Here is a 72,089-nt window from a genome sequence, read left to right on the forward strand (position 1 = left end):
CTTCTACAGTGCAAGGACTTTGCGTCTTTAATTGGCTCAGCCTCTGATTCAGTATTTGCTTATGTTAGCCCTGTGGAAGCAAGGTATCGCAATACTTCACTTTCATCAGTAGAATTTATTTTTTTTCTGTAATAGTGTTGGTCCTTTCGAGGTTCTTCAAGTTTCATCATCTTTTTTTTTTTTTTTTTTTTTTTTTTTTTTTTAACAGTGCATAGGACTGAAATATCTATGGAAGATCTAATAATGAGATAAGTTTGCTATTATACTTATTTTTCACCTTGAGAGATACTTTGCCTGAAAGTATGTTTCTAACTAGGCACCCAGTGTGAATAAATACATAGTCTGTTACTCCCCATTAAAAGGGCGCTGACAGCTGTGATTTCTGTATGCACATACATCTACATATAAAGCACTTCTATCTATTTTTAGGTTCTCTAGATTACTAGATTTACTCATCCCTAATCCAGCCTAAATTTATTGTATTCAGAGTATTATAAACCTGCACAGAAACCTGGTTTTGGCAACAAGGATTTCGTCCACAATAACAAGTAATTTGGCACAGATCAAAGCACCTGAGACTCTTAAAAAAATCTTCATTGTATGAGGCTTGCAGAATTGACCTTAAAGTAGTTTGCTCGTGAACAGATTCCACCTTCCCACCAGCTGGGCCAAACATCTGCCTTACACTTATACTCCAAGGCTTGCTGAGGCTGTCCCATGAACCCTTCCTGCCCCGCCTGAAGACATCTCTGCAGAGATCTTCAGGAAGCACCACAGTGCTTTTCTTTAGCTCAGGTAAATGATCTTAACACAACACTGTTCCCCTAATACCACCATTGCTTGTGTAAGCCAAAGCATGTGTTTTCCTCAGTAGCTAATTCAGTAGCTGCGACTTTTTAAAGGACACAGTGGTACTTACTGCAGGTTCGCCTTCACAACATCCCTTTGAACATTACTGGCCACCATGGACTGCAGGGGAGAAGTCACAGACATGAGCCTGCTGCAGCTATAGCAGAAGGACAGCTGAAATAGACTTATGTCTATGATCTTGTACTTCTCCTTTAAGACAAAAAAAGGACCAAATTCCTCTGGGCGTCCTTGCCACTTCGACTGCTTTAACCAAGGTTGAGCAGAAGTCGCGATCTTGGGGCAGGACTACATCACCTTCAGCACATGGCAATGACAACCCACCAATGCAAACCTTTTGTGATGAAGAGGTACGTGAAAATCCTTTGTGCTGTGCCTTAATTAGTCTTTCACAAAATGTCACGAGGTGGCTGCTGGAGGGAGCCACAGCCTGCATCTGACCTGCCCTGAGGCGTGTATTCCACAGCAATGATGGGGGTCTCCAGGAGCTGGGAGTTCAGACATGCAGACGGCTTGCTGCTGCACTGATGCCTGAAGAGCACTTCAAAGTCTCCCCAGTAGCTGCATATCTTCCAAGCTTCATCCAGAATCTTCAAGAATTTTGCACTATTTTTCTAGAATGCAAAGCAGCGTTTCTAGCCTTCTCATGCCCAGCAGCATCAGGTAGTCTGCACTCTCCAGGTGTGCCGCTGGCTTACCCTGTTGCCTGAGCAATGCAGGGCCCTCCAGCTGCACAGAATTTGGAAAGATTGGGAAGACTCCCCAGGTGCACTGGTTGTTCCTCTCTGAATCTTCTGAGAGGTGAAGAAGAGCTGCAATCAACACAATTGATAAAGAGTTTATTATTAAGATTACTTTCCCTATAATTCACTTTCTTCTATAACAAAATTTGTTATTAGACTAGATATTAGTATAACAAAACAGTACATTACACATCTTCATTTAGGAAAGCCTGTATGGCATATGCTTTGTTTTTCCTGTTTGCCAGTTTTTTTCATGGACAGAAAAAAAAAAGGATTTAAACTTGATTTTAGTGTTAAATAAACACATGCATAGCAAGATGTAAACTGTATTTCAGCAGCTTTGGCTATGTGACAAAATGTCATCAAAACATGACTGATGAATAGCTAATAGATGCATTGAAGTAAAATTATAATTTCTATTCAGAAATTCAGTTTATAAACAGTCCCAAAAGAAAAATTTGCTGTTTGAAACATCTAAGTAGCAAATCTAATGAATAGTCTCTTAACTTTTATAATATTCCCTGAAAATTAGATTAAGGTATAGTCGACAACCTTGCAGGATTCAATGAAAGTATAATTAATAGTGAAAATATTACAAAGTCCAATCAAATACCCTTCTAGAAATACTCCCTTTGCATCATTAACTTTGTCAGTCATTCCTTTAAATAAATCCCTGTTTAAAAATAATAAAAAGAAGGAAATGTACAAGTGTATATTCCTGGAGTGACTTCATAAATTGATTACCTTTTGAAATATTTTATTCTGATTAATGAGAACAAGACAGCTAAAATATGTGAACTGAAGATATAAATATACTCTACCTATTTAGAATGTAATTTTCCAAGCTGTTTTTTCTGAGGATTATTTAAAATTAAATACCATATCCCTTGCATGGAATCTGGCAAATCAAGGATATATTATTTTTTTTTTAATTCATAATGACAAGAACTTTTATTATTGCTTTTTTGAAAATAAAGGAATTGGTGAATCTACAGCTCTAATTTATGCCACATCACACGTATAGGAATACACATGTGAAATTATAAAATTATTTCAGCACTGCCTCACTAACACTGGTGTAGATCCTGAACCTACAATGACCCACCAAAGGTGAATACCTCCATTTGTACTCTAATGGAGCTGAGCTCTGTTCAAGGCCTCCTCTGGGGCACCAAAGGAACATGAAGTTCCTTCACCTCCAACTCATTATAGTGCAACAGTATCAGTTACACATTTCTACACTGCTGTCAGTGTGCGAGAGAACAGATTCCAAGAACCACATCAAAAGATTGAACAAGAAGCTAGTATATGCAGTTAAAAAGGTAGAGGTGACTCAATTTCCAGGGGTTTACTTTAAATATTTAAAGACTGTTCTGACTATGGAAAATATTTAATATTTAAAAATAAAGTAAAAAAAATCCTGACTCTTGAGATCTTTTTTTCTGTAAGTAACAAATATCACTGTCTTTTTCTCTTATATGAAAGTAAACAGGCAATTATTTCAAGCATAGTTTTACCTTCAAAGTTTCATTTGCAAACCTGCAGTGGTATGATTAGGAATCACTGAGAACTGGAGGTACTTCTTTGCCATGAAAGCTGGTACAGGGTTTGTAGTAAAACTCAACAGAGTTTGTCATATTACTTTTTTTTTTTTTTTTTTTTTTTTTTCTGAAGGTGGTATATCAGGACTAAATCTACAATTCATATTCCATAAAACCCACAAATAAAATTATTCTCATTGGTGACACAGATAGCAAAAATAAGTCTATATTAAAATCGATGGGAGTTTTGTATACATGAAAGCTATAAGATATAGGTGCTTATAATTATCATCTTCAAACCTATTTTAATTTTCTGTGTCTTTGTAAGTAATTCAAAGTCCTTTGGAAGGTATTTGGTATTTAAATTCCAAGGGCTGCTTAGATCCAATAGCTGAAGCTGAAAATTGAGATAAAAAAAGAAATAAAAGATTTTTCTGAGAGAGAAAAGTAGTTTGTGCTTCAGCCTTAAATGATCCTGGTATCTGATACAATGGAAAAGCTGAAGAAGAGATTAGCCATTTGAAAAATGACCATTTCAGAGCTGTTCATTGATTTCTTAAAGGTCTATTCACTAAAAATACATTCAAAGTATAAAGGGCAAAGATCCTACTGGTAGGTCATTACTTGGATACAAACTCCTTGTAGTCTGCTGCCTCAAAACAGTAAAAAATATTGCTACCCTAATACTGAGTTAGCATTTACTCTGATTGTGTGTGCCAGTTTGTGATGGCACATTGTCCTGGTTTCTGTTGGAATAAGGTTAATTTTCTTCCTAGTAGCTGGTACAGTGCTGTGCTTTGGATTTAGGATGAGAATGATGTTGGTAACACACTGATACTTTAGTTGGTGCTAAGCAGTGTTTATACTAAATCAAGGCCTTTTCAGCTTCTGATACTGTTCTGCCAGTGGAGGCTGGTGGTGCACAAGAAGCTGGGAGGGGACACAGCCAGGACAGATAACCCAAAAAATCCAAAGGGATGTTCCATATCATATGACATCATGCCCAGTAAATAAACTGGGAGGAGTTAGCTGGGAGACACTGTGGCTCAGCGATTGGCTGGGCATCGCTCAGCAGGTGGTACATCACTTGTTTTGTATATTCTATTATTATTATTGTTGCTGTTATCTTTATTATTATTATTATTCTTCCTTTCTTTGCTGTTCTGTAAGGATGCATCTAAAGGTCCAGCAGTTAGGTCCACGTGCTCACAGCTGCAGTGCCAGTGCTGGATTCAGTGGCATGGGAAAGCCATTATAGTAAAGGGAAAGGAGAAAACAATTTATTTATAGCAAGTTACTGACCTTGTATATTTGGATTGCTACATTATTATATCAGGATGAAATTATTATTTTTGTGTTCATCTGCTATTCAGAATACTTGGTAAGTTGAAGACAGATGAGGTCCTAAAACACAAGAAATAGAAAGTATAGTGACATTCCCTTAGAAAGAAAAAAAAAAAAAAAAAAAAAGGGCCAGGGAATTAAGAACAAACAGCTTAACTTCATTCTTTGGAAAAATTCTTGGATAAATAACCAAAGTACAAAACACCTGGAAGATTACAAGAAAAGAAGTAACAGCTCTCAAGAGCAAATAATGTCAAATGTTTCTAAAATATTTTTTAAAACAAGTTAAAAAGTCTAGGGGTGAAGAGGAAAATAACACCAAACAGCAGGGATGGGATTCAGTTGCTTAATAATAATATTCATTACCATGAAGGCGTCCAAGACAACCATACAAGGCTGGAAAGATACAACTTACAACCCAAGGGAGATATGCTGTCTTCTATCTCACAGCTGGAGGCCAGGCAGGATATTTTATGTTGCCTAAAATGTTACTGGACATCTATGAATAGGGAACTGAATTAATCAGAAATGTTGTATGTCTTGACTTTCAATATAGAATTCTAGAAAATAGGTTCTAGGTGAAAACCTGATAGTGAAGGCAAAAATGGCCTTATGGCTATACTTGGAGAACAGTTATCTATGCTCATTGCCTAACCAGAATCATTGAATCAAAAGGGGTCCCAAATGGCTTTGTTGTTGACCTGACTCTAAGATTATCCAAGTCACTGATAAACCAAACCAAATTTATCAAAGCTTTGTGTTATTTGCAAACACGCCAGGTGATACTTCTCCTCTATTCAGTACACCTGGACTGCCGTGTCCAGTGCTGGGTGCACCAGTACGAGAGAGAGGTGGAGCTACTGGAGAGAGTCTAGGGAAGGGCCACAAAGAAAGTTAAGGGACTGGAGCATCTCTCCTATGGGGAAAGGCTGTGAGAGATAAGACTCTCAGCCTAGAGAGTGCTCAGGCGGAATCTCATTTGTGGCACTACTGGTATTGACCAAGTTCCATTTTGCAAGGACTTCTTTGTTTGAAGTGATGAATGTAGCGCATTATCCCCAAAATTACCATGCAGTCTATAAAGACAATTAATTTTTCTAAGAAATTACAAGGTAGTTAATTAATCTGAGTTCAAGTTAATTAAAATTTTACTCCTTTAAGAAAAGTGTTGGTGCATTTAGCGTATGTCAGTCTTTTTCCACTAATGACCTGAAAAAGAAAATACTATATGTTCTTGAAGCTTATTTTTAAAAGCTGTTGAATTCCTGTATTAATCCTCAGTTGAAGAAAATTAAAAGCTAAGTTTATTATCTGTTATTATTAGTTAATTTTACTTAACCACAGTAAGACTAAATACTGGTACATTATTGTGACATCAGGGCTAATTAGTCACCCAAATTTGTATGCAAAAATTCTGGTGTTTTTAATATATCAAGAGTCTGAGGGAGACTGGTTAAAGGCATTAGAAACATAATGTAAGGAATACTCAGCTCCATTCCTATGAAATTTAAAAATCACATAGCCACTTATCACCTGGGCAACAGTTCCTGAAAGACTCCCTTTCACACCATTCCTCTGCTGGGGGAAGCAGCATTATCAAGAAAAATGTAATCATATATGCCCATAAAGCTTGTAGAAATTGTGACTCAGAGGTTGAGCTCTCCCTTTACCCCTTATATAAGAAGTTGATGTCACTAATATTTCAAATTAAGGATCTTATGCATCATCAACATGCTTTCGCTGTTTAGCAGTGCTGGGGAGAGTCAAAACAACCATAAAATCCAGCTCTACTTGCTTTAGTGTGTTGGTGAACCCACTGAAATAAAATATGATTTAAGATACTAGGAAAAATCAGAACTGATACAGAAATACTACATTATTCCTGTTCATTATTAGTATATAAATTCTGAAATAATTTAAACAGAGTAAAACTAGCAGGCAAACATATTCCTCAGACTATTTAGGATATAAATTAGTTCTTCAAGCACAAAAATATCAAGAGGATGCAGTAATCCTCCTGAAATAATTAATATAAAACAAAAATACCTCTAAACTTCACAAAAAGCAATATTAACTCTCATATATAGTCCTACCATGATAAAAAATATTTAGAGGAAACTGGAAGGTGGTAACTAACCAATTTAATTCTAGATTTAAAAAAAAAAAAGCAGGATTTGGTCACCTGAGAGATGCCAATTATCTTGAATCATAACATATGCTAAGACGTCAGGAATACAAAACTATTTTTTGTAAATATTTATGTGCATAACACATAGATTTATAAATACTATTTCTGAAAAATCTATGAATAAACATATTCTGGATTTTCCAATAAAGCCTTCAACATCCTTTCTTATTTTATCTTAAGTCACCTTTATCCTTTCTTATTCCGTCAGTTTACTTACAAGTATTTGAGTACACTGAAGGAAAAACTGTGCTTTAAATTACACAATAAGCGGAAAGACAGTTTTGTATTGTGCTTTGAGTTTAGATCTTCAGGCTTTTTTTTTAGTTTACAGGACAAGTCTTAGTTTACAGGAAACCAGAGAGAACCTTGTCTGAAATATGTGTGTATGTGTATGTATATGTTTTGGTTGTCAGTGGGTATTTTTATCCAGAGTAGATTGGATTCATTGAAAATAGACAAGCCAAACATTAGCAATTTTGAATTTGAGTAATTCAGGGAAGAAAGTTAGAACAATGACTACCAAAATTTAGGCCTGTAATTTCTTCAGGTACTTTTTAATAAGACCTGTGTTAAGTCTAGACATCAAAACATAAAACTTATCCACAGTCTTTGTTATACAAAAAAAGTGTTAATGTAAAAAATGAATATAATTTAAAATTATTTTAGAAGCACAATCATAGATAATGATTATCCTTCATAAGTATGCAAAAACCAACATGGCATTTGACATTTTGGCTAAAATAGTCTTTTGTTGAAGAAATTGATAGCTGCAGCCACTTAAGGTCAGTGACTGCAGACAAACATAACAGAAATTGGTTGAAGTGTGCTCCTAATTTCTCCAGTTCCTGGCACTGTCAGGAACTTCCCCTTTCATCTCCAGGGCACCTTGCAGACCCCTGCCTGCCCTGGCAATGGGACCAGACTGTCCCACCAATCCCAGACCAGGCATTTTGAACAAGGATTCAAAGGGCTGATTGTGTACTAAATGAAGAATTCTCTGTGATCCAATTTCAAAGACTTCTAAAGCAATATGAATTTTTAGGCAAAACTTTATACAGAAGATAATTACTATTACTGATAACCATATCACACACTCAAGGATATGCAGTCAAGTGTTGGTAATCCAAACCAAATTCCAAGGCTATAGGAATAAGTATAAACTAGTTAGGAAGGTTGAATGTAAACATCAGTTCAAGGTCTAAAGTGTTTGACTTGAAACAAGCTTAGTTAATTGCTAATCAGTGGGCTACATTCTGAGAGACAGTTTTTTTAACAGGATATGAATAATAGTAAACCTGATATGCAATCTTAGAGGGAAAAAAGAAAAGTTAAAATATATAATCTGAAATGATAAACCAGATCTAAGCAGCACAGTAATTTACAGAAAAAGATACTTCTCTTCAACTGGAGCAGATATTTTCCTGCATGCATCATCACAGAATGAAGCTTTACTGTTCCCTGTTACTAGAGCAGAAAAAAATAAAAATAATTGTTTGTGATCTGTATTTAGGAAATGTAAACTTAACCTCTAAAGTAATGTGAGTTACTTTCTGCTTGCTGTACTTAGTAATATGTTTACAAATACATAACAATGACTTAATGAAACTTAAGTTTATTGAATGAGATGTTTGGAAGCAGCTCAGAGAATGCATATTAAGTTAAAAGAGTATAACTTATACTGCTTTATATAGCAAAATTTGGTACTTTTGGTCTTTTGATGGTTGCAGTAGATATAGTTAAAAGCAAGAATTAGAAATTATACAGATAAGGTGAATTTGCATATCAACTTGAGACTACAGATGGAAATGAAGGTATATTTAATCAGGCACTTTATATTAGCATTATTGATTACCTAAAGGGTTTTTGGCTGTCACAGGCAAATGTCAGATGCTCTAATTAGATTACTGTACAACTTGTATATGAATTAATTGCACAGCAGATTGCATATAAAAAAAAAGTCTGTTTTTCGTACTTCTTTCCTTTCCTCAACAAATCTTTCACATCTGCTGGACAATGACAGCATGAAATACAGTTTCTGAATGTAGATTTGTTTTGGGATGTTCAATAATTTTATATATGCAGACAGTGTGATTCCTATCTCTGGTTTACCAATGAGTCTATAAAGCCTCACAGAAAGATTAATTACAGCTCACATCAATTTTGGCCTCTAGATGTCATGTAAAGAACATAACACTAAAGAGGAAGCAGAAGAATTTTGATTATGTCCATCAGACAAAAAAAGAGAGAATAAAAGGTAGATAGTGGAATTTTAAAAGGGTTGGGTTTACTGTTTGCATCTTTTTAAATAACTGAAGTTCTCAAAATTAAGTGGGCAGTAGGAAGAAATAAGTTCAGTGGAAGAAGTGTTACTGATTGAAGAACTACTTCTATAAATCAGTAAGATTTGATAAAATAATAAACAACATTCAAGAACTCACAGATGTCATATAACTGATACTCAGGGTTAAAACTGGTACAGAAAATATAATAACTGTCAAAGATGTAATAGAAATATAGTTATATACCTGACCTTTGGCATCAAAATTCTGCCTGCAGTTCCAACCATTTCTCAAAAATAATTTTGATAACACTCATAAAACCAGTTTTCCAAATATTTTATTTGCAGTTTTAAAATGCACAGTGCAAACACCATAAAAGCACTTTGCTCCGTGACAGCATTTATCCACAGATCTTAAAATACATTAGTTATGCAAGTATCATATAAAATAAAGAAATAGAACTATATTCACTCTTGCAGGTCAGTGAATAGAAAGAAAAAGTTATTGAAATGCAGGTCCAAACCCTAGTTCCAAATTGATAGCAAGGCCAGAAGAGGAACCTCAAAATATTTTTCCCACTGAATTAAACATTCATTATCAGATATAAATAAAAAAAAAAAAGACAGGAAATAATTTTAGATTCTATAAGAGATCTTGCATGTAGGGCTTCTAAGAGATCCTGTTTTTCTATGTAATAAAACAATTTCGAGAACTGCAAGTGACTGCAGACATAGATGCCACCAGTGGATATCTTCTTATCTTTATGCAGTCACTGTGCATCCTAACATCACAGAATACTCATGTTAAGCAGAGACCCAAAGAAAATGTGCATCCTAAAGTTGAGTCCTGTACAGTACGTGTAAGACAATCCAGTAAAGCTGAACTTATCCTTAAGGCCACAAATTTGGTATTTATAAGCTAAGCAATCCTAGGGTTCTCCATTGAGTCTCCACTTTACCTCTGTCAGCCATAAATCTCTTAGCTGTCCAGCAGTTCGTGCCTTTTTCTGTCTTACATGCTTGTCCTAAGGTTATCACCAGGACTATGAACCTGCCAAAACGAAAATTTTATCTCACAACTTCTGTTCCCGCTAACAATCATTTCCAAGCACAGAAGCACAGAATCAAGAGAAACTAGGATCCTGTTTGTGCCAGTTGTTAACCTCTTGGTAATGCTATTTTCAAAATAACACCACAAGTTACTATAAAATGCTACTTAGAGTATGATCATACTTTCATACTGCTCTAAGTGTCCATTTTTAATTGTCTCTCTCCTCCTACTAAAACTCCTTTTTTTGAAAGAATAAATGCATTAATTAAAAATAGCTGCAACAGACTGACCATGTTGATCTCACTAAATAGATTTAATACTTTAAGTATGCCTTTTACAGGACTTAACGAATGATGAGATCAGACTCCACTTACAACCAATACATTCTGCTTGAAATTTCTAAGTGACTCACAGGCATAAATACACTCAGCCTTGATACACAACATCAAGAGTATTTTCAATCAATCTTTGGTATGCTTACACACTTGTAGCTTTACTTCACTTCTATTAATAGCAAAAAGTGGAAGGTAACTCTTACCTAACATTGTAACTCACAAAATTGGACCCTCTTCCTCACCTGTCCTTTCTGCTATGTTATTCTCTAAGGAACATTAAACGTTAAGTAGAACCACCTTTAAGAAAATTATCTCTAGCCTCAGCTTCTTGCATTTGTGCCCCATCCCGGTCAGCCACTTTCTGTCAGTCAGTCCAAACTCCTAGCAGGTGTCAAGAGTACAGTTTCAAGCTTTTTTTTAACCACACAAACAAAAAATTGTGAATTATTTTGTTCTCATGCAGACCATTTCTGCATTATAACAAAGATCTTATTTCTCAATTTCTTTGTACATTGTGGTGTATAGTAAAAAGCTGTCACAGTCCATTAAACAAACATGATATAAACTAGCATATAAGATAACGTAAATGAAATTTTATATGACAAAATGGTAACAATAATGCAAATGCATGGGTTAAGCAGTAACAGCTTGAGGTCTTTTGTGGTCAAAACTGTCTGCTCAGGTTGGCAGGTTGTATTCTGGGGAGTCCAAGATTTCTGCTAAACTGGCTTTTGGCACTTTGAGTTCAGAAACTTTGGAATAATAGTTTATGATTGCAAAGGATTCTCCGCAAGCATAAAAAATATGGGGGAAAAAAAATGAAAGAATTAAGCAGGAAATTATTTTAAAAGTGTGTTTTTTCTCTTGTCAAATATTCTAACCTTGAGAAGCAAGTAGTTTCTAGAAAATTAAAGTGAAATACAAATGAATTTTTAAAACACCAGTTAATATTTTGTGCCTTGAAATTAATTAAATTAAAATATATTTCAGGCATACAAAGTGCCTTTTACTTAATTTAATCACTGGTTAATTTGATCCTTCATTTAATTTGATCAAAACCCCAGGAATCAAATCAGCTGTATTAAAAATAGCAAAACTTTCACTCCTTATTTTGATTAATTTTGATCGCCTTAGGCAAGTAATATCATATAATTCAATCACTGGTTATAGAACATTGCCATTTTAATTAATTATGAAAATGAAAAAAATTGAGTGAGAACAGAGATAAGAGCCTAAGGAAGAAAATGTATTTATAACAAAAGGACTATTACAACTCAATGTTGTGTTATTAAGACATTGCTACTAAAATTTTAGTTCTACCATTTGTCATTGTAACCCATTTGCCTACTGTTCAAGCTCAACACACAACTTCACCTATGATTATACTAAACATAGGAAGATCAAAATTAAATAAAAAGAAATTGAGATTTTCTTCACATTTGCTTGCAAGGAGAAGCCACTCCCACAATAATATGCAGCACTTTAGCCTTCTAGGGAATTTCAGTCCTGCCTTGAGGCAAATCTCCCTGGACAGGCTGTTGTCACTGCTTTCCCACATCTTTAGGGAAAAATTGCTGTTAGAACTGGCTCAGGAAGCAAATGAAAATATTTAAACAAAGCTGAGGAGAGAAGATAGGGAAGAAAGTATCCAGGAGGTCTTCCATTATTTTCTATCCCTATTCTGTTTGACTTTTCTTCTCACTACTCACATTGTCTGATTGGAGAAGAAAAAGAAGTAATTCTGGTGACTAAGGAGAGAAAGGCAGATTCCCTGAAGGCTGGTAGCACTCAGAATAATGTAAAAGACTGGTGCTATCATGAATTGCTGGTCAAGCAGACTAATATTATGTAGGTAAGGGATTCTGTACCTTCCCTTCATAAATACAACAGGAATGCCAAAATAAGTGATGCACATAAATAATTCCAGATCCAGTGAACCAAGATGATGATGATGATGATAACAACAACCACCACCACCACCACCAGAAAAAAAAACAAACCAAAACAAACTGTTAAAAAAGAACTATTCGGATCTTGTTTCTTGTTTGTTCTCTTAGTTTTATTTTTCTTTGTTTGTTTTTTATGACTAATAATGTTGGTGTACCAGTCCATGAATATGAAAATATTTGTTCAAAACTAGTGGAAATCAGAGATAGAATTTATCACCTCTCTGTTAGGCACCAGACAAATCTGTAGAGTTTAACATTTTGTAAATTAAGATCTGTTGAGATCTGGCCTTGAGTGGAAGTATGCATGACTCCCATCTGCTTCCATGATTTCACTAATACATCTGACACTAAGAATAGTGAAAGGATCCTGAGTACATTAAGGCTCTGATCAATACCAACATGCAAAGTGTTTTGAAATGACTTATCAATTTCCTCCCATCATACACCATTTTTTGCCTCATAACAGTGACCCCATTTTCTTGAGTTACACCTTCCATGCTGCATAGGTGTAACAGTAGTCAAAAATTTTTAGAGTGGCTTTATGTATAACAAGACCCAGACCAACAGAGAATAAAGAAGTTCACATTAGCCATCTTCCCTGTGTAAAGTAAATATTCTGGAAACATCTTTCATCTCAGGAAACCAATGTACCTCCATGAGATTTGACAGCTAATTCTTTTATTCTTTTTTTTTTTTTTTTTTTTTTTAATTGCATTGCTCAATCCAAATTGCAATGTAACAAAATTCTAAGTTACTGGATGGTCCTTCAGAATTTCTGAACCATTTAAAGCCTTGGACAGGTAGCAGTGGTCAAACATATGTAGTCTTGTAGCAGATTCTGTGCTGCTGCACAATGTACATTTTGGCACTGGCTGAAAAAAAAAAAAATTCACATTAAATATCACTATTTAACTTTTACTTAATTTTATGCAAGTTACCATAGTCATGACATGGCATATTTTCTTGTTTAGCCATGCCAGCTACTCCCTATCCATCCCCAGAAAGCTCCTACTTGTTGAGATTGTTCTCTTTCCACATTCCCATCCCAACAAAGACTATTTTTTCCAGCACAAAACCATCACTCAGAGGATTGACTGTGCTAGGTTTTCTTTTGCTGATCTTTCTCATAACCTAAACAGCTTGTAAATGTTACTCTGTTGTTGAACTAAAATGCTGAAAGGTTCCTACAAAGGAAACTATCCTTTGTAGTGACCTTATAAATTAATTCTGTGTATTCAAGCATTTTAAGTGAAAAGAGTAAAAGTTAAAAGGGGGAAATTCTCTCAAGAAGTCAGTCCATACATCCAATTCCATCTACTCTGAAATTTTCAGCTTTACCTGTATTTGTTCTTTACTTCCCTCAGGCTCAGATCTATTTTCCAGCACAGTATATGCTGCATTTCAGCTAGTAAAATTAGTAATTGTTCCAATATGCAGGAGATTATTTTTACAGTCTATATTGAAAGGCAATTTCAGACTCTAAATTTAATTTAAAAAAAAAGTAAAAGTTGCTTACAGTAATGCTTAAACAACATTACCAAGTTTTTGTGGTACTTTCTTCTGTTTTTTTTTTTTTTGTTTGTTTGTTTTTTATTTTATTTTTTGTTCTTTTTTTTTTTTAATAAAAACCATAATATCCATAAAGATAACTAAGACAACAATGATTTAGTCTTTTTTTTTTTTTTTTTTTTTTTTTTTTCCAGTAAATAACCTTTCAAAAGTAGGAGAACATAGACTGTGATTAAGAATGTGTTTGTGAGTATAAAAGACAGTCTAAGAGACAGAAGCAACACTGGGACACAACTTTGCAAGGTTTTGAATGACAAAGGAAAATAATGCATTTATGACAAGATTTCTTCCTGATTTCTACATGTTTTCTCCCACCAGTAGATACTGTTATAGAGAAAATGGAATAAACTTATCTCCTTTCTTCTTTCCTAGAATGTGTCTAGTTCCCTGTCTTAAGGACCTGTGATATTTTTAGTTTCCGATGTTTAAAAACAAACTGTTGAAATTGATTGTTTGAGTAAAACATGGCATAATTTTAATTTTAAGCATTTTTTAAAGTTGTGAAAAATACAACAAAATATGTATTTAAATAATTTTAAAATATATTTTTATTACTTTTCAAATTTAATTATTATAAGAACAGTATCACTATATTAAAACCTAATTACCTTATACTCCTTCTGGCTTCATGACAATGCTCATAAAATGCTTAATATTCATGTAACATGCTACCTCACCCTGTAATATCACCATATTTATGGAAAGAAATTGTAATCCTCTTTACTGGCTCAGGTTAATTCCAATAAAATATTAAATCCATTTTCTAATCTAAATGAGTTCATTAGGAGAGGCATGGTACTGAGAATACCAAACTCTCTACAGAGTTCAGCTTCATTACATTTCAGCACTGTGCATTTCCAGAGCTGTTGTACTACATTTATGAGGATTTATCTGTACTGTTCCAAAAACATTCATCCTAATTCTACTCCTTCTGTGCATGCTAATCATGAATATGTTAAATGGAAATACTAAACTAGCAGCCAATCTCATCCCCAGATGGGTTCAAGTTATGATTACAGAAGCAAATTTGCCATAAGCACTCATGAAACAGTGCCAGAGAAGAGGAAATGAAGATTTGGAGATTCTTTTTTTTTTTTTTTTTTTTTTTTTTTTTCACTTTTTTCCTTCTCCTCCCCCCTTTTTTTTTTTCTTTAGTATAGAGGGGAAAAAAGGATCTTTGATGAGGAGAAATGTCATAAAATGCTTAGAGGATTGGTATTTTCAGCCTGATGTAAACTATTTACATTGTGTTAAGCCTTTACATGTTATGCGTGGAACAATTCTAAACAATATAAACCAAACTCCTATGGGCTGAATCCCAGCATCTTCCTCAAGTTTAAGGACATCTCTCCACAAAAATAATCCCACTGATCCTGAGGGAATTGCTGGTGAAGTACAGTTGCTCGAACTCCAGAGTGTAAGTGAAACTGTTATTTTAAATGAAAAAGCAGTGATGAGATTATATTTACCCCAGCTTCTACAGCATCACCACCAGAAGTAACTCTCTCTCACAGATATAGTCTTTATTTTTAAGGAAGAAATCATAAAATAAAATGCAGACAATACAAGCTATTCTCACACTACTGATATTCAAGTTCCATGTATTATATGTATTAACTGCCAATCAGTAGAAAAGGGTGACCTTTCTCTTCAAACCTTTTCCTTTTCCAGAGAACTAAATTATGATTGGTTTGCACAGCAAATTTGATTTTATCTGTGTCATATACTGCCAGCAAGGCACTGAATCCTTTAATGGCCATACATATGTAGCCACACTACTGAAATATGGACAACAACATGGGTCAGTAGGTACCTTTTTGATCTAAATGCAGCAACTCTTTACTGAATTGCTAGAGCACATTTATTCTTGAGAAGAGAAGTATTCTTTGCTTTTAAACTCATGGCCAGAGTTAAAACAAGTAAAAGGAATTAAATTAGCTGTGCCCTTTACCTTTGAAGAATGGATGTGGGTGGCTGGTAATCCGAAGGACATCCACAGTGAATAGCTGACAACTTTAGGAGACTGGCCGCTGGTTGTCACTGTTGCTCCACAAAACAGGAGCTGCAGATGTGAACTTTCGAAAGTAGACCTCGCAGCCCAAAGTTGCAGGCTTTTGGCTGATCCCTCTACGTGGCCTGAGGTAAAGGCATCCTCTGAATTTTAATAGCTTTCAAAGCTGGATTGGTATGTTAAAAAAGGGCAGCTTGTCAAAGGCAAAGAGATCAGATAATTGGAAGCTGTATAGTGCTATGACAAAAAACATAGCAAGGCTAAATATACACAGAAGGAAATTAAACGCAAGTGCTAAAAAATATCACATTTTAATCACAATTTGATAATTCCCTTCTAAAATCCAATATGCAATTTAAAGATGTTACTTTATACTGATTTAAAGCCCAATCATTCAAAACCTCCTAAATACAATGCTATTCACCCCAAATAGTTCTCCTTACTTCCCAGTTGATAGTTTTTTTTATAATCCCTGCATATTATGGAGCTGAACTCCAACTATACTACCCTCAGTGATTCTCTAAGTACTATCAGTGGGAAATTTGCTTAAATTACAGCATCCACAGACTCCAGTTACAAACACAAACCACCCAGTGGTGCTATTCAGAGTGGCAAGCAGTGAGTCAATACAGTTTGCAAGAACAACTCATTAGTATGCAATTGCCACAGAATCAGACCAAATTAATTGTGAAGCTGGTCTTTCACTTGTTCCCTAAATTCTTCTGAATAACTTTTCTTCTGCAGACAGAGAGGTGACCAATGATTTTATTTATATGGGTAATATTCTTTTTAAAATCAGTAGGAAAAGCTTGCAGGGATTCTTAGCAATACATCCCACTTTATTCTGTTGAGAATTTTATTCTGTCTCCAATACAGGGATGTTACACCGCAGAAATGGCTGACTTTCACAACAATTTGCTTTGAATTTTCACTTTAATAGAAAAAAAAAAAAAAAAAAACAGAGAAAATATTCAGGTAGAAGCCAAGACACAAATTCTAGGTTGGCTCTTGTGGGCTCCTGGTGAGTCAGAAAGGAAAAGAACACTAGTTTGAATTCCCTTCACATAAATGAAAATCAAGTTTTTAAATCAAGGAGCATTGATTAGACTGCCTTTTCACAGAATATTCTTGAAAATATGAACACAACATTTTACCAAAAGTAAAGAGCATTCATTAACACTCATCCCTTTAAACAGCAGTGCCTGCTTAATTAGAAGGAATATACATTTCTCTGTGGTATGTTTATATTTAATTTCAGCAACCAATTAACAGACAACTAATAGTGACATATCAAATATGGATATTTCCAGTGTTGTACAGTAACACATATCTTCAGCTAGTTCCTCCATGCAGTTCATTTTGCTCAAAATTTGTATGATTTTCTCTTCATTTCACTAATTAGCTATATATTCATATATATTATTAAACAAAAATTAATTTATCACATTTATATTTTTAAGATAATCTGTACTAATTTCCTTCACACACAGTATACTTCTATTAGCCCAGACAACTACTTCAGTGAGTGTTATTTCTACTTGTACTGATGAGCACCAATTAACTGTACAAAACCACGCAAGTCCTCAATGTTAAAACATTTTTTCTTTGAGTTCAAAAGGTCAAAAAGCACAAAATCAATTAAAAAAGCAGAAGGCTGAAAACAAAGGTGGCAAGTGATGCAATTCCCACAACGACTGAAAAAAGAAAGACTAAGAAAGACTGTGACTAAGATTTCTGTCCCATCACACACCGATTTCTGCCCTAAGACAAAATGTCAGCTGCAGTTTGTCACAGGAGCAGGGCTCACCAAGCAATCCAGCACTGGTGCATGAGTTACTGGCTTGTTAAAAATAAACCTTTGATTGTATAGTGCTGTTGAGTAACTTTTGTGTTAAGAGGAGCTCATAATCTGCCCCACGTACAGGATATGGCTTCCGTTTCTGCTTTTCTGTTCTGTGCCCTGCCTCTATGATTTTTAATACTTCATTCCTGTTACTTATGAAGCACAAAAGAGTCAGCAGAGCTGCAGAGTATCAAATTTTGCAGTGGCTTTCAAATGTGTCTGAGTACCCAACAGAGAGTATATTAAGGAGATTATTCAATTATTGCATACATTGGAGTCTTCTTTTGCAGCCTACTGTGATTGCAGAATCTCCATTCCTTAAATTAAAAAAAATCCTAAAAAGGTATTTTATTTGTAAGTATAATAATAGGGAAAAATTACTTCAACCCCAGAAAGCTATTTTAAAACCCTTTGTAAAGTATCTGAATTACAGGTTATTCACAACCTGATTACATTTCACTACTTTCAACAGTAGTTAGCTTTCTCCTGACACTATGGGGTTTCTAAAAATTTTCAGACAGGGAGACAAAATTTATATAATCAATCTTTTTACCATGATACTTTTAGGAAGAAAGAAGCTACTGCATATAGACAAATCAACTGTTATATGTTTATTTGGAGGAACTCTCAGTAGGGGTTTATAAACACCTTGCCCAGCAGCTCCCTGGGGAGAAGGTATATCAAACCCAAGCTGTGACATCAAATTGAGAGACAAATCCACACCGAAGAGGAATTCAGAGCTGCAGAACTCCCACCCACCAGGGAAGTGGTGAGGGGCTGCAGAGCCCCACCAGGCTCCAAGCCTTGAAGCTGGGCTGCATGTTTGGGGGGGGGACACAAAGGAATTTTGCTGCCCAGACACCAGAAGGAGATGCCCTTGAGACAAAAAACCTGCTGTAGTCATATTATTGTGTGTGTACAGATGCTTCTCATTCTCAGTGTTTAAGGATTGCAGTGACATGAATGAGTGTTTGGGGCTTTGACTTGGCTTGTTTATCTTTTTCAAAAATATAGAGAGAAGGAAAAAAGAAATCCCCTGAAACACTAAGTGCCACTTTAGTTTAGGCTAGACCTTCTCTGACATTTTTGTCCAGGGATACAGAGACCTTGATTTTATTAAATGTGGCTACTGACTTCCAGAGGCCAATTATTGACTACTTCTTTTGTGAGATCTTCTTTTAAAGCAAATATGTATCAAATTTTAAACCCTACTTCAGTGAAGCCATTAAGCAAATGCTTAACTATTTCACTGTATCAGGAGCAGAGCTGGACAACTGATATTATGGAAGTTAAAACCCAGATGGCAATTCAAGTATAGGGCCAAAATGAACATAAAAGCTTTTCCTAGGATTTTTTAAAAATAACTTATCTTTTAAAAGAACAGTCAAAAAGTTATAGCTAGCAGGCAGTCAGTTCTGTTCAGAAAAAAATCTGCAGTCAAAAATAACCATTAAATACAGTTAAGATTAAGCACAATCTTTTTATCAATTCAGTTTTGAAACTGGTTTCCCAAACTACTCATCTCCCCCCTCCTCCCAAACATTTGGCAGCACACTGCATACTGCTATACACGGTGACAAAGCAAGACTCCCATGACCCTAAATATATACTCATCCTGCACTGAATTCTTCAGGTGCATGCCACTGCTTCTCCTGCCAGCAGGCTGTTCTGCATCATCAGACGTGATCCTGTTTGCATGTTTCTGCTCTCAGAGCTCCCACAAAATGACAGGACAAGGAGGGTATTTAAACATTCTCCTGACTTCTGACAGAGTGACTTACAGATCCTACCAAAAGAAAAAAATCCTCCTGTGGTTACTCTTTCTGTTTCTCTTCTCTCCTCTCTAAAACCTACAAGTAATTTCAAAAATTCAGGTCACTACTGAGGGTGTTTAGATACTTTTTTGCATTTCTACTACAGTAATTCCTCTGTATAGCATGGAATTGTAAGAGAAGTGACCTTTCACCTTTATCTCTAGATGTTAGAGAAGAAGAAAGGAGAAAAGAATTAAAAAAAGATGGTGCTTCTGTTATTTTGCTTATCCAGAGCCTGCCACCCAGACAGACCCAGAGTATCAAAGCCTTTACTGTTTTTTGTTTTGTTTTGTTTTGTTTTGTTTTGTTTTGTTTTGTTTTGTTTTGTTTCAGCTGGAAACTACCAGCTTCCTAGAAACATTTGACCTGAGGAGAAGATACATTTCAGTCAGCTCACTTCATTGAGTGGTATCTACACAGTCCAGCCAGTATAAGTTGAACAATGAAAATGTGAGTGAAGAAACCAACGCAGCAGAGGAGTGAAAGAGCACAGTAGGTAGTGATGGAGTCAGAGATTGCCTAGTACAAAGAGAGGCATATAATTCAAGCTGGCAGGAATGATTTCCTAAATAGGACTAATCAGTTAAGCTAACAATTAAAGATGAGGCTTGACTGCAGTCACTAATGAGAAAAAACAAGGTATCTTTATGAGTTGCCAGTATGTTACTATTTATTTTCCATGCAAAATTTTTTGACATAGTCAAAAACAGTACAAAAGAGAATAAAGGAGAAACAGATTGTATGTAGATATAGGATTGTACAAAAGGGATGTAAAAGAGGTAGGAAAAGGTACTGTTGGCTGGCAGCCACTTGCACATTTCATTATGCATTTATTGTTATTTCTAGAAGATGCTTTATTTTTCACTTTGAGAATTTTTCCCATTATTCAGGAACAGAAGCACCACTGCAAAGTTCTTGTAGAAAAAAAATCCCCACAACCCAGCAATAAACAATGCATGATTTTCCTCATCAAATCAATCTGGTTTGGAAGGTTGGAGTCAGGTTAACTACCACTCCTACTTGATCTTCTCAGAGCTAAATTATGCATGAGCAGTTAAGGCACAGGAGAAACCATCATTAAGATGGTCATAGAACTACTCTTTCCAATGCATTCGATGATGTGAGAGGAAACACATAAACAAAGAGGAGAGGAAAATGGCACAGACAGTGTCATTCAGGTTTAACTCTAAGCAACGGAAGACTTTAAGTGTTTTAATTTTCTAGATTTAGTCCCTTAATATTTTGTTGTAATTCAAAGTGACTTCTGAGACATAATGGTTAGATTTACACCAGACACTCTATCACACTTTTCATCAAATCTACTAGAAATAGTTATCTAAGACAAGGACAGACAGTCAAAACAGGTAGTCACATACTTACTTTTGCTATTTACCAAAAACTGTTGTTTTTCAAGATTCTTCCTACTCTTTCTATTAGACATACACAAGCAAGTGTAACAGTAACAGTTTTAGAGAGTATTTTATGCTTTTACTTCAGTGACACTCATTGGAACTTGTGGGTTCTTGGTTATCCTAAGCATTATTGAAATTACCTTGTTTAGATATTTATGAAAATTTACCTGTAATTACTACTAATTTGGGGCTTGGTTATTTTTTTTTTTTTCTTGTTTCCCATAATATACTAAATACATTCAGCTATGATTTTGGACATTCACATGAGATTACGTGTCTCTTATTAATATATATTTCCTTAATTTTTCAGGTAAACGTATATTTTATAGACATAATTGACATTAAAAGCTTTAAAAAGGACCAAAGAAGCTCAAGATCTTATCATGAGGTGATTGTTTTTCACCAGGACCTTACCAGATTCCACTGAAAGGTAATATTACTTTTTAATATTGTCTACAAAGTTAGTATTTACCAGCTAGACCATTAAAAAGAACCCGAAGACAATGTACTATCTCTATGCCTGCTTACACACCGGCTGAGAATTGTACTCGTATATTAAATTGTCATGAATAATTCCCATCCATATGGGATTAACTCAGAAAGAAATTCCAGGGGGAGCCAGCCCAGAGGGCCGTAAATAAAAGGGAACTCTTAGGCAGGCAGAGCAGAAATTCAGACTGCAGTGGCATTATCAGAGTCCTTCCTCAGTGAATGTACCTTAAACATCTACCACTCTGATGCTGGCACTGGGACGGTCACAAGGTATAAAGGCATCTAGCAAGGTGGTATTATATAAAAGATGCATCGCTCTCATCAAATTGCGTGCTTTAAAATGCATGATCTAAAACAACATATAAAAATCATATTATAATGTACAATAAAATACTTAAATAAGGTATAAAAGATTTTAAAATCTTTTTAGGTGATGATGATAGGACATATAAGCTAAACCTCTCATATATGGGAAATAAAGTAACATAAAAATGTAAAGTCTTTTCAACACACAAAAGGTACAAAAAAGGGAGAGGAAAGTGAGTGAAATTCCATACAGTAATTGTAAATTGTATAACTGTGACAGGAAATCTGAATCTAATATTTTAATTATTCTTTATGATGCTATCTAGACTTAGGAGCAATATTTTTTTCTTGAAATACTTTGCATGGCCTTATTTAAAGGCAACATTGCCCCGGGAATACAAAACTTAGTCTGGAAGTTGGTCACGATAATGCTTCAGCCTTTCCCTGCTGCATGGCCTTGGCAAGTCACTGCACCTCAGAGCACTTCTGGCTCCGGACCCCTTTTTCTCTGCCATGTACAAAACAAGCTCTTCAGACACACAGTGCTTAAGAGCCACTATGAACACAAGACCAGACACCAATCTCAGGTTCTTTTTCTAGGTGCTGCAATAATGTTAAAGCCAAAAGCAACTGAAAATAGAAATAGCCTTTTTGCCCATTGTTCAGCAGTACTTTGAGGCTCTGCAGTTAAGATTTGAGACTCAAAAAAGCAAACTAGTCTAGCAAGCCTTCTAGTTATTGACCATTGGCAATTCTAGCTACACACAGTGTACTATAGAAATTTATTATATAAACTAATCAGCTCATGTTTATTTTCATTATTAATTTTAAAAAGTGATTAGCACTGAAATAATAGAATTATTTTAAAACATTAACCTTCCTAAAGTACTAGTCTCCTATAGGAAAAAAAAAAAAAAAAACAAAACAAAACAAACAACAACAATCTGTATATGATGTATTACACAAGTATCACAGTGATGTATCTTACTATGCAAAAAGATACATACCAGAAAAAGCTAGACAAAAATGTAACCTATTTTCTCAGACAGAACTCATAAGTTTTTTGCTAAAATTCAGAAGCCAGACTTAGTGGCAAGCTTTTGAAAACTTGCGCAGTTCTGATACGAGAGGACATCTCTCATAAATATTCATTAAAAATTACCTTTTCTGGATCATGAATTTTTCAAACAGACACTGGTTTGACCTCTGCAAGGAACAAAAACCAGCCCATAGCAGAATGTCTCCATTTTCTGACAAAAAAAAAAAAAACAAAACCTGGCTTTTCTGGGTAGGCATCTACTTTGTACACTACATGAGGCTCTGGGTCAATTACCTTTGCAATCCAAGCATCCAAGCACTAATGTTAAATTCAAATTACAGTCTTTAAATTCTGAAGTGTTACCTTCTTATTTTTTTGAAAAATTGATTGTGAGGCAAGACAATGATTTGCATTTTAAACAATTTTCTAAACTATTATCACTATTCCTCACACATCTTTCAGTTCAAATAAGACAGTTGTAATTGGTAATCTTAAAGCAATTCATTAACATCTCCTCAGCTAGGAAGACTGGAATATGTTTGTAGGTCTTCTCAAGCTGCTTTGTCCTGTCAGCTGTGTGGAAACTGGGGATTCCCTTTGTTACCACACCAGATAAAATATGTAGTTTATTCAGTGCCATCATCAGCTGACAAGAGAACTATAAATGGGTGCTGCGGTAGCTGGAACCCACATAGGCTGTACTGAAGAAACCCTTGCTGGGTATACTCTCTCCCTAAGGACTGTTTCAAAGAGTCATTTCAATCTAAATTTTGCTAATTGCTGGTAAAGGCTTGTGATACCCATTTTAAACAACCTTATGTTTTAAACCATCATTGTAATGTTGGCAGCTTCAGCTTTTTGCTCATCACCCTAACATCTACTCGATGCACAGACAAAAACACCATCAGCCAATGCAAGCAGAAACAGTCGGCTTTATACCTCAACTTCATACATTAAGAATCTCAGAAACAGAGAACTATCCCATACAACTGTATTTCAACTTTGTTGGTCCAGAAGAAACATCATGCTTTGTGTGGCTTGCTGTCATCATAATAATTTCTCCTTAGAATCTCATGTTTTTAAAGTTACTTGAGCACTAAGGATGGAAATAACTGTTTTCCCTGTATTATTTCTCTTAGTCATAAGAAACTGTGTAGGAGTGTCGTGGTTTAGGCCTGATTGACAGCCAACCACAATGCAGCACCTCTCTCTCCCTTCCCCTCCGGCAATGAGAAGGGACAGAGAGCCAGGCTTGGGGTTCAAGATAGGACTGGGATGGGGGAAAATCCCCCTTTTATGATCACGAGCAAAAGGCAGACTCGTTAGGGGAAGAAAAAAAGAACATACATTTATTACAGACACTAACAACACATAACAGAGTAGGACAGTGAGAAGCATTGCCACATCTTGAGAACACCTTCCCCCCACCCCTCCCTTCTTCCCGGGCTCAGTTCTGCTCCCAATATCTCTACCTCCTCCCCCCAGTGGCGCAGGGGCAGGGAATGGGGGGTGCAGTCAGTGCTGCCACTTCCTTCATCTTCGGTGAGGGGAGTGTCCAAATCTTGTTACCCCCTGCTCCATCGTGGTCCCCCTCTCACAGGAGACAGTCCTCCACAAACTTTCTCTGACTTGAATTCCTCCCACGGGCCGTAGCGTTCCCCACACTGCTCCATCATGGGTCACCAACTTCCTCCGACTGGATTCCCTCCCACGGCTGCAACCCTTCCCGAGCTGCTCCGGCGTGGGACTCCCCCACATGCTGCAATCCTCCCAGCGCTGAATTACAGCAGCGGGGCTACCTTTTCCCATGAGACCCCGGCCTTCTTCGGGCACAGAACCTTGATCATCCGAGCAGGAACAACAGGCTGTAAATCAATGTCTGCTCCACTGTAGATCTTCATGGGTGGCAGGGGGGGGGCCGCCCTGCTGTCTCACCACAGGATACAGGGGGGTCTCTGCTCCGGCACACCTCCCCCCTCATTTCTTCCTCCGTTCCTCCACCGACCTTGATGTTCACGCAGCTGCAGCAACTCCTCCTCACAAGTCCGACTGCCCGTCACCACGTCCCTTCTTAAATACGTTATCGCAGAGGCGCAGCCGATTGGCTCAATTTCCCAAACAGAAGTGGAGCTGACGTGGAGCTGGGGGAGCTTCGAGAAGCTTCTCACAGGGGGGCGCCCCGATAGCCCCCTCCCCTGCCACCAAAAAACTCCACCACTCACTCAACCCAGGACAAGGAGATATGTTAAGCAAAAGATACAGATAATTTTTTCAGATGCTCTACCCAATTCCTCCTCCCCCCAAGCTTCTATGCAGACAAACCTTATAAATAGACATCTAAATGTAATAGAACTGTAGATAACATGGAAAAAATTGGGAGGCTGGAAACTTGAGATTTTGGCATGCTTTTATAAAATTCAGCTTAGCACACCATTCTCAAACAAGATAATTCATTTAAGCACAATTTCATGACTTATTGCTTATGATGAACACAAAATCCTTCCAGTGCAGAAACTTAACGGGACATGCTAGCAGGGTTTAAGTTGTGTATTCATAGAACTTTAGCAACAAAAACATTATATGGGAAGGAAATTAATTGTATCTCCACCAACACGGTAGGGACAGACATCTGGCTGCATCAGCATACTAAAACCTAAGCACAGTAATAACTACATTCTAGCAAATGCTTGAAAAATGTTTAGCATGAAAGGGGACTTTTAAAAACTTTAATCTTTCTTACTTAACTCTTTGTTTTTACACACATTTCTTTAATTTGTCCATGACAGAAAAAATATGTACACGTTGAATGCCAAAGCAGACTGGTTTGTTTGATATAGAAGACAGAAATCTGTCAGGGACTTTTATTACATTTTACATTTCAGTGCTTATGTGCAGAGAGAGAGAGAGGAAATGAAGCAAACTGGTTGCCAAAGATTCAAGATGTGGCAAATAATATATGTTCCCCCTTTCAAAGGCAAGGTGCATACACACGTATAGGCTATTCATTATGAACAACAGAATTGCTATTTGCCTATTTCAAATGAAATCCAAATGTGTCAAGCACAGCAAGAATACTGAGAGCAAAGAGTGCTTAATATTCTAGCCCAGCTCACTGAAAAAAGCACTGAATTGACAGAGCAGTGTTCTGTAGAGCAACATGATGTGTCTGCTTTAAATGGAGAATAATGGATTTAAGTTTAGTGCAGAACTAAAGGGCTCAATTACTATTCATGAATTCTGAAATGTTCTACTACAGAAACTCCTTTTGCATGAAATGTTCATCAGAATCAATGTGTGGAACTACAAAAAGTAAACCTTGCCCCCTCGCACAATACAGTACTTACCTAGATTTGTACATTTACAAAGAGCATTGCTGTGGCATTTATCTAAAACCACCTAGACTACAGAACAAACTATTTAAAATAAATATGCTTCAGAGGGTTGTTGTATGGAAAGCTGCTCTACTAGTGTCATTTTCTGTTGCTTTTAGACAACTGCTTTACCATTTGCTGAGCCTAAGATGGGCCCAATGTTTCAGGAAAACTGTTCTCATGAGGTCTGAAGGTAGCCTTTTGGCCAGCAAAGCAAGAAGGCCCATCTGCAAGCACTTTGAAGTGTTTCTGTAATATAGCTGCATTTTTGTCAGGAATTGTATTAACACTGAAATTGTAGAAGTTGTAGAAATTGTTTTCTGTTATTTCTGCAATTATTCAAAACCACAGTCCTCGTTCAACACAAAGTCAGAACCAGCACTTACATCTTGTACAATTTGGCATTTCACTTACAATATAGACTTTATCTTACAATTCAAAAGCCTCATCAGCTTCTGTAGTTTTAGTCTGTCACATTTTTATACAATATGGGTTTTGATCAGTGGCTAAAATGCAGAGAATTGTTTTCTATCTTGTGTCATATATACAGGCATGTATGATGTCTTATGGAATTATTTTTGAAATGTAAGCACATGAATGTTCAGATATGGTTGCCCTTTGCAGTTTGCAGTACTCCTTTTAATTATGACTAATGACAAGGAAAATTTTTTACTTAGAATGAGAAAAAGGTAGTGCAACATGTCTTAATATAACAAATTATTTGTATATCTCTTCTGATTACGCTCAAGTAATATTTTCCCTTAAGAATTCATATATCTTGTATTTCTTTGTAATTTAGGGCCAAATTAATCATCTATCTGCTTGGAAAACACCTGCCATTCAATATTTATTAGCATATAAAGTAAGATAATTCTTCAAACATTTGTGTTTCTGCATTATAATCAAGATTAGCACAGGGGTTTTTTTTGTTCTGTATTTTTTCTCTTTCCCCAAAACACCATCTTTTAAAAAGTTAAAAGTTTTGTTTGTTTTCCAAGTGTACAGATGATTGTCAGTCCAGAAGGCAGTTTTCAGGGGCTTTGTGTTAACAAGCTACTTCTGTTTGCATATTCCATCCCTCAAAGTAGCACATGCATAATTTTGTCATCATTGTGTGCCATCTGGAGTATATTGATTGAACTGCAGTTTTAAAATGAGGCCTAAGGAGTATTTTGGTTACTTGTATCCGGGATTAATATATATTTCAAAGCCTCTCTCATACAATGTGTGTGAAGTTTGGTTAGGACTTTGCTGTTATTTACATTAGAGTATTAACTTCATTTTGGAAATCAGGCTTTTTTACTCTGTCTGCTGTCCTTTTCCTCCACAGTGAGACAGAATCCAGTAGAGATGAAAAACAAATTTTATGCCTATCACAGAGATGATGTCCCTAAATTTTCATGATTCCTCAATCAAGTGGCACAAGCTACGAACAAAGGAGGTTGTGCTTGCTGCTTTACACTTCCAGAATTAAATGGAAAGCGAAGTAAGAAACCACCTACAAAGAAAATCTAACAAAATGATGACACTCATCCAAGGTCATTTGACAAAGAAACTTGAAAGCTATGTAAGTTCCCTTTTACGTTCGAAGCCATGTTTTGAAGAAGAAGGCCAAAAGCAGGTCTGTAAAGAGAAATAACTATAGGAGCAGAGATGTCATTATTAATTGCAAATTCATCTAAAGAAGGAAACTTCACAGGAAAAAAGGCTTCCACTGCCAGGGAAAAGCCACAGGGAACGAATCCCTGACTCTATAAGAAGCCACAGCTCTTAAGGTCAATGAACAAAAAGAGTAGACATGCATGATACATTCCTTAACTGAGACCTGCATATCCTTGCACTAAAAAGGAGGGGTTTTTTGTTTTTTTTGTTTGTTTGTTTGTTTGTTTGCTTGGGTTTTTTTTTGAGCTTTTTTCGTTTACACATAAAAATCTCTGTGCATCTTTATTTGGTTCAAAACCATATATTCCTAAAAAGTGAGATTGTAATGCATCTGCATTGCTGGCACACTGGACAAGGTGGAGTTGAAGCTTTTCATGGATCTGGGTATCTATGGGAGTCAGATACAAGATCCTCTTTTTCAAAGGGGCTCACTGACCGAGGGAGGTGGGAGCCAAGATTAGAAATCTTGTGAGGGTATCCTACTAGATGATCTTCTGCAAGGCTGTGTGGCAAAGTAGTTCAACTAAAATTTTAATTTTTAGAGAGGCTAAATTTCAAAATGCATCTACTGCAGGAGACCGGACAAAAGGCAGAAAGATTTGTTAGGCTTGGTTACTTCAGTAGCTAAGAAAACATGATTTAGAGAAGGCTGGTTTTGTGTATCAGAATGTAGTACTGAATAGGGACTGCTGCGTTACTCAAATTCTTTAATGCACCTTGGTTAAACAGCAACAAAAACTAGACTCAGACAATTTATTTCATGCAATCTAATGTCACTGGGACTACAGCTGAGATTACTTTAGGTAGAAAAATTTATAAGGGTTCACCCAATTGAAACAGTATAGATTAACTCCGTTGCCATAGAAACACATGATTTTGGCATAGCAAACACGAGAACAGTACCTCTAGCCTAGTATTTCACTTCTAAGGACTATCATCTGACTCTTCAAGGGATGATTAGAATAAAACATATATCATATGCACCTCTCCATAAATTTCAGACTATTAAATCACAGCATTCTTGGAGTTATCTAAAACTGGAAATTTACTTCATACAATTCTACCCACACAGAAAAACACACAAATTATAATCATTACATATATGTAAGTAAATTAACTTCCTGTAAGATAAGACTTCTGATCTCTCTCTTTTTTTTTTTTTTTTTTTTTTTTCCCTGACAGCTAATTGTCCATATATATTTGGACAACTTTCATACATCTCATACAATCATAGGAAAGAGTGGAAGTGCCATTTTGATGGATTCTGTCCATATAACTCTCTGTTGATCTTGGCTAATCTTTAGATGCTATCCTTCTTTTGAGGTCACAAACTTAACAGTGATATCTACATTGCGTATATGGTGGTAAAGTATTAGAATCCATGTAACATCACTTTTTTTTAAAACCTTATTGCACCTTGCCATGAGAAGAGCCAATTACCATACTGAACAGATTATTTTGGACATGTTTATGTTGTTGTTTCAATTCATTCTGGAACGTAAATATAGTGGATGTATGTACACAACAATTACTATAAATGAAAATGCTGACATTTTTTTCAAAGCTTCTGGCAGGAAACATTCTGTGTGATAATTCTCCCTATTATTTCATTTTACAAGAAACATCCGGAGAAGTTATTTTTGATCTATGTGAAATCATCAACCTAGTGCTGTGAAGATGAAAAAAAATCTACAGTTATTTCCAAAGAAACCACCTTTGTCACTGATGTGCTTCACAGCACGACTGACAAAACTCAGGAAAAGGAGACGTAATGGCAGATATTCTCAGTCCATTTAAAAACAAACACATACACATCCAACCTTGTATGAAAGCACTTTTACCCTCGCAACACCCAATTTCATACAGTAATACCTGTATGTTTACTTAGTAATTTTAACACTTGTGGAATATTTAAGTCTCCTAAATTTGACCTTCCCATGTCCTTCCCCCATGCAACATTTACTTTCAGTCTTTGCTATGCAGCTCTGACTTATCTATTGAGGTGGACAAAAAAGAATTCACAAAAATATATGTGGCTTATAATGCTGGTCCTGCAGTAGCCCCAATATAAAATGCATTAGTCCTCCATGACAAGCTCCATCTCTGTTATTTTAGACAACACCCCAACATCTTCACCAGGAACTAGAGGGGAGAGAAGCACCGTAGGGAAGTTATTTTTCAGAATGAGAATACACTCAAGCTGAGAGTCCAGTTTTTTTTGGACCTCTTCCCACAATGACATCTTCTCACTGGAAGAATAAAAATATTTTTGTTTTTAGACTAAAATGAGGAGGATTCATAGGAATTATTCTAACAAGGTGATTGTGGCTTTCTATTCTCTTGGTTTCCTACAGCAGTATCCCAAGTGAACTATTATTGAATGACAAAAAAGTAATTAAAGTCCAGGAGACTTGTGTGCTTTATCTGAAATCTTGATGGAAGTATAAATTTAAGGACATTTTGCAAGTTCTCTCTTTTATCTCACACATTATTTCTCTCAAAGGGTGCTGTATTACAGTAGTCTTTCCCATTCTGGCCCCAGGTCCCCCAGGAATTCATCAGTGGTCCTTTAGAGATCAATAGATGACTTTTACTTAACTGTGCAACTGAGTCACCATTTACAAACAGGGGTCCTTGCAGGATAGAGGAGGTTGTTTCCAGGGAGTTTTAAAGTGGAAAGAGGGAAATCAATATGTAGTTTTAAAAATAATTCCGTTCAGAGAAAAGAGGAAACAGTCATACAATGGGACATTTTATAACTATTTACTGTGTGTTACAGTAGCAGGCAGAAAGCATATGTTTTCTTATGCCATGCATTAAGCAGAAGGCATTTTCCCCAATGGAAAATAATGCCACTAATTTTTAAAATAATTTTTAGCATGTTTCAGAAACAGTAATAATTTTAAAGAAATAAACAGTTAAGAAAAATTAGAAAGAAATGCTAAAATACATGTTCCAGCTCCAGTTTCAAAATTGCTCCTTCTAACAAGTTATCTCATTTTAACATTTTTTCAGAGGACAGCCTCAAAAGTTCACATTAAATGGTTTGTATTTACCTTAACTGGTTTGTAGAGTCACATTGTAACCAGCCATTCAACCTGGAGTCAGGTATCTCCTACAGTGGGGGGACAGCAGCAGTTAGCATCAGGTTTCCACAGATCCATCAGCTCTCACCTGGTTATGTGAATTTCGAAAAGCGTTTCATGCTTTACAGATCTCATTTTGGAAAATCAAGTAATCTGTTTTCAATTCCCTATCCTCCAGAAATTTAAAAATCCGTTGCTACATGCCCAATTAGCCCCCAAAGTCTTTCCAGAATCTGCCCAGACTATTGCTCAGATTACGGTAGAATACCTAAAACCTGTTACATAGGTATGAATAGGCAGAGCCTTTACCAAAAAAACTATTTTTGAGATCTTGGCATAGATTAGTGCTTGGAGGGAAGAGGAGACCAAATCTCTTGAACCAGGTGGTCAGTGGGAGCTTCTGTTAGAAAGACCCTTGCAGTGACATCTTTGGCTAGGATGGGCAAGACCCCCTTCATGGCTGCTCTGCCTGACTCCGGCAACCCAGCTGGCCCACGATCTTAGCGTCACCACTCTGGCAGATGCATGATCCATTGCAACTGGATACTTCAAACTGCATTAAAAACACCTCCTAAACATCTTACATGCAAAAGACTGTCCTCCGTGACCTTTTCTGCTTCTGCAGGAACAGTTTCTATTGACTATTTAGAAGTGTCTTATCTCTGCACAATTTCATCAGTTTTGCAACAGGAACCCCCTGGGGGAGTGCCGAGAAAGAAGGTACAGATTCTCCACCACAGATGTTGATCACCACATTTAAAGACACAAATCAGTCTATGCACAGCATATCCAGAGAAATTTTTTATTGTTTTGGACTTTTTATTTCAGTAATATTAATTAAATTTATGTAGTTAAAACTTTCATCAAAATATCATCAGAATACTGCTGTTAAAAAGCATCTGTATCTGAGAAATCAAAATATTTCTGCAGTAAATACTGCACCACAAAATGCAGCAGTTACCTGCAGAACACAAGCAAAAACTTCTCCCACTGCCAATTTAGTTTTATATTACCTTCTGGTTTTCACCTCTTAAGAACTTGTATCCCCTTTGTCATTGAAGAAAAATGCCCTCAATACAAAATCCCTGCAAAACAGTATCAATACTAACATTTAACAAAAACCACAAATTCCTAGTTGTAGTTTTCCTCTTTTCTTCTTTGCTTTAACAATCTATAAAATGGTAGTTTAAAAACAAACAAACAAAGAAAAAACAACCAAACCAACTGAAACAAACCAAAACTGTGGAAGAATGGGAGGAAAAAATTTTCTTTAACATAAACAAACAAAAAAATCCTGAGTAAAAGTTTCTAAAATGCCAAATTGTCTCAGAAGCTTCATCCCATTTTCAAAAGACACAAAGGGGAAGTGGTAACATAATTCTCAGTGAATTTAGGGAAGCATATTTAGACAGACATGTACAAACTCCTCTACTTACACTCTACACTAACTAGCTACAGATCACCTCATTCTAGAACCTCATTCTAGAAGTCTTCCTTTTTTTTTTTTTTTTTTTTACAGAACGCTGTTTCTACTTTTCAGACACCAGAAAATGAGGAAGGAAATAGGAGAGGTTTTCCTTAACTTCAGCAAACTATGCTGTTACAGAACAAATCTGTACTTTCCACTACTATGAAAACTGCCAGCATATCATGGGTAACCCGGTTGTATAGTTAATTGGCCTTAAGGGACTGGGAAGGCTGTTTTGAGAGGGCTGCTGCTATCACTGATAGGCTTTAGCAACTTGACAGAGACAAGCTTCTGCATTTTTTGCAACTTTTTTGTCACCTGTATGTTAAGTATTGCAATAATTGTCTCTCTGTTTTTGTGTTTTAAATTTGTATATGTTGTTATTTTAAGATTAAAAGATTGACTGGGTCAGGTGGACCTTTCTGACGGAAAGAAACCACTGAGCCTCCTGCAAGTGCTGGAAGAAGGGAGCAAGTGCAAGGAGAAGAGGAATAATGCTGAAATTTAAAAAATGTTGGGACACCAGAGTGCAAAAAGCCTACTGTTAGAAAGAACATCTTGTTCTCCCAGAGGGAGTGGTGTAGGGCTTGCTACAATTCAAAGTTGGATAAAATCCAGCCTGGAAACACACACCTTTCTGCAAGTACACTGAGGTTGGGGAAAAAGTTGGTTATAAAGCCTTTACTCTCCTTTTCTGCGTAACCCAGCTGGTCTGGCTTTCTCTCTTTAAAAAGTTAAACCAAGTAGCTTATAGTCTAAAAATCCAAGAATTTGCTTTAACATAAAAATCTTCTGATCTCCCTTTGGAAGTTCACTGTCAAAACCAAAAAGGTCTAGACAGCTCTGCCTGCTGGTTTGGGGTCTCATCATAGTTATCTCCTTCCTGTATTACCAGGCACCGAGCAGTTGTAAGTGGTGACCCTATGTCCCTACAGACCCTGTCATGGTACATCTGGTATAAGGAAGGAGAAGAAGAACAAATCTAAAATGAGAACAAAAGAGAAAGATGAAGAGTGAAGGGAATACGGATCTATGCAATCTAGGAAGTACAGCAGATAACTGGATGAAATGAACATAAGGGCTCTGTTTCCTTGTGAAGTCAGGTGGAGATATACTAAAGAAAACAGCCTTTTCTTAACATAACTTTCAGATACTCAGAAGCTGTTTAGCAGACTACAGGTAAATCAAAGAAGTCAAAACCAATTACCACTTTAGCCTATAAAATTTGAAAATATTGCTCTCCTAGAAAGAATTATTTTAGAAAGTGAAGAATTTCAGCTGAGAATGCCAGAAAAGGGAGAAACTTCAGGAAGAAACTTGTGAAGCCTTTTCAACAAATCTAAAATCCAGTCCAAGTCCTGTTGATTTAGAGAGCTTATGAAATCATAATCTGAGATCAAACAGTAATGGCATTAGAAATCAAGACCTGAGAAAAAGAGTGCTAGGAGATCTTAACCAAGATTAATAAAATTATTAAAGAATTAATTAAAAGGCAGAAATATGACAAAGAATAGAATGAAAACTGAAGGACAGAAACTGATGGCTCTGGTTAGTAAATATCAAGAACAGGAAAAAGGAAAACAGAGCTGAAGGCTAAAAAGAGATACCTGCAAAATACTAATGGAATGAGTTGATATAAGATAGCATGAAAGGTTACTCAAAATCTTGATGAGGAAATCAACCCTGAGCAGTACTCTTAGGCTTGGACAGGGTCATTATAATTGAAATGAAAACCTTTTGCAGAAGCCTGCAATCAAAGAACCGAAACTACCTAAAAAGAAACAAAATATGCATCATATACACAGTGAACAAAGAACAAAATTCCTTTATAGGAACTGTTCAAGAGAAAGCCACATTCAGAGTCTGGGTTTATCTCCATGAATATGAAAAAGCTTTATGACTTACAATTTAGACACTGATACATAAGTTAATATGATTTCCTGTATTTCATTAAATGGCTTTGATAGAAGAAAGAAAAAAAAAAAAGTCATATTGAGCATGGAAAGGTAAAACTCAGATTGTGCAGTGGGGAAAACTCTGTGAGTGAACCTGAACTAGTTGCAAAACAAAATCTTTAAAAAGTGGCTTGCATTGTTTCAGGAAATAGTATCTCTTCTTGAATTGGAAACATGGTAGATTATACCGCTCACTGAAATGCTGTGAAAGAAAAGGGGCAGGCAATGAAGATTTTAAAAGTAACTAGAAAGAATGTAAAACTACAGAAAGGCATAGAAATAGCTATCAAATTGGCAAAGGATAGGAAGACAAAAGAATAAAAAAGTGGCAAAGAACAGAAAGTGAAGCTATGTATGTGAACACACACAAAGGAAGGCAATTTAGATCAATGATCATAAGAGTCCCTTATGTGCTGTATCATCTCTTATGAGTCAGTGAGAAGGTACAGGTTCAAGGTTATTCTCTGTGTTAACCAGAGGCTTAAGTATTTCAAAATGCAAGTCTCCAGTATGTAAGATCATGCATTACATCAGTATATATTGGAGTTGGCACCTTGGCTGGGACGAGAACAGACAGTGGGCTACAACCTGATTATTATGAATTTAAAAGTTATGTTAATGAATGTGATTTTAAGTGTATTTCAAAACTCAAGCTCCAGCTACATATATTCTACAAGCCTACAGAAACTAGTATCAGTGTGGCAAAGCTCAGACTTCTGTTTGACACCACAAAATTGTTATCCTCAAAATGAGAATACAGAGTAACTTCTCAATATTGAATAATTATTCAATAGAAGGCTTAAAGGGAGACTGCCTGATTTATGTAATAGCTTATATTGTATTTTTAGAAATAATATTACCACAAAAAGAGCAGAGAAAAAGTACTGTTGATAGCTGGCCACCTGAGCTAGCTTTTGCAGACACAGGAGAGTATGCATGTGACACTATTCAGAACAGCTAAAACTGAAATGGCTGGAGAGAATAAATCTTTTCACATTGCTCCTGCCTTCTGAACAGAAAAGAGAAACCATTTTCCACTTCTTCCAGAAAAGAAGATGGAACAAGAAATGGACATTCCCAATTTAAGGTCTGACACAGAGGGGGCAGGGGAGGAGGTGCTGCTGGAAGCCACCAGGACAGCGCTAACCCCCTGAGGCACCCAGGGTGCTGCGGGACAGGGTGAGCTCACCGGCTGCCTGCCACACCGTGGCACGGGGCTCAGCGTGCCAGGCCCAGCTCACTTTTCTGTTCGACGCCTTGAGACACGGTCTCCCGTGCCCCTAACCCCACTCGCCGAAGGTCAGGCAGCTCCGCTCTGCCTCCCTCCACCTCCCGCTTCTGGCTGCTCCTCTGCCCTGCCTCCGGTGCAGAAATGGGGTTTTCTCCAGAGAGGCAGGTTAGCACAGCAACCTGGCAGAAAACATGCTGGTTTTTTAAAAAGGCCTGTTTTCCACCAGGCCAGTGAGGTAGCTGAGCCTCCCTTACCGCTTAGTTAACCCGATTCATTCATTAAAGGCCCACCTTATTAGTTCTGACAAAAGATACCCTGAGAATATTACATGATGTACAACAGTACATTCTAGCACAGTCTTCATATACCGGCATGTGTCCTAGCAGTTTTATACTCAGACCACATCACTGTAGTAACTATAGCAAGATCTGTATGTAAGAGTGGGAAAAAAGACATGGTCTCCTGACATGGAGTGAAGGGTTGGGAGAAGGAGAAAGAAATAAAAAAAAAAAACCCAAACCACCAGGAATCACAAATCTATTGACTAAAACATCAACCACTGATTCCAACAGCTGAGATTTTTTGCAGGCTTCTGCACTGGCCTAACTTCCTTCCACACTAAAATCTCACATTCGGATATTTCATGGATAAGACTTACCCTGACAAGAAAATGTGAGCTGTAATAAATAATTGGCATGTATATTTTGGAGAAGTTAAGAATAAGCTTACAAATTCACTGTTTATTAGGAATTGGTTTATCCAAGCACTGGTCACCTAAGCAACCTAATTATGTTATGCATGCAATCTGCTTCCATTGAACATTCAATATCGATCGTTTTATGTAACTGCTATAATACAGAGACATAGAGCACGTCTGGTGTCTGGATGTGTGCCATGTCTTTCTAAGATAGATGAGGTTTACTATTATTCTGTGCAGAAGAGTAAAAATATTTGTAACTCAGGCTCTCTGATTTGCCATTGTGATCTTGTATACTTTCTTCCCAATGGCTATGTACAGAATATAATTACAACCCGTCATCTCTTTTTTTTTTTTTTTTTTTTTTTTTTTTCTCCCCTGTCTGGAAAAATGCAAGTTTGCTGAAGCTAAATGTTTTGTGAAAATAAATCAATTTTAATTAAACATTTACTAGGATGAATTCTTATATGCAGAAGGCTTGGATAGAGAGTTACGAAAGGACAGGTTGTGGAAAGAATTTCTCAGATCCAAAATAACAGTAATTGAATCGGAATGGGAAAAAATTAATAAAACCTCTCTGCTCCGAAAGAGGCAAAGCAAAAAATCTAGTTCAGCCACCCTCACTCCATGCTTTAAATACTCAGTAGTAAACACTGTGAAGGCTTTCTTCCTCTGTGAAAACCCTAGTCTCACATTCATTTTACTGCAAAATGAAATATGATTCAAACCTTCTATGTTTCATAAAATGATTTGCTTTTCCACTTAATTATAAGAGTGCCTTAGATAGTTGGCCAGCTTTCTGTCACCACACAACCACTGTCTTATTTGAGAGAATCCTTCCTACTGTATGCTAATTGGAAAGATGTAGCCCACGCTAAACGTCCTTCAACTCAGACAACAAAAGAAAGGAGTACAATGCACAGTTACATTTCTGCTTGCAGTGGCTTCCCTAATATTTTATTTATTTGAAGAAATGACTGTTCATAGAATAACGATGAACTTCTTAGATGAGCAAAGGAGCTTCAGGAAGGATAGATACAATAGTGAATCAACCAGGTGGGATGGATACCTTTTCCAGTGAGCTAACATACATATACATACATATATATATATATATATATATATATATATATATATATATATATATATATTCCTATTCAAGATGTAATGGTCCAGTTCAGTACTGCTTAAACTGTGCTGTTTAAACATAGCCACCAGGTCAGACAAAAATCTGATTGGCATCAGACTACTGCTGGTATGACCGTGGCTAAAGTATCGTACTGTTGCAAGCTAGGAACCCCAACCTAGAAATGCCAATATAGCCAATAACTTCTATTAGCTCTTCCTCTGTATACATTTATAGTAAATTCTACTCCTTAACACAATTATGATTTTAAAAGAAAAGATAACTGAATCTAAATGAATGTTTTCCCTAACTCAGTCTTTTTAAGTGTTTATCAGAAATGTAACATTTTGGTTGACTTTTTTTTTAAAAACTACTTCCCTACCCTAATGGATGTAATGCTCATTCTATTAAAAGGATCTACTGAGAGGTTCAAATATTTAGTACAATAATTTCTGTAATAGTATATCTTAAAAAGAAAGAAGGAATAGAAGTAAGCAATTTCACCTCTTCTTGAAGGTCATAGCTAGCACTGCTAGGCAAATGGTCTAGTCTAATCTGAGTGCTGGGGAGTGGGGCTGAGGAAAACCAGAAAGATCTACAAGAATGCTTATTAAAATGTGAAAACACTTGATTGTGCCCTTTCACTGGGGGCACTTGTACAAATTTTTGCATTTGACCTTCACTGCTAGGCCATAAGAACTATGAATTCACAGCATAACTAACTACCTGATTGATTACATAGTATGTGAAACTGTAAAGTCCACCTGGCTGCAAACTCCCCACTTCCACTGGCACAGAATGCAGCCACGTGTGCAATCCCTCATGGTGCCAACTCAGTGTGCTGCAGCCCAAGCAATCCAAGCAGGCCATGCTATTTGCTCGGCATCAGGTACTTGCGTGTTTCAAATCTACTCACACACGTACACGGGTACATACAGAGATATGCTCAAGTGGTTCCTCAAATGATGCAGAAAGGTACTGCTTCATTGCACCCTCTCGGAGGGAGGGGAGAAAAAGTCATCGAGGCAGCATATAAATAATCCAGAAAAGCAGCTCCCATGTACCCGCATATGCTGTGGGGACCGGAGCCCTCCCTTCGGGCCCAGAGGAGACCTCACGGCCCCGCAAGATGGTGGTGGCACCCTGCGCCCAGCCCACGCTCCCCACACCTTGCTCACCTTCCCCACACCTTGCTCACCTTCCCCACGCCTTGCTCACCCTCTAAGTCCCACCACACACACCCGCATCATGGCTGCAGGGCGCAGCCCCTGTCTGTCCCATCCCGTCCCCCCCCTACAAGCTTCAGCAGCCTCTCTACCTGTGACCGCCCCTTTTAACCTGAGGCAATGAGTTTTGGCAAAATCTGTAACCTGCGCAAGACCAGTGTGTCCTCGGCATGTCCCCACCGTGCGCCAAGACATTTCATTCTTTTTTCTGCATCACACTGGTGTTCCTTGAAGGATGTGTCCCATTTCTGGATGCGGCTCTGCTCTGATGAGACGCAGTAACTGTCGAGTGAGGTACATGATGCAACCTGATGGAAGGGGTGGAAACATTCACAGAGGTCATATACATCTGGGAACTGGCCAGGAGAGACGTGCACAAAGTACAAATAAAACATCATAACAGGTCCGTGCTAAGTCAAACCTCATCAAAGGCCCATGCAGTTTAGCATTCCATCTCAGGGTAGGCCCAGAGAAGGTATCTGGAGAATATGAAAACAGAACAATTGCCTAGAAAAACCTACCCAAAATATGAGGGCATGCTTACAGATTGGGTTACAGATGTGTTCCTCCTCTGCCTCCCACCCTCCCACATTGTTTGTTTGGATCCAGGTATCTATTGACTTAATTTTACATCCCCATGTTATCGCACCAAACAAGGTGGCAAGCAACTGATTTTTACTCACCTTCTCCCAGCCACTCATCAGTCTGCAGGTCTCTGCTGTATTCCTGCAGCAATTTCATTGTATGTTTTCCAGAAAGAAGAGAAGTTGCTCTTTAACACCACTTGTTGGTGTTCCACAGATAATCAGGAGTCTAAACATAACCTTTAATAGAAACACCCTAATGAGCTCCATACTTCCCAAAAGTGTGTCAAAGCTCCTCCTCAGTACTCTTCTGAAGAGATCCCGAGCTTTAGCCAAGATAAATCACACAAATACATTGACAAGAAATACACTGAATGCAAGTTTCTCAATTTTCAGGGAAAAAAAACACTATCGAACAGTTGATGAGCAGCACAGTAACATCTTTAGAGAGAGGAATTACCTAAGTCATCTAAATAACCACATTATTTGGTAAAATTAGGAAACTTAAAGAAAGAATGGAAATTTAATCAAAAGTAACCTCTTGGCAAGTATTAACAGAGGTTGAATTTCCAAGATGCAAAAAAGTCTGTTCCAGTCAACAGTATGTCATCAACAATGACTAAAGAAGTCACAATATTATTATAAGCTGCCTGGTTTTCCTGATGTCGCAGAAGCAGTAAGCAAGTGATTAAACCTAGTTTCTCAAAGGTGTATAGACTTCCAAGTTTCTCTGATGTGGGTAAGATTTAGGCATCTAAACATGTTTATAAATTTGTTTATTGTTGTGGTTTGAGCCTGGTTGGCAGCCAATCACCATGCAGCCACTCTGTCCCCCTTCTCTTCTAGCAATAAGAAGGGACAGAGAGCCAGGCTTGGGGTTCAAGATGGACCTGGGATGGGGAAAAAATCACCTTTTATGGGCACGATCTAAATGCAGACTCATTAGGGGAAGGAAAAAAGAACATACATTTATTACAGACACTAACAACACTTAACAGAGTAGGACAGTAAGAAGCACTGCCACATCTTGAGAACACCTTCCCCCCACCCCTCCCTTCTTCCCGGGCTCAGCTCTGCTCCTGATATCTCTACCTCCTCCCCTCAGTGGCACAGGGACAGGGAATGGGGGGTGCAGGCAGTGCTGCCACTTTCTCCATCTTTGGTGGGAGGAGCTTCTGGAACTTGTTCCCCCTGCTCCATCGTGATCCCCCTCTCACAGGAGACAAGCCTCCACAAACTTTTCCCGATATAAGTCCCTCCCACGGGCTGCAGCATTCCCCACACTGCTCCATCGTGGGTCACTAACTTTCTCCGACTGGAGTCCCCTCCCGAGTTGCTCCAGCGTGGGACACCCCCACATGCTGCAATCCTCCCAGCACTGAACTACAACAGCAGGGTCTAACTTTTCCCACAAGACCCCGGCCTTCTTTGGGCACAGCACTTTGATCATCCAGGCAAAAAACACAGGCCATAAATCAATGTCTGCTCCACCGTAGATCTTCATGGGTGGCAGGGGGGGCCGCCCTGCCGTCTCACCACAGGATACAGGGGGGTCTCTGCTCCGGCACACCTCCCCCCTCCTTTCTTCCTCCATTCCTCCACTGACCTTGGTGTTCATGCAGCTGCCACAACTCTTCCTCACAAATCCCACTGTTCGTCACCACATCCCTTCTTAATACATTATTGCAGAGGCGCAGCTGATTGGCTCAGTTTTTGAGCAGATGTGGAGCTGAATTGGAGCTGGGGGAGCTTTGAGAAGCTTCTCACAGGGGGCCGCCCCTATAGCCCCCTCCTCTGCTACCAAAAAAATCCCACCACTCACTCAAACCCAGGACAGTTTATAAATGGGTTTTTTTAACTTTAAAAAAATATAAAATAAGCCCTCGATTAGTATTCAGAAAGCTTGGAAGCTCTCTTACCTGCTATTTAGCAATGCTTTCTTGTTTCTGTATAAAGGGAAAGATACAGTGATATTATACAATAGCTTATTTTACCTTTGGGACATAAAAAACCTTTTGCTTCACAGATTTATAAAGCCATCAAGAGATATAAAATGATTGGCAAAGATATCAATGTTTCTTCCATCCCTAGTGGGTGATAACAGGGCATCAAAATGAGAGCAAAATGGCATGATAATGGAAATTAAATGCCAGACAGCATTTTTAGGGGACATTGTTATTCGCCCTAAGTAGGAATTTTCAAAGAGTATGCTGCCTTTCCTAAACTTACTAACCACAACATGCTAGTGTATACAAAGAAAGAAAGTCATGCTAGGAACTATCCTCTCTGTGACCAAATAGATCATCTGTTCAGGGCCTTCCTTCCTTGCTAGCTCTAGTTTAGTCTACTGAAAACACAAGAATTAGAACCGTATCTCTAGAATGCCAAGGCAGTAGAACTGCAACGAAGCACAGCTCAGTGTTTGTCCCTTCTAGATACAGATGTATCAGTCATCTGATAACTCCATTTGCAGCCTGCTCCAGAACACACATGAACTGCATGGTAATAGTAGTTTATGATTTCATGAGACACCAGGTTCACCAAACTGTAATACTAAAAATCCTTGAAGAGTTGACACTAAAATACCGGAATATTCTAATGCACAAAGTTTTGTTGCTAAAGAATATTATGTCCTTATTACAACATAGATGAGTTATTCACAAAAATAAATATCTCATTACTTTGAAATGCTGAACACCTTGATCACAAACCTGTCACAAAAAGGGTTTCAGAAAATGAGACAGTGGTAATAGCAGACAGCTGTAACTCTCCAGTATAGAATTCCATCCAAGGATGGAAAAAAATCATAATTTTTGCCTATTTCTCTAAGGTATGCAGAGCATAAAAAATGAAGCCGACAATAATGGTAATGAAATGCACAAGACCTTGCAATATTATAAATTAGAGCTTTAGATAAACGTTATCTGAGTGACTGATCAAAGAGTAATAACTCACAACATTATTTCTAAGCTGTACACAGTTTCAGCACTGACCCAAGTGATCTGGTTCTTACCTACTACAGTGTACAAGAATCTTTCATGGAGGATCCATATCCAAATTCTTTGCAGGCCCCTACGGCATTCAAACTCTTTCTCAAGAGATTACTCAGCTCATGATGTATGACACAGAAAGGTACAGATTTCTCTCTAAGCTTCTCTTCAAACCGTGGGCTGTCAATCACTAACAGTAAGGAAGGGAGGTGGAGGGAAGGGGAATAAAGGCACATACATTTGCACACATGAAGGAGCTAGAAGGCATTCCTTGTAATGGATGCACAAGACACTGCTTTCTGAAATCCAATCCCCAAATTCACCCTCCCCCCTTTTCATCTGTCTTTCATTTATGTACTGTTTGTCATATTCTGTTTTCCCATCTGGTGGCAGTTGTGTACATCTAATGAATCCTCCAAAACTTTCAGCTTTTTGTCCTTCTTTAGTTCCTTAGTTCATTTACTGTTAACTTCTTAAAAGCTTTTCTCAAAAGCAGTCGCTTAGGTGACATGTTTCCACTTTGCATGTGTAAGGCAGGTATTACTGCTACTCTCTGTGTTGCTTGTCCTGTTCTAAAACCTATAGCGTTTACATTACAGTAATAGGCATACACGATACGGAATAATATTCACAAATGACCCCATTGTTCAGTATGCTGCATCCCATACATTTACCTATGGCAATAAATCCAATAGCATTACTTCAGCTATGGCAGATTTATACCTGCTTCCTATCAGTCAATGTATTGACTTTAAAATTTTGTTCTGAGTTTTTCATTACCCATTTGAAACATCACTTTCATACCTATCAAAATTGGTCTCCATTTATACATAACCTCAGTCCTTACTTTCTAATAATAAATCTCAAATTCATCAGCCCCCTTGCCAGGTCTCTCATCCATGAGCAGCAGAGCATTCACCTGTTATGCCCCTGAGCTATGGAATTCCCTGAACTGAAGTCTCATCTCCAAATCCCCTGAGCTTTTCTAATCCCTCTTTGATTCTCACTTATTAAAAATTACTTTTAATATTTGATCCACTACTGACACATGCTGTAGGCTTTACTGACATGAAAATACTTCCATTTTCTTTACAGATGATGCACTGACAATGTCAAGACTCAAAATGCCTTTTCATTGGCTTTCTGTAAAGATTGCAAGACTTGCCTTTCTCTGTCTTTTATTTCTGGGTTAAGCATTAGTTCATCTGCTTAGGCTGTGGTGTCCAGACCCCAACTCTGAGTAAAACCTGAAGATTCCTATTGTTATTAGTATTATATCATGAATAAAATGCACAGTGCTGAGTAGGCACATCAGAAAAATCTCATCATTTGTAGTAGAGGCACTTTACAAACCATAAGCTAATTAAAAGTTGATATCCTTATGGCCTAACTGGGCACTATGCTCAAGGAAACTGAAGCAGAGAGTCAAAAACCACACCAGATCATTAGCAAAGGTGCTCAGGCATTCCAGTGTCCAAACCCTGACTAGGACAAAGTCTCTTTGTCAGCAGCGGGTATGCCTGTGTCTTTCCTTCCCACACTTGGTGTGCATTTTGTCACTTGTGGAAAACACATTTTGTTACAGGAGCCCACATGTTATTTGAGTACCCTGAGGTGAAGCACAAGCAGCCCTGAAGCATATTAGGACTGTAACTCCTGAGGGAAGGTGTAATCTTGACTCAGGATCTGCATCCAAGTGACCTAAATTTCATCTCACCCCTTCAGAGTGAAGTAATATCTTTGAAAACTCAGATAGGTTTGATCCTATATAATGTGTGTGTGTGTGTGTGTGTGTGTGTATTTTTATATATACACACACAATCACAGATGGGATAAACTGTCATGTCAGAGAAAGCTAAAACCTATTTAAGAATTGTTTGGAGAAGACAGTAAGATGTTGTTGGGTAAAGCCAGTGGGGATCGAGGACAAAGATTAATATCAGAGGGTGACACTGTGAAAAAATTCACAGCAGGTAAACCTCAGAAGAGAATATTTGTGGGAAGTACATATGAGAGGGCGATTTATTTTCTGATCACGTGTAATGGCTGCACTTCCAATTATTTCTATTCCCTGACTGAGTTTAATAGAAGTTGTTAGTTTCAGCGATTTCTCAAGCCTTGCACATCACACTACAGCCCATGTGAGAGTCTACAGGGCACTTCTCAGCTCCAGCTACTCTCTGAGTGTGGACTTGGCATCCCCCTCCCCGGTGTCCCACAGCCACGATGTGGGAAACATTGCTCCGTGGCTCTTGTTGCTGTATTAACAGAAATACTGAATACTTCTGTCCTGGGCCAAGAGAAAACCCAGACAGAATGAACCAGCAAGTGATGAAGATTTCTTCTTTACATTTACATCTGCCCCCAGTTAAACAGTTTATAACACAGCATAACAGGGTACATGTATTTATCTTTACTGATTGAATTCCAGGTCAGCCTTTCTGAGTTTAGGCCTGAGATTAATATCAGGTTGCCAGATTTACTTATGGCAATATATTTACTCACATAAATTATTAGTGTATTGAATTTGCTTTAGTACTCTGGAACTTAATTGTTCTATGGTTTCTTTGAAATCAGTATTAATGGTTCAGAGAGTTTCTCAGTAAGCTCTTTTAATACTCTTGAGTGCAAGCTATCTGGCCCTGTAAATTCAAAAAACTGTTTAGCTCTGACAGTTGCTGTTTAACAATCTCCCAATTTACTGATTGAGCAGAAAGTAGTCCTCATCACTGTCAGATATATCATGTTGGTTCTTTCCAAATCAGAACAGAAATATTTAGTGGGTTCTTTTGCCTTTCCTGCACCATGGTTGACAGCATTGCCATCCTTCTCTAATATCAGCTGTGCACCACTGTTAGCTTTCCATGTTTCTGCTACACTGAAAGAATTTCCTCTGCCCCACATTGTTACGCTTTCTTTAACTTTTCCAGACCTATCTGTAATTCTTAACTAGCAATGTACACTCCTCCAACAGCTTCTCACCTTTCCAAATGTTTTGCATTGGTTTTAATGAGGAATAATGTTTCCTTTCAACCAGGGAAGCTTTCTTACACCATTTTGGAAATGTAATATTTTTACAAAGTTACAAAAGAAAGAAATGCAACCTTACCTACAGTTGTTCACATTAGAGTTCTGAAGCAAGTCTATTATGGGTTGAAACCATAGCCTTTTTGTACTTAACAAACAGAATGATATAAATATATTTTTACTTTCATTCAGTAATTCATTTTCACTTTAATAAGCATTTAACATTTTAACTTACATCATAATGGATAGATAATGCAAGCTGAGACTGGGTGCTGGTCTGAACACTTCTTCTGCCAACAGTATTTATCTGTAGGAATTTTTTTATATTAAATGTAAAAATTTTAATGAAGAAATGCCTTCTGTTGAATATTTTTAATTAGCAAAATCAAATGTCTTAATTATATTAACTTAATACAAAATTACTAAAATTAAAATAAGCAAACTCCTCTTTTTCTTTAACAAGAATGAAGCATGTTAATAATTTTTTCCTTTTCTTTTTTTTTTTTCCTTTTTTTCCCACCAAACCTAACAGAGGGATTTTTTACCTTGCTGGAGAACAACATTAAAGATCCTAGAGTTCCCTTTGTCTTTTCTGAAGGCATCATAAAGAAGGTCAGATTCAGCCTGAAGGCATAGGTAGCTACCTGCCCCAGCCACAGCAGCTCTTCCACCCAGCACCTGAACCTGCAACTGGTGGGAACCGTGTGCTTTGAGCCTTCAGAGGCTATTTGGTCACACCCCACTTTACCCAAGTTTGGGAGAATGCTGGCAAGCACGACGGGCTAGAGGCAGGAGTCAGTTTTACAGAGGCCAGACAGGATTTTAATCAAAGTGAGACTCCAGACTATGCTGGCTTTTCCTCTGCCTCCCCTTCAGCCTACTCCTGTCTGCATAGTTTCATTGTGCTTTTCACTAAACTTACTCCTTTCTGCCTAAACTTTCCTAAAATGCCTCGAATTCAGTAACCATCATCCTGTTCACTTCTTTGGTAAGACGTTCTCTCCTTTTTCTCTTGTGTTTATTTAAAATACGTGGTGAGGAGCTGCCTCTGATCTGTCTATCCCATGTAACAAAGTTAGGCCGTGTTCTTTGTTTCTTCTCAGCACCTGTCATGCAAAAGTCAATTAGAAGTGGTACTATGGAAGGGAACAGAGGCAACAGACTTGTTTCTCTCTTTTTTTTTTTTTTTTTTTTTTGGTGAAAGAGATAAAAGCATAGCTTACATTTACAACACTCTTCAGAAAGGCCTGTTGAAGATACTCCTTTACACATTGAGATGGAATACATGCTTAAAACTGGTGATTGCAAGGCATCATCAGAACACAACTAACTTCTTTGGTCTTCTTAATTTCCTGCAGCACTAGTTTACTTGTTGCATCAGGGAATGCAACAGGGAACACTGCTGACTCTGGGTACTCCAGAGGCAGCGTGACACCCCTTGGGGCTTCATACATTCAGTGCCCACCACCATCAGTCATGGCGTTTCAGGGATCTAGCTCCTTATGCTAGGGACAGTAGGCAAGGGAAAACAACATTTAGGGCTTTGAACTTCCAGTGTAGAAACAGAAGGAAGGAAAGTGTCTATTTAGTTTAAGTTTCTGGATGGAGAAGCTTCTCCAACCATGACAGGCACCTCAGGAGTATATACACAAGTGGCTGTTTAAAAATTTAACAAGTAGGCAGCGGAGGCTGCTGTAATAGGCTGATCAAAGGCAAGAGTCAGCATCTTGACAGTGAATGAGTGCTAATAGCTACAATAGGGTTGGACTCTAAAGGACCAGGAAGACAAAAGCAGTTATTTCTGATGCAGCATAGAGAAAGGAAAGATGCGAGAGAGGGATAATGAAAGAGTGATCTTTTCAGCACTATCCTCCACAGCTACAAGTGGGACAGAATGCTATTTGCAAAGGCTGGAGTGAGGAATGTTGCTGTAGCTGAGACATGAGAGGCTGAATGAGCTGGATATAAAATTGTCTGTTTGGGAATCTTTTCAGAAGTGTAAAGAAGGCAAACCTGTGAGGCTGAGACACTGTCCCAAAGCCCCTCTAGTCAAAGCGAGCAGACCATGGGCCTGACTGATGGGCATGGGTGAGGGCAGCAGTTGGGAGCTCTTTTAGCTGTACTGAGCTTGCCTGATGGCTACCCACCTGAATGCAGGTGCCAAAGTCAGGGAGAGATGTGAGCTTGAGGAAAATGTGTTACTAATTAGATGAGAGAAAAAGGCAACTAATTAATGTTTCAAGAAAGCATTACCTAGAGAAGAGGAGGAAGAAGACAAAAGGCATAAGCGCTTTTGGTAACCAGCTGAAGAAATCAGGAATGGGATAGCAGGGTTAGGTCTTTTGTTGGTTAGTTTAAACCCGACTACTCAAAGCCCCATCACTTCAATTACTTCATTCCTCACCTGCTAGAAAGGATTGTAATGGAACAGTCATCCCAGGGTAGGGAGCACCAAGGTCTTCTTATGCCAGCCTTAAGTGGGGCTGCTGGAGCAGGAGAGAAATAAAATACTGCCAGTAAGAAGTCTGTCAGCTAGTCATTTGGCACAATCACCATAGCGTAGGAGAAACAATCTGCAGGTTGGAAACAGTCTGGGAATCTTCTCTGAAATGTAGACTATTGCCTTTTCTTTTTAATGCACCATTTCAATTTTTCCAGTGTTCTGCTTAGTCATTCTAAAATATTCCTCTTCCATTTTGCTATACAACACACCGCACAGTGGGAGTACTCTGTGGTTACAGACTAATTCTGAACCCAATTTAAATCAATGTGAATGTAATTTACCATGTATATGGCTATAATGTTCCCTTGTCGGTTGTACCCTTTATTACAATCAGGGAAGTATTTTAGTGTAGTTCCCTATTTTTCCACACATTAGTATTTTAAAATAACATTGTTATCCTCTAAATATGTATTACAAAAACTTATAATTCTTACAGAAATCTAATCCATTTAAATCTCTAAGATCCATCCTGTGAACATACTAAGCTTAACCTTGTTTAAGATTTTGGGTCTAAAAGTTCTTGCTTGTAATTATCGTAAAATATTATAGTGTCAGGAAGGAAGATGAGGAGAATAATCCTGTTTCTACATTGAAAGAGTCAGAAGATGATCTGTTGAGAACAAATGCAAGAAAGCCAGCAAAAGTACAAATCCCAGGACAAGCATGGATGACAGCATAGGAGGCAGTTAGCAGCTCAGGAAATACAGCTTTGGCTAGGAAACAAAAGTAAAAGGCTTGGAAATCATTGGGAAAAGTAGATTACCAGGTATTGAAGCTAAATTTTAGAAAATCTGGAATGTGAACACAGTTGATACACTCCAGGCAGAGGCAAATAGGACACCAGCATTTATTTAGGATGGGAAGAAGTGAACCAAAGAAGAGTGAGGATGAAATACTGATGAAGGAATCAAGAATGGTTTCAAAAAGTCCTAGTCAAACAACCAAGAAACATCAGAGAACAAACCAGAAGCATCAATATCTACAGCAGGAGGCAAGAATCTTTCAGGGGAAGGAAAGATAGATTGGGGAAATTACTTTTGTGAGTCTTCCCATGGAATACGTTTGCAAGAATTTTTGCAGAAAAAGATGAAATGAGAGAGGAGGAGAAAAGTTTTGAGATACTACTGGTGGACCACCATCTGACCACCAAATTAGAAAAGCTGTTAGAGAAAAATTAGAAATGTGAAAAAACAATTTTATATTGGAAGAGGAGTGTTAACTGTAGTTGCTATAGAACCAGACAGTACTTTATTATTTCAATAATTTCACTGTTAGTTTCCCTGAAAATTTTAGCAAATATAATCCCCCAAATTACCAAATACTTACAAAAAGAGATGGCAAGTTTTAGAAGAGAATCTGAACAGAAAATGACCTTCCACTCTTCTGCGTAGAGATACGACATGATCCCGGGACATATTTACAATTTCCCAAACCCAGTTGCTGCTTCATTTCATAATTTCCACCCATTTTTACCTGCATTAAAATCACAGTTAAGGTCAGCATGAAGATAGAAGCACTATGTTTATCTCTCATCTCAAATTTATCCAATATTCTTAGGAAATCCCCAAACCCTGATCTCTCTAGCTTTTGCTGCCTTTTCTGTCCCTCAGGAAGCAGGCTAAGTGCCAGGTCATGTTGGGTAACAAGGAGGTAGGAGTAGGACTTATTTTCATATATGTAGTTCCTTCTTATCAAATACTGGCAACTTGATGTCCTTCTTACATAATTTCTGTCATCATCTGAGAGTGTTTCACAAGGTCACTGAAGTAAGTATTATTACCTGAGTCTCTAGCAATATTGTTTGTTCATAAAAAGATGAGGTTGCTGAGGAAAAAAGATTAAAGAGGTAAGTTTAAATCAAATAGAAGAATTCCATAACTGGGACAACCCTACATATTATCCCTTCAAATAATTACAAGAACTTTCTGAGGTGAGACAAAAGTCAAATACCTGAGTTGGTGTGCTCATAATCATTACATCAGAAGTTAAGTTGCACATATAACAATGTGCACTTGAATGAAATTAGGTTATACACTTGAATTATATACACTTGAATAAAAAAAGGTTATCCACACAGGTAAGACTGATGTGCATAAATGTTCCCCAATCCATTTTTTAGAGGCCCAGACTGTAAAGTGACTAATATTGTATGATCAGTCTCGGTGACAGATGAGCTGAATCCTGTACAAGATCTCAGTAGCATTATTCTTGTGAGCAAAACAAAACTTCTTGGGGAAAGGTGTAAGTCATGCTAGCAATCAGTAAACTATCAAAGTTACATTTAGTTCACAGGTTTGACTGTAAAAAATTCATAAATGGTAAAATGTAACAATCTTAATTTAAAATATATATTCGTATTTTTAATACATCAGAATGAAGCCTCAGATTTTACATATCCTGAGCTGTAAAATTTTTTGATGTTTTATCAAAGTGAACATTAGAAGTCTGCACACAGAAGACAACAATAGGAAAAGAACGAGCCAGATTTGTCCTTTCTTGTATCTTCACTGAAGGTCAGTGAAGTTCTCCACAATTGAAAAGAGCAATCCACATGGATCTGCTTGCAATATTGGAACCAGCTAGAACTGCTTCTGTAGGTAGAAGCCTTGATTTGATCAACTGTCAAAATCAACGAGTAGAAAGTAGCTGGAGCTAAAATAAAGTTACATACTTTATTTCATGTAAGGCCCTATACATTATTGAAGGGAGGGAAAAATTACTTCTCTTTAGGCTAGGATTTCAAACAGGAAAACCAAGAAAAAATTAGACAAATGCCCTCTCTATTTAGCTTCACTTGGATGAGCTACATACCTGGTACAGAAAGTGAAAATTATTCTACTCTCCTTTTATGAAACAAATTTGATCTAGAATCAATCATCATTAGGATGCAGAATTTTGGTTAAGTTAGAAGTAGACATTTAGTTAAGGGAGGAAAAGCATTTCCTTAGATATTGGCAGAAAAACTGAGAGTGTTTCAGTAACGGGCACCATTACTGAAAAGAAAAGGAATGTACAGAAATTAAATCGGACAGCTGTCTCAAGAGCCCTTGCATTAATTTTTCTTGCTTTGTCTATCACGAACTGTCAGGTTATACTTTTCACTACCATTTCCAAAAACTATTATAGAACAGAGCTGCATGGGATATGGAAGAAGAGTTTCTTACCTTGGTTTTCAGTTGTTAGCTTCTAACAAAAGAGTTTCTGATGGAAAACATTGAGCAAGAATGTCATAGAGAAACATCTCGTGTCCAAGATGACCTGTGACCAGAGCTCACTGAAGTATTTAGATCAGGATCTAAACCTTTTTTCCCACCCAGTTCAGAGCAGAAATCTGAACATGCACATCTCTGATGCAAACTCTAACCAGCAGGAGATCTGTGTGCAGCAGGGGAAAACAGAAGAGAAAAAAAATATTTGCTATTGTAGCCTCTCTCTACTTAGTATATCATGTCAGCACCTCTAAAAGCAAAACTCATAAAAGGCAACCTCCCTCATTCAGGCATACATGCTCATAAGCTCTTTAAACAATGGTAAGTCCAGCCTTTTGATCACAGGTCACCACAAAGTGCATGCCAATAAACTTACCCTTCTGTAGTGCCTAAGAGTATTCCATTCTTTAAATTTTTCAAATGTTTTTCAGAAGTTGCCAGCCAGAAACAAAACTGGAGGAAAGAGAGGTGTGCTCTTTTAACCAGGAACATCCCACTGTCCCTTGTTAGGCACGTACTTAAAAACAGAGAACTGATTATTTGGCTCAGACACAGGCAGTGCATGGCATGCAGAAATATGTTCCATATATTTCATTAGTGCCAGGTGTCTAGCAGCAAAATTTTCCACTAGGTACAGACATTTGATCTGCCTTGCAGGCATGCACATATAAAGAGAGCTTCCTCAAACCCAGTGTACTGCTACAAAGGTCTAAGACATCTCTGAAAACAGCAGACAAATGGTACTGGAGTAATAACATGTGACTGAAGAGGTTATCTAATTTGAACATGCAGGCTATGCCACCCAGAGTCACTTACATAAAGCATGGGAAGCATTTCCCACAAACTAGTTTTCAGAACATACCTGTGGCCCAGGATCAAACAAACAAAATAAGTCACAATGGACACTCACGAAATGCTACTAGGAAGCTCTTTAAACATAAAGGAAGAGGTATGCAGTTCACACAAAATTTCAAAAATGCCAGATCCCAATATTTAAATGTTACAGAGGTGTAAGGGACACAACTTTCACAGAAATTGTTTCCAGCTTCCGGTGTCTTCTCTTCCAGAGAAGAAACAGGTGTTCTATGACAAGAGAGTAGGCTTTTTGTTTCATTGAAAGAAGTGGTAGGAGAAAGGAAGAACAGCAAGAAGCAGCTATTTCCAGTTCTAGCACAGAGAGCATCAGAGCAATCCTATGGTCCTTCAGCCCTTTGATCACAACCATCTACAGCTTTAGTGTGGGGAACTGAAAACAAGCAAAGAAATTCGGGACATTTAAGGAGCAAAGAGTAGGTAATAACATTTCCTGATCTCTGAGTGATTGTGCTTCTCTGCATAACAAGTGGTACAATAAAGAACAGGCAGACAGCATGTGTCAGAGCAGAGAAATGCCTCCAGAGTTCATGTTCACACACAGGAATCAAGGAAAAGCTTGGGTCCACACACGAGATCCAGGAATTTAAGTTGATGCTTTTTCATCAAGCAATTTGAATAATGCTTCTTTTGACATGTAGATTGCTTCTTGACAAAGAGCTGCGATATCCTTTTTTTTTCCTTCTTTTCACACCATTAGAAGTGGAAGAGCAATTTCATAGCTGATTTTCTATTGAATTCTTTTCTCTAGTTTGGTTACAGAAGACTAAAAGATAAAGCACTGAATTATCCTACTCCTCACTGCTTAACATTTTTTTCATAAGGAAAAGCTTGTTTTTCAAGCTACCCCAGTCCATCTGTTTTTCTGAAGAAATACTAGCTTCTTTTGGGCCCTTTCCTTCCTCTCGTTTTTTTTTTTTTTTTTTTTTTTTCTTAGTTTGAACAAGGGTCTGACAACAAATGTGCAGGCAAACAAGGATTTTCACAACTATAAATATAGAAAGAAAATAGCACATTTCTCTATGTGAAGATACTGAAAAATGCTGTTTAAGTGTACACAGAATGATGTGATCAATAAAAGACAACATACCTGACTTTTGAAATTTCTTTACTAATAACGATGGGTGCTCAGTTTTATTTTCACATGAACACATGCTTCCTGAAAGCCACATCTTTAAAATACGTCCATAAATCACCATCAGAAACTGAAGTACCCGCCCTTTGTCATTTCTAGGGAAGAACCTCTCACTGAAAGAAACAAACAAAACCTGACAAGAAGATGATTGTTGAAAAGTTGACATCCTTCTAGCAGTTTCAGTAAGTTAGCTGGAGAGACAAAGACCGGTTTGCATTAAGTATAATGTGTTCTGTGCAAACAACTTGGAAGAACCTTATGTTAGAAGTCTGTACACATTGTACAATGTCAGACCTACAGAAATAGAAGGGAAAGGAAAAAAAACCTTATAAATAATCAAGAAGTCCAAGGCCACATCTTTGAAAATTGGAGGGAAAACACTGTTTGCTTGCATAAGAATCTGGGTGATATGTAAACTTCAAAAGTATTGTTTCTTATATTATTTGCAACTATAAAATAAAAAGCAGTAGCTGAAGGTTTTTACAGGAAGCTAGAAGAGTTGATGGAGTTTAAACAGCCTTAAGCTCAATTAGATGCTTTGGAAAATTCTTGGTGTGATACAGTTGTCAAGGTTTAGCTAATTACTAGTCACGTACTTATTTTCATGCAGCTCAGGTAGCTTTGGCAGTTGTTGAAATTAGGCCAACTTCCCTTGCTTGAAAAGTTTGAAACAATAAAACCAAACTCTACCAAGTATAAGCCTCAATGTCAAGCTGTGAATTTATACTTGTGTAAAGTGAAAACAATTAGCAGAACTACCTGAACTGCCTAGGGCAACAGGGGAAGGGGAAAGAAAAAAATTAACTAGAGCAAATAAGAAAATCATAACGAACCCCATAAGGAATAGATTAAAATGATTTTAGATAGTTGTTCTTTACCTGTGGACCACCGTCCATCACCACTGAGAGGCTTTCAGTGCCAGGCAACCGGTGTGGCTCCCCACGGGCTGGTGCGGTGGGAGCATCCCGCAGTTCTGCTGCGCTGCCCCGCGCCCACGGGCACCCCCTGCCCGAGCAGCCCAGCACACAGATCCCCCCGTAGGGACAGGGGCAGAACTCGGTGTCCTCGGTGCCGGCTGTGCGCCCTGTTGGGCCGGCCAGGCAGAGCAGGTAGCCACTGAGCTCTTGGTGCATCTTTCTGGATGTTAATTGCAGGTTCTCTCCCCTGCTCAGGCAGCAAGATTTGCAACGGGCTGTAGGAACCCAGTATCCTCAGAAGTCCTGCCTTTGTGTAAAGATCTGTGCAAGTGAAGGGTGGAGAGACTGACAGAGCAAATGCATACATTTTGTTGCCATGAGACAAAAGGGTTTAGAGGGGGAGAAGAAATGACCAAGTTTCTTACATTCTTCAGCATTATAATACATCTTTGTCCACTCTCAGCTATCAGTTCATTATTTCAGTTCCAGTGCTACCTGCCATGTTATTCAAGTACCATACAGTAAATTTGTGCTAGTTTTCTTTCTTTCTACTATTCGTATTTCCTAAGGAGACAGCACAGTTCTTACAAGAAGAGTCATTTAATTCACATACCTGCCATGGGCTCCCTGTGTGGCCAGAGACAAGCCACTTAACCTTTCAGTGCTTTGGTTTCCCCATCTCTAAAAAGGGAAAAATAACAATGCATTTCTTACCTTTTATTCATTTTGTCTGTTTAGACTGTATGGTCTTTTAGGGTGGAGGTTATCTGCACTAAGTTACAGTACTGCAGTATTTATCAGTATAAAGATAGCAGTTGCTCGTGTAAAATAGTTTAGAATTTTTATTTTCATAGGTGAAGTTCATCACTATCTGAGCAAGGGCAAAAATGTTCAAATGCTTTTTTAAAAAGCAAGTAAATAGCTCCACACTGCCTATTCCTGCAGATACTCTGCTGTCAGCCACTAACAGTGGCCTTTAAGCAGCACTGTGCCTAGATTCCTCATTTCTGACAGCTCAGAATTTTACAGCCAGAGAGGGGATTAGGGACTGCCTTGTCTCTGAATTCCATGGCTTTCGTGTTTAGCACACTGTTAATGTGATTTTAATGTAGATTTGCCACTGTTCTGTTCTTGCTTGATGCAGTCGTGGTAATATGCAGAGTAGCCATAAGAAATACAATATTTCTTGTTTCAGCCCAGAATGTGTGACAGTTTGGGGGCTTAAATTTTTAGAGTGCCAACACTTTAATCCAGCTAGGTATTTTTGTATTACAAAGCAATAAATGGTGTGTACCAGCTTGCTAAAACTCCTGACTCCCTATTAACACATGCCTAGATTCAAGCACAGAGCTTCTACCTTCAGTAAGAGAGTTTGTGACAGTTTTTTGAGGACACATTAGTCCATATTGAGACTTGGCATGGAAAATGGTAGAATTGCCTGATAACCTTGTGGCAATGGAAAATCATTTGTCTTTTATGCTATCAACCATGCAGTCGTGTTGACAGGCTTTACTTAAGATGCCACAGACAGTGTGGTTTTGTTCTCCCCTATCTGAGCCCTTACCCCTCCAAGACAGCATAGGACAACTGCACTTGGCCTTGAAACCCATTTTACAGAGTTCAACAAGGCTGATTCACCCATTCTAGTAAATTTATACTAAAATCTTGGGGAAGATAGTGGGAAAAAGTGAGTATGTGGGGCTGTGATGAAGAGGTATGTCTCCTGCAATGATCAGTACTGTTGAATTATTAATGTACTTTCTAACAAAGGTTATAACATGGATCACAAGAGCATTAGCAACTAGATATGTTACCAGTATGAAAAATATTTTTTTGCCCTATTCTTAAACCAGCTGGGACTTCCTCACAGTTGAACATTTATAAAAGATCTCTGCCTGTACTGAGATATTTTCTTGATTTTTTTTTTTTACCATCACACTCAGATTTATTCAACATAAAAATTTACTAGTACAATCTGAATTTTGTGCCCAGGACTGTGACTTAAATTTGCAGAAATAGCAAAGTCCCAAATCAGAGGCACAATACAGAAACCATTTTAGACTTAACTCAATACTATATATTGCTGATGGCCCAGGTTCCTAGGAAGTTAGGAGGCTGAAGGTTCATAACTCCATTCAGCAGCACAAGGCTACCTTTGAAGTGTAGGAAAGAAAAAATATATTTTAAGAATTTCAAATCCCGGCTTTATTTTTAATCAGTCAATAGTGTTGTGGGTTTCCTTTAATTCTGTCCTCTGCCAGCATTCTGGGTAACTTCTTTCAGAACTGGGCAGACCTGATTAAGTGAAAGAAGTGGAGCAAAAATTCTCATGACATTCATGAGTATTCACAAAAATCAGAGACTTAGAGCTGGGTTTTAATTCATACTCAAAGATTTGAAATACTATTCATCCTGATTTATAAGTGAAAGTGGGTTTGTATCAAGTTTGCCATGATTCACAGTTTTCAATGAAAAGCAGTCATACCAAAATATGGTTTATGGTTTGAAATCAGCTGGACTGCAGAAAACTAAATGAACCTACTTTAATATTAAAAAGCTTAATCGAAGTAAAATGAGAAAATATTTATTTATAATTCATATAGAAGTGCCTGGTTAGATTGACTTGTTCAAAGTTTTACCTGCTTCTTTGTTCAAAGAGCAATGATGCCACTACCATAGGAAATAGCCTGGATTTTTTTTTTTTTTGATCAAAAAATATCAGTATTAATAAGCATTACGTTTAGATACAGTAATAATAGTTTTACAGTTTTACATGCAAGCAGAAGTTCATTATTTGCTACAAAGCTGAAAAAAACCCCAAAAGTTTTGTAGGGTGAGATCACACACACACTCACACATGAAATATTTCCTTAAAAAAATTCTGTTAGTGTCGGAGAATATGTTATACCAAAGTCCTGTCTCTTCAGGGCATCCTGGAAGTAGGGAACTCCCTCCTTAACACAGAACAGTTCCTTTTCTATTAACAGGGAAAATGAATGAGCTTGCAGTTTTCTCAATGCAAACAGCAGTGTTAATGCTATGTTACTTCAGGAATAATTGTTAAACTAGTCCTGTGGTCCATAATCACCATAACCACAACTAAAATCATTTGCTATCAAAACAACAAACAGAAGGCAAACACATATTTCTAAATATTTAATTGTAACCACAAATTATCAGAGGAAAACTGTCAAGGCTAGAAGCAGCAGAGAATAGCTGTTCATTTAGTAAACAACTGTAGATGGTAAAATGTAATTATCACAAAAGCAAACTTTACTAAGGGGATAACTGTGAGCCTGTTAGAATAAAAGGTCTCTTTACATTTTAATCTGACAGGCTGAGAGTTCTCTGGAGAAAACAAGTTGTAACAAACCCAGAGATGCAGGAGGTTCTTTTCAGCCCTCGTTCTCCACTACACCGCTCAAAACTAGCTTACAAAGCAAATTAAACTCATTTATCTGCAGTAGTGACCACATGTGGAACATGAACAAAAGTCTGGCATGGTATTCATTGGCAAAATAATATAAACAGATTTTAGAAAAAAAAATCATTCTTGATTCACAGGCTGAACCACTAATCTGGATTTCAGTTCTTCTCCCAGCCTTTGAAAGCTGTGATAACTCTTTAAACTGACTTTTAGGGATGAAGTGGCCAAGAGGAGTAATAAAAACCAAGTGTATTTTGTGACCAACTTTCTAACCTTTAGCATAGGGCTAGGATACAGCTAGATATAAGAGATAACAGAATTACTGCTTCTTTAATAGCAAGCATACACACAGAGTTTCTGCCTACATTTTCCCTTGAGAGTCATTTTCTCAAAAGTATCTTTAATACTGTAGATAAATTTATTGCTACAACTTAAAGGGGAAGCAGTCTTCAGTTTCTACATTTTTATTTTAATATGGCTATCTCCATTTTTGCCATACTGTTTACAAATCTACTGTTGAGAGCTTTATTGGTTTTATTATTACTCAGTTGCCAAAAATACACTATATGCAAAATTTGGATTGCAAAAAAAGATACCATAGGACTGGTGAACAAAAATGCCTAGCCAGGATCCTCTCAGCTTCTGTCCCCTGCATGAATACAGAGCTATATTGAAAACAGTGGGAAAACTCCCACACAAATGTGAAGGATCCGAGCTGTAGGTTGATAAGAAATGTAAAAGATGGTTGTTTGTTTTCAGCTTACTAAAAAGAATCCAACTGCAACCCTTTAAAGCTAGGAGAAGGTTTGGAATAGTCAGAAGTTATCTGTATTACCACTTGTCTCCTTCCCACAGGAGTAATTCTGTAAATTCCTGCTATGCATGTCAAAGTCCAGTCACCTTTTTGAAGGTCCAAAAGGTCTTTTGAGAAAGACTTGAAATTTTTTCATCAGTTTAGCCTGTTCATTTGGGAACAGTCATTTTGATGCTCTGAACATCTGCATTTGTTTCTTGCTTTCCCAGTCCCCAAGGACCAGAAGTGCTTTGAACCAAGAGATCAGTGATGTTGCCTGTGTAGTTTACTTAAAGACCAAACTGCTCTTGGTAGGTGACTTTAGCTCAATGGAAAACATTTGATTAATAAGCCTGATGACATTTCTTCACATTTCTTACTTGATTCTACTACTCTTTTTCAAGGAAAACTCCCACTGAAGTTAAATAGAGTTATGCTATGGTAAAGACGGTTGCTCTTAATTTAGGAGCTGTTCCTTTGTCTGCAGATTAGTGGTTTGTTTGTGGAATCTTAAGTTTTCTGATACTATTAAGGAGCCACAATTGTCTTAAGTTTCAGGGCCATAACGCTGGACTGATTTTTAAGAAAACTCCCCATTGATTTCAGTAGGAACCTCTACCTTTAAAAGAAAAAAAAAAATAAGAAAAAAAAAAAAAAGCAATGGCATATTATGGCCCTTAGAAGGTAAACAGGTCAGGAGAAATCATTTGAAGATGTTTCAGACATTGCAAAGGGATTTCCTTTCAAAACATAAGGAAATTAGACTACTGCATCCTCTGAACTTTCTTATTGATTTCCAGACACAAACAATATATAAAGAACAAATATACAATGTTCATATCTGTCTGAGGGAAAGATAATAAATCCTGCTAAAGTTAGTGTGCTAACCATGTCCAGTGGACAACTGTAACAGTTGTATGATGGTGAGCTTTGCAAGGTCAGAGAGTGACTGTAGTTTCCTGCAGATTAGTTATTTCACAGCTAGACTTGGACAGAGAAAAAACATTTCTTCTAACCAATAATCACTGGGATTTTAAACTTTGTTGGGGTTTTGTTTGTTTTTTTGGTTTGTTTTCTGTTTTTTTTTTTCTTTTTAAGTAGAAATAAATTACCATTAGTGTACAACATTTAGGTCTAGAATACAGTTTTTTAGCAAAATCGGAAAAAAATCCTAACTTATACAGAGAAAACCTTCAGCTTGTATTACTATAAGATTTTTCCAAAGGAAAGAAAAAAAAAAAAACACCACAAAGTACTTCACTGAAAAGAACCTGCATGTTCTTCCTGAAATTTCATCTCTTTTTGGTCCTGTGAGGACTCCAGCAGAGGCTGGTTCTCTTCTCCAACAGCATCTCTGAACCTCGTTCTCTCGAAGCCCAACAAAACTTTATGGTGCATAAGCCTGTCAAATAAAATCTCTAATATATGCTCGTCAATTCCTTGTTCATGTGGTGTTTAGCTTCGCTACAAAATAACTGTCCTCATCTGGTTATTCTTCACGTTAGTGCAGGTAATTTATTGTGATCGCTAGCATTGTAAAAATATCGGAGCCAAATGGATGATAGCTATCTATCTCACCCAGGAAGAGTAGACACGTATCTAACCAAGTGTGGAGAACAAGGAGAGGCAGCCTGGGTCCACCTGCAGTCAGCCATGTGTGTTGTATCAAATAACAGTTAGACTCATTAGTAAGCCCCTGTTGATACCTTCTTCCTCCATTTTCCGCTATTTCCACTCTAACAAGGACTCAAAGAGGGGGTGCACTTGAGCACCACAGAAGTCCTTCTTTGCACAGTCTACAGCCTGAACAAACACATTTAATCCCTTGCATACAGACTTGAGGTCAAGGCTGTGAAACTACAGTTATATCTCTAAAGCTGAAAATTTCTGTTGATACTGTCTGAAAAGAAGAATTGAGGCCTCTAGATGGGACTACAATTGACATGCTCTCTGTATATTGACATAGGTAGGTCTGTAACATATGCTCAGCCGTAGGTTACATGTTACCTCTGACAATGTCAAAAAGTATCGTTCTCTCCACTTCCCCTTCTTTATTTGTGCTTGGACAGAAGATATTTGATCTTCCTTCTTTAGGAAGATCAAATTCACATTCAAATTACAGCAAGAGATGAGAGATGTATTCCTTTCATGTCCTGGTGTGGTAGTAGCAGTCAGAACTGAGAAGGAAAAGATTTCTGTCCTTGAAGAGTTTTCTAAGGACCTTGCATCTTTGCTTCCCCCAGTTCACCTCTGCAATCAACTGCAAAAAAACTTACAATTGTGTAAATTGTACAAAGGAAATAAAAGAAATAAATAAAACTATTAGAAATTTGTTAAGGTTTTTCTTCTTTTCATTTGTGTTGGATTTGCCAACAAGTCAACAAATATATTTTTTTTTTTTTAATCTGGAAATGTAGTGAAATAAAAAATGAATCTAAATGAACAACCGACTGCTTAAAACGAAAGCTCTATGCAATCAACTCTATCCTATGAAATTACTTGAACACCCTGTAAGTCTCTGTCCCAAGGGAGAAAATCACTGCATTCAATACAGTGCTTTCTTCCCCTTCTAACCAACTGCTATGCCTCTCCTAGATGTCCAGCAAGGGCACACCCCACATCCCCACTCCACTTCCATGGACAGCTTCCCTAAGAAAACATACAACCCCCAAAATGGGGGAGAGAAAGAAATTACTTTTCTAACACAATGGTCATAAAGTTGCCTTTACAGACATTTCTTCAAATGCCATGCGCTGACTATTCAAGGCAAAAAAAATAAAAATGATTGAGATACTATTTTGTCTCAAAGTGAGGCTGAAAATGCAGCAACATCTCCAATAAAACTCTCAAGGGGATTTTCAGCTTGCATTCCCAGTACATATTCATGATCGATGAATAATCCATGGAGTCCAAGGTCTGTACAGATTCATGCACATGCTACCCCAAGACTGCTCAAAAAATAAAGAAACTGTCCCTGTCTATTAGTTTACAGATGAGCTTTTGATGAGCTTCTTAACATTCATAACAGATATACACAACAGATTATAATAGTTCTGAAAATGATGGTTAGTCAGATAAGTAAAAGGGAATTCATACAATACACATTTTAAGACTCTTGTATCAGTTTTGCATTTACTTGAGAGACTCAGATGGCTCCTACAGAGCAATTATGACAATCCAGAAACATAGTACCTTTCAGGACAATGCTGTTCTAAGAAAAAACATGTGTAAATATTCAGAACATTCCTCACACCACAAGAACCCAATTCAGAATTCAAACCGAAGCTGTGTCCTGAATGCATTGCACCTGGAGATTGGCCTTTCCTGCGGGTCTGAGACAAGCTGAAAGTCAATTATGTGTGATCCTAGGGAAAGGAAACTTTTTGTTATTCAAAACAGAATTCCTCTGGAATTGTGGCTGTAGAGTGACCCCCGGAATTTCTTTAAACTCCAAATGTATCTCCTTCCTTGAGTAATAGTGTTTAGTATTGAATAAGAGGGAGAAAAGGTGATTCCACTTTTAAAATTACTCCTGGTATAGGTGGTGAATTTCAAAGCAGTTTACTTGTTTCTGCTGTTATCTCAGAGTGTGAACGTCACAGGAAAATTCTGCTGTTATTTTTCCATGTTATAACATGAGTTAAAATACCTGATTGCTATACATTCCAAGGTTGCTGATGTCCACTGCGATTCTTCTGCTTTCAAGATTACATAATTTATATTGCTTTGTCTGCCACCTTCATAGCCAGCTGTCATCATCTTAAATATTAAAGTAATATAAGCAACTTTTGGCATGCTTTATACTTAAAACAATATCATATGACATACAAAGTCCTTGTGTTGTCAAAGGACTACAAATCTTTTTTTCTCACTTCAGTTCTTTTTGGCTCTAAGTTAACGTGCCCTGGCATATATTCTATTGTATTGTTTGCATTTGAAAATCATAGAGAAGTGTTAACAAATGTCCCCTTAATCATACAAGATGATCTAACTGAAAGAAAGATCATACAAGCTATTGTCAGAAGCAAAGGACAGGTTAGTGAAACATGATAAAACAAACAAAAGGCAGCAAATGACTCAGAAGAATCACCTCATCATACAGTGCCTGTCACTGAACTAAGGTTACACAACAACAACAAAATCGCCTTCAAATAATCCACCTAGGTAACACCATTGATTCTTCAGTTGAAAAAGATGCTACTCTTTGGGGACTAGAGATAAGTGGTGGTGTTCAGAGCATCAAAAATTTGCTTCAGAAAGGAGCACTCAGGTGGATGAAATGATTCTGAGACCTTCTCAAAAGATCTTTTGGCCTGTCAAGGAGTTGGATGGTATTTGCTGTGCAGCACAGGGATTTGCAGAGGAGGCTCCCTTGGGGTTGGAATGGCAGGAGCTGGGGCCTCTTGGCCACCTTGATGTAGGGCAGAATAAGGAAGTTTTGCAGTGGAGGAGGTGACTTGGCACCAAAGATAGACTAGGGAACAAAGAGGTGCTTGCGTCAAGAAGAAGAGACTACATAAAGCAAGGTCACACTTTCAAGAGAGCACTGGCAGCTCTCTTGATCTTCTTGAGGTTCTGGGCATTTTAAACAGGGTCTGGTGGAAGAATCATAGATTTACTCTCCTCTATAACTTCTGATAGAATTTCCTAGAATGCACATAGCCACAAATAACAAGTAAAGTTTACCGTTTCTTGGGCCTCACATGAGAATCACTCTGACTCTTCTGAAAGACAGCATTTGTTATAGGAGAGGGAGGAGTCCTTTTCAGTCTGTTTCTCTGGAATCCAAATAACTCAGAAGAGAGTTACAAGCAGGTGTTTATATGACTGTCTGTTCCTTGCTTTTATTTCTGGTTATTTGTAATTATATTTTATACTTGTTTACCTGTTAATTAGGAAAAAAATGCAATCAAATAATACAAATGTTTGTGAAGAATTGAGCCCTAATGAAACAAAACTATAATCAAAGTCTAAAAATGAAGCACCTCAACAATTTAAACATTAGTATGTATCAATAACTTTTAGAAGATGGAAAAAGCTGACTTTCTATACAGAGACTCCTATAGTAAGAATCAAATGAATTTTTAATAGCTTCATTCCACTTCCCTGGGTGTACAGTGTCTGACCCTTGCTGTGCACATATACAGTAGTGGAAATGTAGATAGCTGGTATAAACAAGGTGTTCTTTAAGATATGAAGGGCATTTATTTTTATTCTGCACTGGTATTGAGACAGAATAAACATCTCAAACAAATGAAAATTATTTTTATGACAAAAGGAGAAGAAGAAGGAAAAAATAAGTATTTTTGTTCATAAAGAAAAAGTTTTTGCCTGGGACACCCATGTTCCCTGAAACAAAAGAACACTAAGCAATAATTATGAAATAGCATTCAGACTTTATTATGGCATAGCTTCATTTTCTAATAGGGATGGATTACATTCTGAGTCTGCAAAGTTGCATGTGAAATGAGCTGCTTTTTTAAAAACAACTTTTAAAAGAAGAGAAGAAAATTGCACATTTTCAAATGTTAACTATGTCTCAAAAGAGAGGCTGCATAGAACTTTACCTTTGGGTAGAGTTGCTGTGGTAAGGCTAATTTCTCAGAATTATACAGTACCATGCAAACCCCTGGGGATACCAATTCTATTATATTTTATTGTTCCCGAGTTTAGTGATATTCTTTAAAGAAACCATTTTACCAATCAAGCTAACAGCAATTCTGAAAATGTTTTAGTAATCTGTATTCTTTATTAAGCATACATTTGCTGACTAAACAAATGACTCTTGTTTATTTCCATAAGATAATAGCTCTGATGCTGTATTTGTCTGAAAGTCTATTGCATGATTTGCTGCCACAATGAAATAAGAGTTTTGTCAATGAACAAGATCCAACTGCAGAACTTAACCTTAATTTCACATAACCCACCTGATCACACCCATAGAATGGTTATATTCTCCTGTTCTTTATTAAAAACGCTGAACATTTAAGTCTATTAAGATGCATTTCATTACCTCTGACAAATGCAAATGACTTTCAACCTTTTCAGAGTTGTAAGATTTATTGTACAGTTTAAAGAATGATTGTGCCTTCTTTCTTATACAAACAGGATTTGTTTTCATGAGTGTGTTCCCAGTGATTTACTAGCTATAACTCAGTGGGCTTGATATACTCCTGTAAATATTTGCAAAGGAATTTGAATAACAGCCCTGCGCATCTACTTTGATTTACCAAGAGATATTTGCAGGAATGCTGCCACAAATCACATTGTAGTTAAAATTGTTAACTAGTGAAGTAATTGCACAGTTAAAATACCATTCAGTGCAGAGAGTAACTAAGTCTGTATCTCCTGTTACAAATAAGGATGTTATTTTACAATAGAGCATGGGATGAGAGTTACGGCAAAAGGTAATTTTTATGAGCACATTTTCATCCTCACTTTTTAATAATTATACATCACAGAGAACAGGTTATAGAATTAATAAACTTAGTGCAAACATATGAATGTGCCCTAGTATATGTAGATTGGAGATTCCAATCCAAGTTCAGAATGCATCTAAGTTTCTGTAGGACTTTAGCCTTAGAGATTTTTTTTCCTACATTTGAATGGAAAATAGTCTGTGCTATTAAGGCATCAAAACATCTCTCAAATCACAGCAAATAACATAATACCACAATCACTAATTCTTCTATTCATCACCTTCTGTTCCTTGTCCTCCCCTTCATTATGATAGATTAAGAACAACTCTAGTAAGTACAGCTGATAGGGGAAGCACATATGCAGTAAGTCCACCCCACTACACTAGTAATTATATAGAGATGAAGGCAAAATAACTACTCAGGTCCAAGAACTGATGAAGATGTTCCCCAGCCACTGGCAGGCATGCAGAGTAGCAAACTAATCCACAGTAATACAATAAAGTATAAAAGTAGATTATGACACTGATGTCATTGGTTCAGTATTTATTTTTTCCACTTATAGGTGTCCAAAATAATCTCAAGCCTTTAGTAATATTTCCACAAAAAGGAAAGTCTTTTGACATAAAAATATTACCCAGAACTAGGTTGCCCAATTATGTAATTTTCCAAACTACACATTTTTATTTTTGTCAGCCTCAAATCTGAACACAAGTAAAGATTCTACAAACAGGCAGCCTTTTAAAATGAAGAAGGCTGTGCCTGTATCAGAAAATAATCTTTTTAACTTAAAAGTCTCTCTGGATGTGAAACAGTAATCTGAAGTCAGTAGATACCTGGAGGTATTTCTACTCTTCAACATCCTACAGAAGTTGTTACTTCATTTGTTTTCCTGTCACCCTAAAAGAAATATGTTTTGCAAGCCTAGAGGACAGGCTGTGTAATGTCATCCCTACAACTTTGAAACTCTGCTCTAAGGTTCAAGCATGGCAATTATTCGAAGCTAATTGGAAGATGGAAAGATACATTGGGTAGTAAAATGAAGTTAGAACAATATATGAGCACCAGGAAGACTGTAATTGCTCAGCACTGCTTTGAGAAAAAGCTCTGCCTTCATTCTCAAATACCAACTTTCTAGAATTGTTGTGACAAAATTATCCTTGAAAATAAATCTGATTATCCACTTAAAATATATTTCTGGGATAGGCTCATCCTTTTCACAGTAATGAGGTTTCTAGAACAAAAGCCTGTTACTTATTTTGGGACACGAATGGCTGCATAGACTTGTCTGGTTTTCAAGAGGATCCAGGAGTGCCAGGGCATTGAACAGGACCCTGGCTTCCCTCCACCCAAACCAAGGGCAAGGCTAGTCTTTTTTTCAGAACTTTCACACTCACTGCCAGATCCTCTACCCTTAGTAGCTTTCTGGAAAGATTGGTAGTTACACGGGCCCTGAGCAGCATTAAACCAGGCCACAGATAGGGGCACAGAAGGACCTCACAGACAAGCTCCAGAGCCTTCCCTGTGCTCTGCCTTCGGGCTGCAGATAAAACCATCAGCTGGCAAGGAATACTGTAAGTCCACAAGAACTCACTGGAAGGAAATAAAGTCTCCTGAAACTGATAGGAAACATCTTATGTGTTGCAATAATCTGGTTTCCAGAGAGGTGAGGTCCCTACTGGTGTGACTGAGTAGCCAGCTACCACACTTCTGTGAAGACTGGTCACTAAGGCTTTCTACAAACCCCACAGCCACGTCTGCCAATGTGATTTGAAGCAGAGCCTTCAACAAACCCTTCCGATGAGCTCCAGCGGAACATAAAACACATTTTCACTTGTGCCACTTGTGCAGTTCTGTAAATCCATATTGTTTATTGTCCCTTTGACTTTTTGAATGAATTCTGAAAATATATAGATAGCATTACTGTATTCTCTCACATAACCAGATAGATTTCTTTTAAAAAAATACAATGACTGTCAGGATAGAATCAATATGTAGTACATAGTTATGTGTCATAATACATGGCAACTTTGGTTAGGAAAACTTTGTTTTGTTGAAGAGATAAAAAACTGTGAACTCTTTCTTTGGAGATGTGGTGGACAACACGATGCTTTTTACTTAAATTTAAAATCTTTTAGCCCAAACACCTTCTCAATTTTTAGAAGTAAAATCCGTGTAACTCACTCTCTCTGTGAAGCATTCCTTTACTGGACCAGAATGTAACAACTATCAGGTGCATCTGGGAACAATTACAGGAATAGACATTTTGGCTAAACCTATTAAGGAAAATGCCTACACTAAAGAATTTCACAGGAGCTTTAATCGCATGTCCTTCCACTTTCCTTCATGGTCTGGCTTTAACTTGAAAGTGAGATTTTTTTCCTGGAGTTAATATTTAGCTTTCTTTTTTTGCTAATGACAGAACCTTCTTTGTCGTTGTGCTCATTTTTGATGTTTGATATATAAAGCATATTTTACATAGCGGATTAAACAAGAAAATAAGAAATACACATTTTTACAGTGTCATATCCAAAGCTTTAGCTAATCCCTCCTTTTATTTTGTAGGATTCCAGGGCAAAGTTAATTTGAACACAAGAATTTTGAACCCTTAATTTTGCTGAAAAGAAAAACATTACGTGCAATTTTGAAAGTAGACACAGATACATATAATTGATTTTTACACCCTCGTGCTATTCAAGGGACTATTATTCTGGCTATTCAAACTATTATTCTGGTTTTGTAACCCTATCTGCCCGTAATCTATAAATGTGTACAGTACTATTTATAATAGAATAGTGTATGGTCACTTGATACATAGGCACTCTTTCAACTTGAAGTCCCCATGCACTAGACATCACCAAAAAAAAGGAGGAAACATAATGAAAATTACAAGTTCAACATCATTTCACAAGGTTCCCTAAGTCATGTAATTACATCAGAGAACACTGAGATAAAGCTACAGTAGCTCATATTAATTCTGTCATAGAAACACTCAACTCAAGTGGGTCCTCTACCCTGTGATTCCTTCCTACATGCATATTATTCAAGTTTAATAACTAATTTTGCTAGAATATTACAGAAGCTTTCAGATATCTGCTTAAAGTTGTTACACTTTTGCAGAGTCGACATCATGTTGTTATTTTTTAAATAAAAATCATGGCCATCATCAAAGGGAACATTTTATACTATGCTTCCACATCAGATTTAAGTGTTGACTCCAGATTGATATAATTCCCTGCAAATTTACCAACCTTTATAAAAAGGAACAGTTAAGTCCAAGTTCAAAGACTCAATTTCTACCTCACATACAATCTGAATGCAAAAAGTGCATTAGTGAAACAACATTTTACATCTTTTGATCTTCAAAATATGAATGTATTATTTGAAATGTACGGGTTAACCTTAGTGATAGCTTTTACATTCTCAGCAACAGAACTGGCCAGTAGGTATCAGTGCATACTGTCAGATGGAGATTTTTACATTTCTGCATAAAAGCACTGGAAAGAAGTTTTCCATGCAAGCTGTTCCACATGCTGATTCCAGCATAGAGTTTTACCAAGGCGAATGAAAGAGGTTATAAAAATGAGGTGCTTGAATCCCTTAAAGGAGCCCGGAGTTATTTTGGGGACCTGCAATGTGACAGGGATATAAAATTTCACCCTCAAAAAAATGGGGCATAAACCCTTCCTTTCTTGAGTATCATGAGGGCATTTGGCTGGATTATGATCAGAGTATGAGTTGAAGTGCTGCATGCTGACCAAAGCTTAAGAATCTAAAATAAGGTTTTGCAGCTTGAAGCCTTGTACATGCATTTGCTAATATGTTAAATTATCTCTTTTTGTAATCATTAGAGCACTGGTCCTAGGTCTCCACAAAAAAAGAAAACGAAAAAAGAAAACAAAGTCTTATTTGAGAATGATATATATGTACCATGATCTCCCTTTTCCCACATTAGTAATATCAAATACAAACAACTGACATACAGTATTTCATGTATTTCATGCCAGACAAATGCATTAGAATCATCCTTATATTACAGCCGTAATTCTCCTGGAACACTAAAGTCAGAAATAGAACTACCCAAACCCTGTAACATTGGCTGCTATTCAAAAACATGCAAATCAGGTACTGTATTCTCAATCCAATGAGCATATCTTGCTACCTGTTTAAACAGCTGCACAACTGGTACTGCAATGGTGAATTTGGAGTGGCAAAACAAGGTTGTATCCTTTAAATGATATGTGCAAATATATACATATTTGATCTTGGAAAACATGTAAGATTGTAATAGGCACCTCAGTAGACACAATTTTGTGTGATGTGAGGTAGACATCAATTTGATTTAATCTGTTTACCCTTGACTAGATTACAACCCCCCCACAGAATTAAATAGTGTTAATGAATCTTGGAATATATTCTGAAAGCTAGGCCTTGCAAAAAAGGGAGCTTCCGCTCAGTCCAACACTTCCTTACAAGGGTATAATAAAGTACAGAATGTGAGTCTGTTTGGGGGAACAGAGCAGTAGCTAATGAGCCTCTCCAGACCCAACAATGCCACATGTTGGTACTTTTGCCAGCCAGAAGGTGGCTAGATTGACCAGGGACCAGAGGAGAGTGGGAAAAAGGGAAGGAGAAGTGAAATAAAAAGCAATTTCCTAGCAAAGCATTCAAAAGACAGACATTGCTATCTTGTACTTGCCTTGAATACAGGAAATAGAGCTTTTAGTTTGCAGCTGCTAAATTTAGTTCACTGAGATTTCACTGTCATAAGAGAAAAGAATTAAAATGAGTTCCTGAAATTAATCATACAGGACATCTCATGGTTTTGTAGGTTGTTTTTTGTTTTGTTTTTATTTTTTTTTTCTTTTTTTACATAGACCACCTAGCATCAATCCAGTCTGATGAGCTCATATGAAATAAATGAAACTCCTACCTTTTCCAACTCACCGATATCCAAAACAATTTAATAGTTTAACTCAAAAACACTAAAGGAAACAAAAATCCAAAGAAAGCCTGATCCAATGAAGTTTTCCTTTATCTTCAAAGATTTTATATTAGGATACCACACAAGCTAAAACCATACAATAATCTGCTGTACTAGAGAAAATTAGGAAGAAAAATAGGATGACAATATAATGCAGCAATCCATGGACATTTTTAATTCATTTTAGGGCAGCCGTTGTTACACCTTTGTCTCATGCCATGTTCTGTTCTGTTCCTACCCACCCATTGGAAAGCTGCTGTCATAAGCCACATATTCCTCCCAGGTGTGTGATGTTCAGGGTCCACCAGCCCCGGCCACGCCAGGCAAGGATGGCACAATGACAGGACTTCATCAGCTTCTGGAGCTTAGTGTTCCCTGTCTTGTCCTTCTGTCTTCAGGCAAATGGTTGTGCTCTGACAACGACAACACTGCCACATTGTTACAAGATCCTGAAAGGTAAAGTCATGAGTTCCCTCTGCTTCTGCTTTTTATTGCATATGTACTTGCCATCAAAGCTCTACCGGCTCTACTTCACCATCTAACTCTGGTCAATCCACATCAACAAAAGCCTAATCAGCAGGTCCTCAGCAAACCAGAGAGACAGGATGGAATTTCTTCTGTCATTTAAAGGCCATCAAACTAAATTTTAATATAGGAATGTCATCAGTGTATTACCTGAAGCTGCTTTAGAAGGATTCAGCAATATTAATTGATCCTGATCCAGGCCTTTTTCTGGTCTTCCAGGGAGGGGGCAGCCACAGCTGCTCTGGGAAACCCATTCCAGTGTTTCACCACCTTCGCGGTAAAGAATTTCTTCCTTATATCTAATCTAAACCTACCCTCTTTCAGTTTAAAACTGTTACCCATCATCCTGTCACTACTCTTCCTGATGAAAAGCCCCTCTCCATATTTCCTGTAGACCCCCTTTAAGTACTGGAAGACTGCTTTATATGGTCTCCCTGGAGCCTTCTCTCCTCCAGGCTGAACAGCCACAACTCTCTTAGCCTGTCCTCTTAGGGGAGGTGCTCCAGCCCCCTGATCATCTTCAGGACCCTCCTCTGGACCTGCTCGAGCAGGTCCATGTCTTAGTCTGGGGACCCCATAAAGGTTATATAAGGGAATTTTTTCTCCCCAGTAAAGGAATATATTGTCATAGTAGAAATTAAGCCCCACCACCTTCTCTGACAGGCAGGTTCAAGCCTAAGACCATGGTTTCAAGCAGCAAAACTCCTGACATCTTCTAATTTCTCCCTGGGATCCTGGGCTGAAATTGCTTCTGAATTCTTCGGCTTGACAATCTTCCCTCACCACTGCTCTCAGCTTCTTTCCACTCTCCAGAAGACCCTGTAGCCTCTCCAGCTACCTGAGCTGCAGTTTTTGTAGCAGCTGCTTTTGAAGTGGGAGCCTCATGGAAGCTGAGGGTCGTGAATCTCCTGATACGTGAGCTGGTACAGCCAATGGCTATTGAATTTATTTTCCAGTGAAGCAGCTCAAGACCAATGGCAGAATTAACAAGCTTGCCTGTGTCAGTGTCCCATAGGAGAGGTAAAGACTGATTTTCTGTCCCTCTCTTACCCTAAAGAATGCCAGGCTAGGCTGCTTTTATAATGAAAATGCCCCCTTGCCCAGTGCTTTGAAAATTACAATAATAATACACATAGTCTAGGATGGTTTAAGAAAGGGGCTTAAGAGTACCTGTTAATATTATTGATGTCCAGAACAAAGCTTCAACCAATGAAAAAGGGCTTACTTTTCCTTTTTCATTAAAAATTTCAGAATAGACGGATCCACTTTACTCATTTAGACAGTCTTTAAAGTACAGCTGTCTAGCTTGTGGCAAAAGAGAAGCTTAGCGTATGCTGATTTTTACCCCAAAGAAGACTCCTTCCCCAGTGTTTGAGGATTCTTTTTTTTCTACCCCCAAAAAACAACATTTCATAGTTGTCTAATTCCTGACTGAAGTGCACACAGTTGCCTCACACCATACAGAGTGACCCAGATATGTATCTTACTGCTTTGAAAAGCACATTCTCCTGCACTGACAGATAAATCAGTTTCTTGTGGTTGCTTAAAAATAGCAGCTATAGCTGTTGAAGAAGTTCTCTGCAAGTGCAGTTGAAACATTAAATTGTGAGAGCAATCCACCATGTTCTTGACAAACCAAAGGAGAGCTTGATGCACATGTTATCACCAGCCCCCACATGCAACCCCACTGGCATAGCAACAAAGCTGGAAAATCCTTGAAGTACGGTGAAGGCTGTCAGTAGTACTAACATGATTAGTCAAGGGGATTGGCTTGTTTTCATCACGCAGACGTGTGAAGCGCTAATATCGTTCAACTTGGGCACTCCTCTTAACTGGGTCATCTCTGCTCTAGGCCCTAAGTAGACGTAAAGGCCTTCAATCCATGATAATGCTGTCAATTAGCAGCTAGCCTGCTAATCTTGTCGCTTTTCCTCAGGTGTGAGCATAATTGGGCTTGGCCAAGAGGTAACTCAACTACTTGTGTCTAACAAGGGTGCTTGTTCCATTTCTCTCTCCTGTCATGTTCCATTATGGATTATCCCCTAAAGTAGACCCGAATAAGTAAGAAAGGCTTGCCAAAATGATATGTTTTTCCCCATGTT

General features: G+C 37.5%; 2 long non-coding RNA genes across 2 annotated transcripts; both read right to left on the minus strand.

Moving 5' to 3' along the window:
- Positions 1-4,459: 4,459 nt before the first annotated feature.
- On the minus strand, positions 4,460-39,587 carry LOC116960544. Its single transcript, XR_004406450.2, has 4 exons — positions 39,288-39,587; positions 38,749-38,960; positions 30,872-30,989; positions 4,460-4,555 (listed from the first exon to the last, which is right to left on the minus strand). It is a non-coding gene; the product is annotated as an uncharacterized LOC116960544 (long non-coding RNA).
- A 2,620-nt stretch (positions 39,588-42,207) lies between these two features.
- LOC116960543 lies at positions 42,208-51,228 on the minus strand. The gene is made up of 4 exons (XR_004406449.2): positions 50,873-51,228; positions 49,035-49,181; positions 47,610-47,691; positions 42,208-42,368 (listed from the first exon to the last, which is right to left on the minus strand). It is a non-coding gene; the product is annotated as an uncharacterized LOC116960543 (long non-coding RNA).
- Between the last annotated feature and the right edge of the window lie 20,861 nt (positions 51,229-72,089).

This window comes from Tyto alba, unplaced genomic scaffold, assembly GCF_018691265.1.
Source record: "Tyto alba isolate M040663 unplaced genomic scaffold, T.alba_DEE_v4.0 Super-Scaffold_14, whole genome shotgun sequence".
Taxonomy (NCBI): domain Eukaryota; kingdom Metazoa; phylum Chordata; class Aves; order Strigiformes; family Tytonidae; genus Tyto; species Tyto alba.